The sequence below is a fragment of the Juglans regia genome, chromosome 13, assembly GCF_001411555.2.
Source record: "Juglans regia cultivar Chandler chromosome 13, Walnut 2.0, whole genome shotgun sequence".
Classification (NCBI taxonomy): domain Eukaryota; kingdom Viridiplantae; phylum Streptophyta; class Magnoliopsida; order Fagales; family Juglandaceae; genus Juglans; species Juglans regia.
Genome location: NC_049913.1, coordinates 6859446 through 6917093, shown reverse-complemented (window position 1 = coordinate 6917093; position 57648 = coordinate 6859446). Strand labels below are relative to the sequence as shown.

The 57648-nt window shown below is 35.5% G+C and overlaps 7 protein-coding genes and 3 non-coding genes across 12 annotated transcripts in view; 9 read left to right on the top strand and 1 right to left on the bottom strand.

Moving 5' to 3' along the window:
- Positions 1-2614, bottom strand: part of LOC108993387 (F-box protein SKIP23) — a 3718-nt gene extending 1104 nt beyond the window's left edge. For 2 of the 3 annotated variants that reach the window (XM_035684432.1, XM_035684431.1), the window contains exon 1: positions 1293-2614. In XM_035684432.1, coding sequence (XP_035540325.1) covers positions 1293-2538 — 1246 coding nt within the window. In that variant the 5' untranslated portion in view covers positions 2539-2614. The remainder of the gene's footprint in view (positions 1-1292) is intronic. The other variant, XM_018968283.2, reaches the window with a different exon arrangement.
- Positions 2615-3934: 1320 nt separating this feature from the next.
- On the top strand, positions 3935-13137 carry LOC108993328 (transcriptional elongation regulator MINIYO). The gene is made up of 10 exons (XM_035684001.1): positions 3935-4244; positions 4773-5742; positions 6560-6687; positions 7166-7353; positions 7952-8057; positions 8131-8391; positions 9549-9737; positions 9861-12146; positions 12295-12504; positions 12793-13137. Exons 1-10 carry the CDS (start codon positions 4011-4013, stop codon positions 12970-12972), a joined length of 4752 nt encoding a protein of 1583 aa, XP_035539894.1. The 5' UTR covers positions 3935-4010; the 3' UTR covers positions 12973-13137.
- A 1090-nt stretch (positions 13138-14227) lies between these two features.
- On the top strand, positions 14228-14346 carry LOC118344363. The gene has a single exon (XR_004798137.1). It is a non-coding gene; the product is annotated as a U5 spliceosomal RNA (small nuclear RNA).
- Positions 14347-20265: 5919 nt separating this feature from the next.
- LOC108993389 (acetylserotonin O-methyltransferase-like) lies at positions 20266-21677 on the top strand. Its single transcript, XM_018968287.2, has 2 exons — positions 20266-21074; positions 21195-21677. Exons 1-2 carry the CDS (start codon positions 20313-20315, stop codon positions 21495-21497), a joined length of 1065 nt encoding a protein of 354 aa, XP_018823832.2. The 5' UTR covers positions 20266-20312; the 3' UTR covers positions 21498-21677.
- A 7324-nt stretch (positions 21678-29001) lies between these two features.
- LOC109000231 (transcriptional elongation regulator MINIYO-like) lies at positions 29002-32115 on the top strand. Its single transcript, XM_035684166.1, has 3 exons — positions 29002-31223; positions 31372-31582; positions 31871-32115. The coding sequence occupies exons 1-3, from the start codon at positions 29002-29004 to the stop codon at positions 32048-32050; spliced, it is 2613 nt and encodes an 870-aa protein (XP_035540059.1). The 3' UTR covers positions 32051-32115.
- A 1269-nt stretch (positions 32116-33384) lies between these two features.
- LOC118344364 lies at positions 33385-33503 on the top strand. The gene has a single exon (XR_004798138.1). It is a non-coding gene; the product is annotated as a U5 spliceosomal RNA (small nuclear RNA).
- Positions 33504-42550: 9047 nt separating this feature from the next.
- LOC108999749 (acetylserotonin O-methyltransferase-like) lies at positions 42551-43954 on the top strand. The gene is made up of 2 exons (XM_018976649.2): positions 42551-43359; positions 43482-43954. Exons 1-2 carry the CDS (start codon positions 42598-42600, stop codon positions 43782-43784), a joined length of 1065 nt encoding a protein of 354 aa, XP_018832194.1. The 5' UTR covers positions 42551-42597; the 3' UTR covers positions 43785-43954.
- Positions 43955-45053: 1099 nt separating this feature from the next.
- Positions 45054-45205, top strand: LOC118344362. Its single transcript, XR_004798136.1, has one exon. It is a non-coding gene; the product is annotated as a U4 spliceosomal RNA (small nuclear RNA).
- A 2880-nt stretch (positions 45206-48085) lies between these two features.
- LOC109015131 (heterodimeric geranylgeranyl pyrophosphate synthase small subunit, chloroplastic-like) lies at positions 48086-50007 on the top strand. Its single transcript, XM_018997614.2, has 2 exons — positions 48086-48672; positions 49154-50007. The coding sequence occupies exons 1-2, from the start codon at positions 48331-48333 to the stop codon at positions 49814-49816; spliced, it is 1005 nt and encodes a 334-aa protein (XP_018853159.1). The 5' UTR covers positions 48086-48330; the 3' UTR covers positions 49817-50007.
- Positions 50008-51035: 1028 nt separating this feature from the next.
- Positions 51036-55265, top strand: LOC108993410 (F-box/LRR-repeat protein 10-like). Its single transcript, XM_018968320.2, has 4 exons — positions 51036-51484; positions 51953-52161; positions 52441-52534; positions 53427-55265. The coding sequence occupies exons 1-4, from the start codon at positions 51311-51313 to the stop codon at positions 54876-54878; spliced, it is 1929 nt and encodes a 642-aa protein (XP_018823865.1). The 5' UTR covers positions 51036-51310; the 3' UTR covers positions 54879-55265.
- The last annotated feature ends 2383 nt before the right edge of the window (positions 55266-57648 follow it).

Genomic DNA, 57648 nt, shown 5'->3' with positions numbered 1-57648 from the left:
AAAACCATTATACATCGATGAGAAAATATTTATATGCAAAATTAAAGAAAAAGGAATTTCCACAGGAATACTGGTTGCATTTACTAAGCCATGTCAATGTATATTCGGTTTTGATATCCATGAACACCTGCTAAATTGAAAGATCAGAATGTTGGTCTATTCTCAAGAAGTCTCTCTGTCTTTTTTTTTTTTATGAATTCAATAAGTCTCACTCTCTCGTCGACTTATTCTGGCAACTCTCCCTCCCCTCCTCCCCTTCTCTCCCTTTCCCTCTCTATCTCTCAGGTTCAGCTACCCAGACTGTTTGGAGAGATAAACACAGCTCAGGCCTTCCCTCACCCCACTCATCCCCAAGTTGTTTGCCTCAGGCCCTCAAATAACTGCTACAAGATGCTCAACTAAACAGATCTGAATCAGGATGAAGGAGGCTTGAAACATTTTTGGTTTTTATCAGCTGTCATAGACCTCTTGCGTAGATCAATGCTCTAAGAGGTTGCACTTCCAAGTACCAGAGGCAATGCTTCTGTTAGCATACAATGGGAGGAAGGATCTCTGCTGCCCCAAGAATGATATTGCTCAAGATCCATCCTTGGAGCCAGCCTATCCAGTTGATAATAATAAAACCTAGCCCTGCAAATCAATAAGCTCAGGAACAAATGATTTGAATAAGTTTGATCAGCTCTGAAGCCCCCCTCCGAGCTGCCCTTGGGCAAACAGAACCCACGTCCTGGGACTATAACTAAGGCACGATGCCTCAACTTTCTCTATTACCTCGTAGTACAATAATTACTTGAGCATCCCTGCTAACTAAGAACCCTTCAACTATAAACTCCATCTCATGGATGATAAAAATTGTCATAGTCTGCTTGATGTTTACCCAGTTTATCAGGCTGAGAAGTAGTTAGCCATGTTATATTTCAAATTCTCACCTGTCTAGCACAGGGAAACCTTCTCAGCCTTCGAGCCTCGGCCAAAAATGAAAGAACTAACAACAATAGAGTGCGAGTTACATTCAAGTAGTAAATCAACATGACATAACCTAGAGCAAAAAGGAAATGGAGCACATATCAAGTTACGAGTTTTTTGTACCAACTACCAAGCATTGATTTGATAGCTATTAACGTCGCATCTAAAGAAAAGTGTCCACTACAATGAAAGAAATGAATATATGCTAAAGATCATATGAGCATACACGATTACTATAAGAAGCTCATACCGATGAACGATTCAAGCCATGTAGGAACAAATTAAACTAACTAAAAAGCTTCATTAATGCCAAGAACAATACTTAACTGCCACCGGTGTTGCGGTGGCCCAATTTGGAGGCGGCCAGAACAGCTTCGAATACTCGGGAAAATAATCTAAAGGTGCAATACGACCGTTATCTAAATCAAACACGCCTATATCACGCCCATTAAAAACCACATCACCACCACTAACACCACCTTCTTCACAGCTCATGTAGAAGAAATTGTCCGTAAATAATATGCAATTCCCTTTAATGCAACCTGATAACTCCGACACTGAGGCCGAAAATGCACAATCATCCCCCAAGAACAACACCCGATCCCCCAAGCTCCTCATCTCCACCCACTTCTTCCCCTCAGCCTCCAATCTAAAAACCTTAAACCGAACCGTCCTCTCCCCAACATACCGATCATAAACCTCTTCAACAATCTCATCACCATCGCCATCGCCATCGCCATCGCCATCGCCATCGCCAACACCTAAGTCCCCCACACTCAGATACATATCGACCAACAACAACTCACCATTGGACTCGACCAGAAACTTCTTGTCGCCGCCAAACACGGGCTCCGCAACCAAACCCACATTCAACGACAAACCAACAACTACGGTCCTCCCCGTACCATCAACCGCGTAAAATTCCCCACTGAACAAAACGACATCGTCGTACGGCGAAGGCATATCGGGGATTATAGTCCACCGCTTACGAGCAGACTTGAACATAGCCAATTTCCCAGAAACATGAATCGTGAGCAACGCGAACTCATCGGCTTCGTCGCAGCCCAAGCACATGAAAACTACTTTTTCCATGTACAAGTTTCCCACATCGCCCAGAGACTCGCCGAAGGGTCGGAAATTCATGTAGTGGAGAACGTATTCTTGACCCAATTCCAATACTTCGAGGTCCGACAGGTTCATTACCTTGGGGAAAGATTTTGGCAAGGGCTTGAGTTGGAACCGAGAGAGCGGGTTCAGGAAGCGCATTCGATCGGGATGGACTTCCTCCACTTTAACGAGCCAGGAGGAGTCAGGGGGTGTTTGGGAACGAGGATTAGGGAATCCCATGAGGAACACGGTGCGCCTGGAAAGCTGGAAACCCCAGGTGGCGTCGGGAATTCCATCGTTAGGTAGGAAAGGGAAACGACCAGGCAAGCGGCGGCGAGGTCTAGGAGAGAAAGAGGATCGCCACGAGGAGCAGACGGATCGGAAACGGATTTGGTAGAAGGGGCTGTGGAGTTGTTTGGCGATTAGGTTTAGAAGTTCTTTGGGTAGCTGAGACCAGTCTGCCATTGGGTGCCGGAGGAGAGGGAGGGGGACCTTTCTCAGGAAACCGTGGGAAAAATTGGGAGGAGAAAAAATAAGGTAAAATATTAATATAATCTCGATTAAAAAGACGAACTTCTGTTTAATAACGAGATAAAGATTTCAATAATAATAAAAAAAATAACGAGATAATGATGTGATGATTTTAGTTAAAATTTAATTAAAATATTAATTTTTAATATTATTATTATTTTAAAATTTAAAAAAATTTAATTATTTATTATATTTAATATAAAATTTTAAGAAAATTATAATAATATAATGAAATAAAACCATATTCAAACGGACCTTAAAAAAATTATATTCTGAAATATTATCTTCAATAATTTAAATCTCATTTTTAAATTTAGATTTTAATAAAAGATTATCACTATATCTAATGAGACATTTTTTAATCACAACAAAATTTTATAAAAATAAATTTATAAATTAATATATTTTATTAAGTAAAATTATTTTTATTATAAAATATATTTTTAATGAGAAATACTTGATAATGTAAAATTATTTTTATTTTAAAATAAATTTATAAATTTATTTTTATAAAATTTTTTCGTAACAGCAACAGAAACTACCTATTTTAGTTATAGTTAAATTTGTACTCAATAAGACACAAATAAAATCTACTATTTATATTTTATGACCTAAAAATAATGTTATTTATCATATTTTTCATCATTATATTAATATGATTTAAATAATTAAAAATTAGTTGTTATGTTTATTACTAGTTTATCAATTACATTCTACATCAAAATATTAAAAATGTAATGATAAAAAAAAAAGATGACTAATATTTTTTAAATTTAAATATCTCAATAAAAAGATGATAACAATGGTTGACTCAAAGAAAATGGTCAAGCATATTGAGAGGCATGATTGGTTGCCACTCTATCAGTGGTCACGGCGAGTATCACCTAGGTTGAGGTGGTCGGATCACGGAAGATGGAAGGAGGCAGTTCCCTTTTGTAAATATTTATTTCAGGAAACCATGTTTATATGTTATAAAATCATGTGAAAATTTTAAAATTAAGAGGTGGTAAATATGTTTTAAATAAATCAGTCTCTAAATTTATATATATATATATGTTATAAATCATGTGTAAATATGTAAATATCTATAAATTTCTCATTTTTTAAAAAATAACCCTCATTTAATATATGAGTTGTACTATGCATTAGTAAGAAGCAGCAGCACATCTCACATCTCACATGTATATATATATATATTTTTTTTTCATTGAATGTACGGTGACTTGATGCGAATATTTTTTCTTGATATATATTGCGGCTGTGTTGTCGCCCTTAAAAACATTCTGTCGCCTCAACAACTAAAAGTTTATAATGTCGATTTGTGTTAAACGCTTCTAGAGTAGAGCACCCGTTTGTTGAATAATCCCGCCCTCCCACCACCGTCTCTCTCTCTCTCTCTCTCTCTCATGGAGAAGAAGAAGCAGCAGGAAAGCAGCAAACGGAGCGAACCCAAGAGCTCCTCCTATCGACCGAATATTTTCGGTGCCAACGCTCTCCAAATCAGCGAGGGCGATGCTTCGTGCATAGTGGGTGGGATTGTCGAAAAGGGAATCTCCGACAAGACACCGAGCAGCCAGACTGCCCCTCCCAATCCATCCGTTATCCCTTTCCCCGTCGCTCGCCACCGCTCCCACGGTCCGGTATAATATCATTGCTTTGCCTCAATTTCTTCTAATTCCGAGCAGCAGCACCGGCTATAATCGTACAAACCCTAATATCTTGTTCTCTTTTTGGTATTCAGTACTTGTTTAGTTGCTGGGAAATGTGGAAAAGAAGAAAAGGAATCAACTTTGGAATTTAAAACTTTCATTACTTAGGAACTAATAGTGAGTGAGCCTATTAGGATCATTTGACTTATCTTGAGTTAACTTTTTTTCTAAATAAATTATTTTCGAGAAACTAAAATAGATGCCACTAGAGTTGTAAAGGATCATTCATTTCTTTTAATGGGTTAATGGGGCTGATAAATATGGCCGGAATGTGGTTCAAGTTCTTAAATCAGTTGTTACTGAGAAAATAAACGATATAGAGCATGGGATTCATTCACTTGCATTCCTGCAAGCACTACAAAAAGGTCCGGCCTTAATGCCCTACTACTGCTGTGCAGTTAAAAAGTTACTTATACCGTTTTCCTTCTAAATGACGCATTGTTTTATTTAATTTATCAGCATTGGGGTCCAGCGGCTAGTGTTAAGGATGATGATAATAGTGATGGAAACGAGGAGGATGATGAGGAAGCTAAATTTTCCATGGAATATGATCCAATGGCACCTTTTGCAAATCCAGTACAGAGGAAGAAGAAAAAAGGATTGGATTTAAGCAGGTGGAGAGAGCTTGTTTCGGATGATAAGTCGTCTGCAAATAAAGCAGACGAAGATCTCTCATGCCGTCAGAAAAATGAAAAAGAAAGAAAAGGTGGAAATACAGCAAAGACAAGCATGTCAAGCGACCCATCCTTAGCTGATGCAAATGTGTTTTCTCCAATGAAAATGGACATGGAACCTATTTTAAATGCTCATGGACATATAGACAAATCTGGTGAGGCTATGATCAGTGCTTCTGGTGATGGACACTTTAGTTTAGTCAATGCCATGGAATTAGATAACCTAAACCAACTAGGTCTGAAGGAGAAAGTTAAAGATACTAGCCCTTTTAACTCAATTGTGGAGAGAACGAAACAAGAGACCTTGTCACTTGAGAGCCAGATTGATGCTGAGAACCGTGCCCAGTTACAGGAAATGTCACCTGATGAGATTGCACAAGCACAGGCAGAGATAATGGAGAAGTTGGACCCTTCAATTCTAAAAGCACTAAAAAGGAGGGGTGAAGACAAACTAAAGATTCAAAAAGGCTCAATGTTAGAAGTCAGCACCTATGGTGAACAAAGTACTCTCCAAAATGAGAATACACAAGATGCAAAAGGTTTTGCACATTTTGACCGTGATAGCTCTCATATGGTGACAACATCTAATGGTACACGGAGTGGGCAAGACAATGGTGAGTTGCAGAAGTCATCTGGAGCAGCCAGTTGCAGTTTATGGAATATTTGGAGTGACAGAGTTGAGGCTGTAAGGGAATTAAGATTTTCCTTGGATGGGACTGTGATTGAGAATGATTATGTCCAGGTACCCGGGAATGGTAAGGCCAAGTTTTTCTAGTTGTTACTTTTGAATTATGTTTAATAACATCTGCATTTTCATTGTTTATCTGGTAATTGTTCATACCTAATTTTTGCATGATTTTGGCTCAAAAGAGAAAGATATGTAATTTATTTTCTTAGGTCCAGATATTGATTATTTAATCAGAAAGGCTTGTTTAGTCTCTCATGCATATCATTACCTAGTTATGCATTTATTTTTTTTATGCTTACCTAGTTATGCATTTTTTTATGCTTACCTAGTTTTGCATTTTTTTATGCTTAAGTAAATGGAATTACAAAACAACTGATCTACTTTGGCATTTTAAGCAAAACGATATAGGCTAAATATTGTGCGATATTCAGAAGCTATTGTGTTTGTAATGTTTTGATTGCCATTAGCTGATGAGATAGATTATGCTGGTATTAGGTTTAACAGTGAGAAGTGTTGCAACATTTCCATAGAAGCTTATGTTGAATAATGATTGTTAATAGTTTTCTTAGAGCTGATGTTATATGTAATCAATTAAAATTTTCTTGGTTTTTGTACATGAGCCAAAAATGATAATCAATATTCCTGGTTGCCTATGGATTCCTATTGTTATCTTTTGTTATTATATACTCAACTTTATTTTAGGTGATTTGATTCCATTGTAAAAAATTCTTAATAGATTTTGGTGATAAAATACCTAGCAAAGAAGTAATATTGTAAGTATAGAAAATGCAAGTACATGAATGTTGTTCTTACTACATGAGATAAAAAATACCTATGCCTCCAAATGATACTGACTACATACATCTTTATTTCTCTTGCTCTAGGTGGTATTGCTACTCAGAATGGGCATAGTGCTGACAAGGTTACAGAGCGTGACTTCCTACGGACTGAAGGCGATCCCAGTGCAGCAGGTTACACAATTAAAGAAGCTGTGGAACTTACTCGAAGTGTGGTCAGTTTACATTATATCTTGTATCGTGTTGCTTAACTCTTCTAATTGTATATGTTTGACCCGACAGGGTGCAACCTAGTTGTCAAGGGGCATGCTTGGGATGAGTTGTACACTCAAACATCCTGGATTTGATTCCGCACTAAGAGTTATCCTAGATTACTTGATACATGGTTCTGGTGGATGGGGTCATGTATTCAAGTTTACTTCTCAGGGATTGGGTTTGAAGGGCCCTGCCTTAGTGAACTTTCATGTCATAAAAAATGATGTTTGCTGGACTATATCTTGTTTGATTGGGTTCCCAATACATTTGCTGATGTTGGAATCAAGAAATTAATGATATTATGGTCTCCCAGTTTGTAATAAATTAAACTCGGAAAATCACTTCTCTAGGATATAGGAATTATTACTAATGGCATCTTATAGTTTTTGCTGCATTTTTCCATTCTCTCTTAGTATTGTCTATGTTTGGCTTTTTCAGGTTCCTGGACAACGAGCCCTTGCCTTGCATCTCATCGCCTCATTGCTTGAGAAGGCATTACATGGTATTAATCAGACCGAAGTTGGAATCCCTTTGGGAAATGCTAACAAACTCAACAGATATATAGACTGGGAGGCAGTATGGGCTTTTGCACTGGGTCCGGAACCTGAGCTTATTTTATCACTGAGGTGGATACCATTTGAATGCTTATAACTTTCATGATTTTCATGTATCTTTTTTCATTCTTCACTTGTGTATACATTCTGTATAGTTGGTTGCGCTTTCTAATGAAGATTTTTTTACTTATAAAAAAAATTACGTCCTACAATAATGGTGCACATTTTTGTTTACGTATAAAAAATAATAATAATGATGCATAGATACAGGCCTGGGAAACTTGTTAATCGTTATAGCCCAGCTTCCTGTATCATACATTTTAACTTGTCCACTGTTGTATTCAGGGACTGTTTGAGGGCACGCATTGCTGCCTTTCATTCAGAAAAATCTTTTCGTAAGTCAACTAGGGTACATGCAACAGAATATATTCCAAATCTTTAGTCACTTTGTGCTGCTTTATGCACATTTCCAAGTTTGAGGGTATATTTGGTGATTGAGATTAAATTTTATACCTCAGCAATTTTTCCTAGTTTATTATTATTGATGAAAGTCCTTGTTTTCTAAATTTATTTCCTTTTTTATATATTTTTCTGTTTGACCATCTTTTGAACTTTGGATACTTGCTGAATTCAAGTACTGTGATTTAAGTAGTGTTTTATTTATTTGTAGGATGTCTCTTGATGATAACCACAGCTCTGTAGTTCTAGCTTGTGCCAAAGTCATTCAATGTGTTTTAAGTTGTGATGTGAACGAGAACTTCTTTGAGATGTTGGAGGTAGAGGATTTTTTCCTTTATTTTTTCTTATTCTATAACTATTCTGTGCTCAATTTAATAAAATATGTTTCAGAAAACAGCAACATATGAGAAGGAGATCTTTACTGCCCCTGTGTTCCGTAGCAAACCAGAGATTGATGTTGGTTTCCTGCATGGTGGATTTTGGAAGTACAATGCTAAACCTTCTAATATTCTTCCTGTTGACGAGGACATGGTGGATGAGGAATCTGAAGGGAAACATACAATTCAGGACGATATTGTTGTTGGTGGACAGGATTTTGCTGCAGGTTTGGTTCGGATGGGAATCCTTCCAAGGCTTCTCTATCTGTTGGAGGTAAGCATGATGATAGTGAAGATCCTTTGTTTTCTTCATGCTTGAGTCAACTATACTAATATACCAAATACATTCTCTGAATTCACCTGCTCTTTTCATTCTTCCTACTTTGTTGGCATTGATGCTTGTATTGCCTGCCTTTCCTCTATTGTTGTAAAGTACTTAAGTTAGACTGTGAGGTAGTTGACATTGGCGGTAGCACAAATCAGATTGGAAAGGATTTAATGAATGAATATCTTCATTTTTCTAATTGACATTGCTAGTGGCATAAATCATATTGGAAAGGCTATAATGAATGAATATCTTCATTTTGCTTATAATGCTTTGTTTCATTGCATTCTGGAAATAGGCGCTGGGCTCAGAAACTCTAAGATCTAAACACTGGTATTTATGTCTTCATATGGGTGCGGGCCATGTGATTGTGGGTGCATGTGTGTGTATTGTCTGCAACATGTTCACACATATGCTCATTATATAACTTAAAGTGCATTTTTGTCTATGAATACAAGTGCATTGTCTATCTTTGCTTCATTATCTGTTCCAATAAATAAAGGGTGGTCATTTTGATAAGAATTATTTGATTTGCATGTTGATTTTGTATTGATATATGTCAAACGTCCTGTCATCAAATAGATGCACAGATAAAATTGCGGAAAGAAGTTTTCTTGTAAAATTGATGATTACAACATTTTGAAGAAAGTACATCATTTACTATTGTACCTGTTATGTTTTTTAATGTTTCTTTTGAAATGCTCTATCCCTTATCATATGTCTGTAGTAATGCTGTGTACTCTTGGGCTTTGCCTAATTATGTGGATTGATAAATTCTTCTTACTTATCAAAATAAAAAATCAATGTCTGTAGTAATGGTCTCCCAAAATCTCAGTACTTACTGTACTTCATGTTCTAGTTTTCTAATAGGTATGTGTACTCGGGCTTTGCCTATTTACGTGGATCAATAAAACTTCTTTTCACTTATAAAAAAAAAAAAAAAGTTTTCTAATAGGTATTCCTTTGTATGGTTACTCATAAAAAAAGAAAGGTATTTCCTTTGTATGGTTTTTAGAAAGACCCTACAACGGCTTTAGAGGAATGCATACTGTTTACTGTATTTCATGTTCAAGTTTTCTAATAGGTATTCATTTGTATGGCTTCAGACAGATCCTACAGCGGCTTTAGAGGAATGCATACTTTCTATACTTGTTGGGATAGCGAGGCATTCCCCAAGATGTGTAAATGCAATCATGAAATGCCAAAGGCTTGTTGAAACAGTTGTCCACAGATTTACTATGAAAGACACTAGAGAAACTTATCCTTCTAAAATAAAATCTGTTAGCCTTTTACGGGTAAGATATTTTATTACCTTTTTCTTTCTGGGAGAGTTTTATATTGTTTTTTCAATTGAGAATTTTACTGTATTTGGCTTGGTAAAGTGCTAATATTTTTCTACGTTTGATATGGAAAACAAGGTCTTGGCTCAATCACACAAGGAGAATTGTCTTGAGTTTATAAAGAATGGGGCTTTCCGAACTATGACATGGCATTTATATCAACATGTTTCATCCCTTGACCACTGGGTAAAATCAGGAAGAGAGAACCATAAACTTTCATCGGCTTTGATGGTTGAACAATTACGTTTTTGGAAGGTCTGCATTCATTATGGATATTGTGTATCTTACTTTTCTGATATTTTCCCTACCTTGTGCTTGTGGCTGAATCCACCAACAATAGAAAAACTTGTACAGAAGAGTGTTCTTTGTGAGTTTGTTTCCATCTCTAAGGAGGCATACCTAGTTCTGGAGGCATTGGCTAGAAGACTTCCAAATCTCTTTTCACAGGAGCATGCTGGTGACAATACAGAGATCTGGTCTTGGAGTTGTGTCGGTCCAATGGTTGATTTAGCTATAAAGTGGATAGCATTGAAGAGTGATCCGCACATTTCTAAACTCTTTGAATGGCAAAAAGGAACTGAAAGTGACTCTGTCTTCCAAGATATTTCTGTAACTCCATTGTTGTGGGTGTATTCGGCTGTTTTGCGTATGCTTTGCAGAGTGCTTGAAAGGGTGATCCCAGAGGACAGTGACAACCTGCATGGAAGTGTCGGACTCGTGCCATGGCTGCCAGAGTTTGTTCCTAAGGTTGGACTCGAAATTATTAAAAATGGATTTTTGAGTTTTTCAGGTGCCTCGGCATACCCGACTGGAGGTGGCTCGTTCATTGAGGAACTATGTCATTTGAGACAGCAAAGTAATTACGAAACGTCATTAGCTTCTGTGTGTTGCCTTCACAGAGTTGTTCAGGTAGTTGTAAACATTGATAAGTTGATCCGGCTAGCCAAGAGTGCTGTCCATAGTCCTTCCCAAGAATATAGTGTCTCAAGGGAAGCTAAAATACTTGAGAATGGGATACTCAAGGGTTCTATGGTGGAATTGAGAAATCTGTTAAATACTTTTATGAAGTTGGCTGCTTCAGAGTGGCACATTATTCAGTCAATTGAGATATTTGGTAGGGGAGGCCCTGCTCCAGGGTTGGGTGTTGGGTGGGGTGCATCTGGTGGAGGATTTTGGTCTGCCGCTGCTCTGTTGGGACAAATAGATGCAGGATTTCTTATTAACTTGCTCGAAACCTTTCAGTTTGTGTCTTCTACAGGTACACCCATGGTTGGAGAAATGACCTTGAGTATGCAAAGGATAAACTCTGTCTTAGGTGTTTGTTTGACTGCTGGGCCAAGGGATAGGTATATTTTCGAAAAGGCATTAAATATTTTACTCCAAGTCCATGTTCTAAAGTTCCTTGATTTCTGTATTCAGCGTTTTCTTCACCTTAATAAGAGATTTAAGCCCTCTGCGTATAAAGAAGAGGACCTCCTGTATTTCAGTAAAACATTAGCTTCTCACTTCAGAAACAGATGGTTGTCTATGAAGGTGAAGTCCAAAGACATGGTCAGAAATAGTTCCTCTGGAAATCAAACATTTAAAAAGGGCAGTGTTGCTCTGGATACCATATATGAAGACCTGGACACATCAAATAATAAGACATGTCAAGAGTGTACTTCTTTAATAATAGAGTGGGCTTACCAGAGACTCCCACTTCCAATGCATTGGTTTTTGAGTCCAATCTCAACCATCTGTGATGGCAAGTATGCTGGCCTGCAAAGAGATCAAACACAAAATCTTGTGCAGGACCCTCATGATTTGCTTGAAACTGTGAAAGCTGGACTTTTCTTTAATTTAGGCATTGAAGCCATGTCCACTTTCAAATCCTCCGATGCCCCCTCCCCTGTTCAGTGGGTACCTTTAGTTTGGAAATTACATTCTTTATCTGTGATCTTACTTGTCGGGATGGGCATGCTTGAAGAGGAGAAGAGCAGGGATGTTTATGAAGCGTTGCAAGATATCTATGGGCAGCTTCTTGACCAATCAAGAACGGGTATAAGTGCTGACCTTAGTTTGGAGAATAATGTAGATTTATTATCCGAATCCAGAAATAAAGATAATGCCAAGTTTCTAATGTTTCAGTCAGAGATACATGAAAGTTACTCTACATTTATTGAAACTCTTGTGGAGCAGTTTTCTGCCATATCTTATGGTGATTTGATCTTTGGCCGGCAAGTTGCAGTCTATCTGCACCGTCATGTTGAGGCCCCTACACGACTTGCTGCCTGGAATATCTTAACTAATGCTTGTGTTCTTGATCTTCTACCACCTCTAGAGAAATGCATTGGCAAGGCCGAAGGATACCTAGAACCCATTGAGGTACAGCTGCCTAACTATCAGCTTGTTGATATTGAAACCCGCTGCTGTTGCACCTTGCATATATTTCATATTATTAGCGGAAAAATTATAAAATACCCAAGAAATTAGTTTATTACATGAAAATGTATGGTCATTGGTTCTTCCGCAGGACAATTATGATATTCTGGAGGCTTATGCGAAGTCATGGAGTTCCGGTGCCCTTGACAGGGCTGCAGCTCGAGGATCAGTTGCATATACACTAGTTATCCACCACCTTTCTTCTTTCATATTTCACTCTCATGCCGTTGATCAGTTATTGCTGCGCAACAAGCTTGTAAAATCTCTTTTGCGAGACTATTCCCGGAAGCAGCACCATGAGGTACACAAACTTTCTGTATCTGTCAAACTCCAATATGGGTCTGGTAAAATGATCCAGTCTAGCATGAACGTATGCCATCATTGTTTGTGTGTATTTCGAATTGAGAGTAGTAGAAATTGTATATGTCAATGGATATGGAAACAGCTTATCATCTACAAAGTTACAATACATAAATAAATACTACCTTTGGAGTTAGCTTTGCGTGGCCTTCTCTTTTGTTGTTCCCTTGTTTTCCATAGAGCAACAGAAGGGAAGAGTACTTTAATTGTTTATTATGGAATGTTACAGGGAATGATGATGAATCTTATTCGATATGACAAGCCATCCGCATCTCAGATGAGTGATCAAAACGGTGGTTCATCGCTAGAGAGGAGCAGTATAGATAAGAAGATGGAGGTATTAACAGAAGCTTGTGAAGGAAATTCCACTTTGTTGACTGAGGTGGACAAGCTGAAATCCTCCTTGTAAAGAAATATTTATGTAATAAATATCCAGGAACAAAGGCCATATGTAGATGTGCGAGAAATAGTTGAGGTCAGGGGACCAGGCTTTGTGGATTCACTTGAATGTTCTGTAAATGAACGCGTTTTGGAAGAAGAAAAAAAAAATGGAAAGGTTTTGGTATTTTCAATACGCATCAATGTCGAGGTTTTTATTCTTAACCCCTAATAAGTCCCATAACTTCAAAAACTACATATAATTTGGAAAAATCTTCAGGCCGGATGGGTGTGAAACTATTTTTCACACAGGCCAATAAGCAAATTCCATGTAGGCATTTCAAAAAGAGAGAAATTGCAGCTGCATGCACCTCATCTCTCCCTCTCCCTACCCAATCTTTTGTTCGAAAGGTTAAAAAAACTTAACTGCTTGGTGAAGTTCCAGATATTGTAGAAACAATATTTATTTATTTGTCTTTCCTTTTTAAGTTGCGTTTGTTGATGGTTTCCTCTCCTTCAAGTAGCTCTGTCTCCAATAAAAAAAATCGTCTTGTTGGTTTGTTGGTTTTGGTTCTTTCAGATTGATGGCACAACACAGTATTGCTGTTAAAAACTTAATTTTATTGTTAAGATTGATTATATTATATATATATAATATATATGTGCGCGCGCGCGCGCGCGGGGGGCACGCATATGGATTGAAGGAATTCTTCTATCTTTATTAATATACCCAATTATTATAGTTTTGTCAACATGTAGTCTATAAATTGATATAATTGAATTTTTGTCCAGCAACAAATCTCTCTCTCGTGTGATATGGCAAATGGGTGATTGGAGATAGATAGTAATCTTTTGTGTAATAGTTTTGTATATTTTATGTAATTTAAAATTAAACCTTCCAAACAAGTTTTTGATTATTTTCAAATTCCTTCCGTTAACGTTGAGTGCAGATAGTCCCGAAAGAAGAATAGAAAGAATGAGAGGGAGAGATTGATAGGGCTTTGGTGTGAGTGCAGATGGGAGAGGGAGAGAAAGAAGGAGAGGGAGAGATGGGGTGTATACAGCTGCAATTTCTCTCTTTTCGAAATGCCTACGTGGAATTTGCTTATTGGCCGGTGTGAAAAATAGTTTCACAACTATCTGGTCTGAAGATTTTTCCTAACTTGTTTAAAACCACCTTGCTGTGCCAAAAACAAGGAATGCTGCTCCCACATCGATGAGAGGATAAAACCCAACGCGAGAACCCTTCTTATTAAAATGCTGCAACCAGGAAAGGTTAGATATGGAGCCATGCGGTGAGCACATAGCGAACTATTCTTTCGCCTTTTACTAAAGAATACCGTGTGTTCGCCGCTCAATGTGGCATACACCAATTTTTTTAAGGGGTAGATTTCAGTTGAATCCTGCCCCTATACAATTAGTCAAAGTTTGGCTGTGATAATATTAATAATGCAAAGTTCTCGAGAAATGGTGTGCTGTTTTTAGTGTTGAAAAATGATAAACTATTATCTTTTTACTATTTATTTTTTGAAGTTTTTAAAATTTTTTTAAATTTTTTTTATTTAATGATTAAAGAAGTGAGTATTAATAAAATTACATATATTTTTAATTTTATCTTAATGTTTAAGAATGTTAAGAAATTACTTAAAAAAATAATAAATAAATAAATAGACTATAAATAATAAAGGGTGGCTTTTTTAATCAAATAGAAGTGTTAATTTGGAGAGGTAAAGTAGACTTTCTCGACAATAAAAGTATAGTAATCCTTCACTACCCGTTTAGTGTTTGTTTGCGCAGTCTTTTATGGTCTTGCTTGGTAGAACAGCAACCTGATAACCCACCCGTGCATTATTTTCAGGAGCACCACTACGTACGGTCCCAGTTCGGGAATTCCCCTTGCAGTCCTATTAATACATCAGCTCCGCTAGTTACAACTGGCCTGCAGAACCGCAGTGCAACCGGCTGTTATTTATTTCATTTCTTGAGTTAAAAAAAAGAGGGCCCACCAAAAGAGGGACACCAGTCACACCACTGCCCCATTGCTAAGATGAAACCCTTAGAAAGTTTCAGGATTCTTTCGGTACAGCTCCATTACTACAGCTCCTCTCAAATTATTCCATCGTCGGCTCCTCAGTTTCTACTACTACCATTACTCCAACCATTGCTTTCCTGCTTGCCTCTAGCTTTCAGCAATAAAATTTCATCAATGATAGTATCAAAGACACTCGTGCACCCAATCATTTTCAAAGCTCAGCACCATTTGAAGGCTTGCAAATAGTGGATAATAGTGAAGCTCATCAGATTGCCATGAAAGAAGTGAAGCTCCATTGCATAACCAAAAATTATTTTCCATTTGTCTCCCTCCTTTTTAATCATCTTATTTGGGTCATTGCTAGTTACTTAGGTTTTTGTTGATTACTCCTATTTTTTAATGAATTTTATGGTCACAGTGGGGCGGGGTTTCAAAAGCGAAGTTAGCAAAAAAAAAAAAAAAGGAGCAAGATATTTCATTGAAGCAAAGTTGAGAGGAGTTTTGATCAGAACGATTGTTTTTGGAGCAAAAACTCAGCCTTTTAGTTTTATTATCAAGGTTGAGTCGACTCACTGATTGCGCTGAGAGCAACCTCGAGTCCTAATCTTCATCTCATCGACTTGGGTATAATCATCATCGTCACAATCACCTACGCAGTACTATCGAAGGGGAAAGGGGAACCATTGAGTGAGAAGGTGGAAGACGAAGACGAATGAGGAAAGAGGGATTTCGAGAGAGCTCTGGAAGGCGAAGGGGAAATGAGGATTTTAGTGGAAAGAAACAAGACAGAGGAAAATAAAGGAAATTTTAGAAAAGAAGGAAACGACATCGTTTCAATTTGCCACGTGGGATGCGGTTTCTCCACGATTCTCCTGGCCGGTTGTGTATAGAGTTTTTCTTAATACATTGCACGTGTTTATCATGCGAATGACCAAATTGTCCCTAATTTCTATCTGAGAAATAAAATAGCGAGAAAGCAACTGAAACTCAAAATCTGAAAATTTTCCTCCCACCATCGCCGGCCTCCTCCATCAGCGTTGGCCGCCTAGCACGTAAGGAATTTGTCAGCCCTAAATTTGTTTGTCTTCCGAAATCCAATGTTTCTCTTGCAGAAGTCTAAACATCTGGTGTTTCTTTGTGTTCCTTTCTTTCTGGATGAATCTCTTGTAGGAATAAATTAGATGAAACTCACATTGTTTTGGGTCCCCCAGGGGTGTTTTGGGTTTTGGGTCCAGTGGTATTATTAATCTAGATTTTTAGTTTTAATTTTTGTTCAGACAAGCTCGTAGGTATTTGGGGTCTACATGTTATTGTAGTGGATGATCTTGGCTCTCGGTTCTATTGGTTCCAGGAAAGGTATTTGTGATGTGAGCCTTTTTTTTGTTATAAAGCCTAGATCTAGACAAGCTCATAGCAGGAATCATATTCTCGGTATTGAAATAAGTTATAACATCTTGGCTGAGGAAGGGGATGGACTCGAGCAGGGGATGACGGTTAGAGTTGGGGAAGGCAATAGAGAACTTGATCTGAGAAGGGGACAGTGGTGAGGGCTGAGGAAGGGGATGACAGTTAGAACTGAGGAAGGGGATGAAATTCCTTTCACACTTTTGAGAGGACTCGTCAAGCTGAGGGGATGGGTTAGACGACGAGTCAGGTGAAAAATTGGGGTGCGCTCGCAGTCCCCGAACGGGGACTGTCGGGGACTGCAAATACAATAATTCTATTTTCAGATTCTGACGTCTTGTGCCTTGTGGATTTCAGTGCCTTCAAGAAACTTGTACAGAACATTACTCAACAGTCAACAATCATCACATAATATAATGTTGCATTGTTCTTGTCTGCTGTTGTCAGCCATTTTTATGGATTATCTACTGAAGTGCTCAGTTCCATCCAAGCATAGCAAAGAAATCTGGGTGGTCTAAGAGGATGGAACCTGTGATTTAACTTGTCCATTTTGATCTTATTATTGTTGATATTGCTTCTTTTTGAAAAGAACAATTTCATTCAACCACTCACTTCAGGGGAGTGATAAAAGCCCTTATTAGACAAACCGGTCCAAAATTAGGAAAAATAAAGTTTGTTTTGAATGGGCATAAATTGCTTTTTCTTCTTTACGGGATAAAGTTATTTCTTAAGTTTTTTGAGTCTGAATCTATGATCACACGTTGAAGTGTCAAGATGTATATGGTGGACGGCCCGTAGACCCAAGCTTTGGCCCTGGGAAGGAAATCTTTAATATAAGAGTAATGTTAGGTACAAGTTTTAAATAGACAAATCTTATATAAGCATTTTATTTTATCCTATACATTCTTTTAGGACAAGCTGAGTCTATATGTGGACCTTGCTCACACCCAGCATATCTAATAAAGCTGTTTGGCTATGTGTGGAAACATTACCATTAGTGTCTACAATAATTGCTCTATCTTTTACTAAGAACAATAAGAAAAAAAAAATAAAGTACAAAAATAAAATTAATCACACACGAACACAAGATTTATATGCTTTGAATGTATACAGTGCGGCAATACGACGACCGTATGAAAATAATACAATATATATATACATAATAAACCTTAATTAGTGGAGTGGTCGGATCGGATCGATTGAAAAACAAAAAAGGGTCCAAGGTTTTTTCGGAGTATTTGCCCCTGGAAACCTCCCCTCCTTCTATACGAGGGCGAGCTCACTAAAAATCCAAAAACAAAAGAACGTAATAAAATCTTGTCTGGTTGGATCATCAAATCAAACAACCGTCAAACAGGGTCATGCTACAAATAAAAAACCCAACATCTTTTACACATCTGTATATAATTTCTGCTATAGTTTTTTGGTTATAGAGAGAATTCGATCGTTTTACTTAAAGAGTATCTATCCTTATAAGTTATTTTATTTTCAAAGTAAGATCCATCAATCCCAGATTCTCTTCTCATAGGGAGCATTTTGTTTTTCAAGCTTGAGCTGAATGTTGCAGTACCAATGCTATTCAGCTTGAGCTGGATTTGGACCTTTGTGATTTTTTGCTCCATTTATTATTTAATAACACATTCCATGAACATAATCTGAATCTCACACGTGATGTTTATTAGTAAATGAGGGTGAATCTGACATGGGACCTGACACGTTTGTTTTCCAAGCGTCTTTTATTTTACGTTTCTGCTGAGGTTTATAGAATAATGCAACTATACCTGTGCCTCTTCAATTTATTCTCTCATTTTAATCTCATTTTAATCATTTATATATTTAATTTTTTTTTAATAATTAAGAAAGTGACTATTTATATTTTTTTAATTTTTTAAACATATTTAAAAAATATTTGAAATAAAAAATAATAATTTATACTAAACAACATACAAAATGGACAAATAAAATGACAAAATAGCACCGCTCCTTATATTTTGTAAGCAATGCATATATGGAAGACAAATTACTACAATGATTATTTAATGGACCAATCCATCTGCCAATTATCGCTGTTTTGGGGTTTTGGATTCCATCTTTAGCAAAAGCACATGCTTTACATGAATGCATGAAAAATTGGATCAACATCTCTTTGCATTAATTGTCTATCTCAAATATCTCTTTCTCATTAAACATTATAAAATTTATATGATATATTAATCTCCGTTTAAATATTAGAATATATATATATATATGATCTTAGCCTACAATTATAAAGGTCATCAACCCCTAAGCTTAGAAGTTGTGATTTTAAATTAAGGTCGTGTTGCACATTTATAATATTTAGAATTATACTGGAAACAACTCTAAGACCGTTCAAGACGAGTCTCTTCGATATATATTATTTTACAAAAATTCTATGTTAAGTCATTTTTATATATTTTTTATGTATTTTATTAATGTGATTGATTGCGTTATTTTTTTTTAATATAAAATAATTAGTTTAGATAATTACATCAATACATTGCATAAAAAATACGTAAAACTAAATATATATTACCGAACTCTTATAAAATATTAATCAGGCCGAGATTTGGAAACATCCCGTATCTGCACTAAAGCTTAAAAATGCTGGTGCGGTACATAAAAAAGAATAAATTAAGCATAACACATGTTTTTGCACGAACCCATGAAAAACCTGAGTTCTGTATCAACCAACAAAACAAAAGGGCAATATTGTATAAAGGTTCGGATCGGAAAAAGATATATTCTGCACCCGATATCGTGGATACTGCAATTGTAACGCCTAATGAAATGCTTGATCTTTAAAAATAATACTCCTATAAAAAAAATCTTTATGTCTTTCTTATAATTAAATATTGAAGCCTAATATCTCAAAATCATGTCCTTGAGTTTTGCAATTTTCTAACCTATACTCCAACATTAATCAAAATTCCTCCTAGGTGTCTACAAAATCATAACCGCATAACTTATACTCTATAAAAAATAATCAATGATATAATTAGAATTTCATTAAAATATTATAAAGAGTAAGAACTTCTCATTTCTAAGCAATATGAGATCTCATACACCACCTACACATATATCCCTTATCAAAATAGGTTATCACATTAATTTTACAATCAAGATAATGTAATCACCAATTGGGTTAGAGTGTGCGTTGTTGCAAAAAATCCATCAAGTTCTTACCAAGTTACCAACAATGTTACAAACAAGAAAAAGGCAACGAGAGAAATAACAATCATATGATATAGAAATTTACGTGATTTGAGAACATGCCTACGTCCATAAAATTACAGAGGATTCTATTCAGTAAAAAATAAGAATAAATTGTGGAGTTATAAATTGTGGAGTTTATATATAAGAATAAACTCTTGAAAAACATATTTTAGGTTATACTATCTCTGTTTCTGCCTCACGTTTTCTTATCTCACAAATTAGACTCCATAAAGCCAACATGCACAACTGCATCAACTAATAGTGTAATCACGGCCAGTTCATCGATCAAGGCTAAAACCATGGGTTTTACGAGTAAAAGTTTTTAGTCTATTGACTTTTTTAGTAAGATTATTGATACATTTGTAATTCTTTTCGATTCTAGTAAATTAAACGTGATTTGAATGCATGCACTAACGTCTTGTCTATGGCCTAGCTATATTTAATTACAATAAAAAAATAAAAAATAAAAAAAGGTGCAGCACTCGTCCAAATTAGAGGGCCAGTCTTGTTGAATTATCGTGAAAAAAATAGCAGTGGTGGCATGAAAGTATCTTTGTGACAAATACATTCCCCTAATGCGGCAATCATTCTTGAAAAATCATAAACATAGATGACTCTTGTATATATATATGAAGCTTTAACCTGAAATGTCTCACCACATCTGCAATTAATAGAGCTTGCTCAAACAGAGGGAGAAAGAGATGGAAAATACACAGAGATCAGAGTGGGATGAGGAAGAAAAACAAGCGGAAGTGGGTATCTGGAAATACATATTCGGTTTCACAGAAATGGCACTAGTCAAGTGCGCCATTGAACTTGGGATAGCTGATACCATTGAAAGCCATGGAGGAGGCCCTATGACACTCTCCGAGTTGTCATCAACTCTAGGTTGCGATCCGTCCCCACTCTACCGCGTTATGAGGTTCCTAACGCACCGCGGAATATTCAAAGAGATGCCCACAACCCAAGGCTCCCCAGGTTATGCACAAACACGTCTATCTAGCCGTCTTTTGCGGAATGGAGAACATAGCGTGGCTGCTCTTATTTTGTTTGAGAGCAGCCCAGTTATGCTGGCACCATGGCATAGCCTAAGTGCCCGTGTTCTAGCCTATGAGACTGCACCGTTTGATGTAGTTCATGGTGAAGACATATGGAGGTATGCAGCAGAAAATCCTGGTCATAGCCGTCTCCTCAATGAAGCAATGGCGTGTGATGCCAGGTTGGTGGTGCCTGCGATTCTTCAAGGTTGTCCAGAGGTATTTGACGGGCTTAGCAGTTTGGTGGACGTGGGTGGAGGCAACGGAATGACTTTGCAGTTGTTGGTTAAGTCGTGTCAATGGATTCGAGGCATCAACTTTGATCTTCCCCATGTTGTCTCTGACGCGGCAGAGTTCCCCGGAATTGAACATGTCGGAGGTGACATGTTTGCAAGTGTTCCAAAGGCTGATGCTGCTTTCCTAATGGTAAGTATGGTCCACGATGAAAATGTTGCCATCAACGTATGTCATTTATTTGATTAGTATCCTTGACGATGTCTAGCTCATTGGCTTAATTCCTTTATGTATTACGTTTGTGAATCGCAGTGGGTTCTGCATGATTGGGGAGACAACGAATGCATCCAAATCCTGAAAAAATGCAGAGAAGCTATTTCGGAGGACAAAGGGAAGGTGATAATTGTTGAGGCTGTAATTGATCAAGAAGCAAAAATATCGGACAAACTAAGAGATGCGAGGTTGGCGCTAGACATGATAATGATGGCTCATACTACAACGGGCAAAGAGAGAACTTTAGAGGAGTGGGGACTTGTTCTTGGGAAGGCAGGATTTAGCAGGTACAGGGCGAAACCCATTCGTGCTGTGCAATCTGTAATTGAGGCATTTCCTTAAATTCATATATATAGTAAGCCAAGGAATGTGCCTGGTTCTCTAGTCTTTATGAGTGTTCTAGTTTTCTTTCAGTTTGCGTTAATTGTCATGGCTACCACTATAAGACGAGTTGTCTTGATGTAGTTTGCTTGGTGTTTTAAGTGCATCTATGATAATGGAAAAGTTTGTTTACTTTTACAATTTTTATGTCTTTTCCACACGCATTCCATTAAAATAAGGCTTGAATAGTGAGTTGAGATGAAATGAAAGTTAAAAATTAAATAAAATATTATTTTTTAATATTATCATTATTTATAATTTAAAAAAAATAAATTATTTTTTATATTTTTTATAAAAATTTATAAAATTTATAAAAATTATAATAATAAGATAGATTGAAATTAACTCTCAATCCAAATCAAACCTAAAAAACTAAAATTTTGTACTATAATAAATGCAATACTGAAAAGGAAGAGGACAATAATACATCCAAAGCTCCCAGTTCCCCCGTTGCTGGGAGCTATCATTAGGCATAATTGTTTTTTCTTTAATCTTTTTTACATTTGTTTTTTTACACTTCTAAATATTTTTTTGAAAAATAAAAAATTATAATATTATTAAAAAATATTTCTTTAATCACTAAGTAAAAAAAAAGTTAAAAAATAAAAGAAAAAATTTCAACAATAATACTGAACTGTAAGAACCAGTGGTGAGAGTATAATTTTCTTTAATTTTTAGAGTGGTTGTACTGTTAGTTCTCGCTAATTATTTTGGTGTGAATTTTATTTTTATTTTTTTGCTTTTTTTTACATGTATTTTTTTAATATTTTTAAATATTTTTTCCAAAAAAATTACAATATCATTAAAAAATACTTATTTAATCACAAAATTAAAAACAAAAACAAAAAAATGCAAGCTGGGAGCTGGGAGGATTGGCATTATCCAAAGGAAAATGTTCACTGGCTCAGGTGCTGAAAATGAGGGAGAAACCGAATGGAAAATTTTTGTTGTGCATAAAGTTAATTTTAAGTCCCACATTGCTTTGTCGTTGCTCAGGTTTGGTTCGGATGGGAATCCTTCCAAGGCTTCTCTATCTGTTGGAGGTAAGCATGATGATAGTGAAGATCCTTTGTTTTCTTCATGCTTGAGTCAACTATACTAATATACCAAATACATTCTCTGAATTCACCTGCTCTTTTCATTCTTCCGACTTTGTTGGCATTGATGCTCGTATTGCCTGCCTTTCCTCTATTGTTGTAAAGTACTTAAGTTAGACTGTGAGGTAGTTGACATTGGCTGTAGCACAAATCAGATTGGAAAGGATTTAATGAATGAATATCTTCATTTTTCTAATTGACATTGCTAGTGGCATAAATCATATTGGAAAGGCTATAATGAATGAATATCTTCATTTTGCTTATAATGCTTTGTTTCATTGCATTCTGGAAATAGGCGCTGGGCTCAGAAACTCTAAGATCTAAACACTGGTATTTATGTCTTCATATGGGTGCGGGCCATGTGATTGTGGGTGCATGTGTGTGTATTGTCTGCAACATGTTCACACATATGCTCATTATATAACTTAAAGTGCATTTTTGTCTATGAATACAAGTGCATTGTCTATCTTTGCTTCATTATCTGTTCCAATAAATAAAGGGTGGTCATTTTGATAAGAATTATTTGATTTGCATGTTGATTTTGTGTTGATATATGTCAAACGTCCTGTCATCGAATAGATGCACAGATAAAATTGCGGAAAGAAGTTTTCTTGCTCTATCCCTTATCATATGTCTGTAGTAATGCTGTGTACTCTTGGGCTTTGCCTAATTATGTGGATTGATAAATTCTTCTTACTTATCAAAATAAAAAATCAATGTCTGTAGAAATGGTCTCCCAAAATCTCAGTACTTACTGTACTTCATGTTCTAGTTTTCTAATAGGTATGTGTACTCGGGCTTTGCCTATTTACGTGGATCAATAAAACTTCTTTTTACCTATTAAAAAAAAAAAAAGTTTTCTAATAGGTATTCCTTTGTATGGTTACTCATAAAAAAAGAAAGGTATTTCCTTTGTATGGTTTTTAGAAAGACCCTACAACGGCTTTAGAGGAATGCATACTGTTTACTGTATTTCATGTTCAAGTTTTCTAATAGGTATTCATTTGTATGGCTTCAGACAGATCCTACAGCGGCTTTAGAGGAATGCATACTTTCTATACTTGTTGGGATAGCGAGGCATTCCCCAAGATGCGTAAATGCAATCATGAAATGCCAAAGGCTTGTTGAAACAGTTGTCCACAGATTTACTATGAAAGACACTAGAGAAACTTATCCTTCTAAAATAAAATCTGTTAGCCTTTTACGGGTAAGATATTTTATTACCTTTTTCTTTTTGGGAGAGTTTTATATTTGTTTTTTCAATTGAGAATTTTCCTGTATTTGGCTTTGTAAAGTGCTAATATTTTTCTACGTTTGATATGGAAAACAAGGTCTTGGCTCAATCACACAAGGAGAATTGTCTTGAGTTTATAAAGAATGGGGCTTTCCGAACTATGATGTTGGAATATCCAGAATCTAATAGAAGAATTAGAGTTAAAATCTCAAGTAGCCAAACAGAAGGCTTGACAGTTAAATTAGTTATGCCAGATGTCAATAGTTGGTCAGCATTATTGATCATTTTCAAGTGTATAAATAGAGTCATTTGTACAGAGATAATTAATTGAAATGAATGAGAATTTTTTCAATCTAGAATACATCTCTTCATTGATCTGTTTTTCCTTTTTACTTCTCTGTACATTTCTGTACAATTTCACATGGTATCAGAGAGAATAAATACTTTTCTGCTGCTTTCTTGATCTTTCTTGTTTTACAATGTTTGATAATCTTGAAGAAAACGCTTCTATGGCACATACTCCTTCATCAAATGCTTCTGTACAGAATCTTTCTGATGATTCATCCAGCTGCTACTACTTGCATCCGTCTGATAATCCTGGTGTACTTCTGATCTCTGAGATATTCACTGGTGAGAATTACATTGCATGGAGTCGATCTATGTTAATTGCTCTAACAGTGAAAAATAAAATTGCCTTTGTTGATGGATCTCTGGTTCAACCTATAACTAATGATCCTTATCTTCGTGTTGCCTGGCTAAGAGCCAACAATCTTGTCCTATCTTGGCTCATGAATTCAATTGCCAAAGAAATCCGTGGTAGTCTTCTTTATTTTACAAATGCCTTTGACATTTGGGAAGAACTAAGAGTTAGATATCTTCGAAGTGATGGACCAAGGGTTTTCTCTTTGGAGAAATCTTTAAGCTCTATTTCTCAAAACTCTAAATTTGTCACTGAATATTTCAGTGAATTCAAGGCTTTATGGGATGAATACATCAGCTATAGACCAATTCCAAGTTGCAGATGTGGAAATCTTAATCGTTGTTCATGTAATATTTTGAAGAATCTGACAGATCGACAACAATCAGATTATGTAATGAAGTTTCTTGTGGGTCTTCATGATTCCTATTCTGCAGTCAGAAGTCAACTATTGTTTCAATCTCCTTTACCATCTATGAGCAGAGTGTTTTCTTTACTTCTACAAGAAGAGAGTCAAAGGTCTTTGACTAATGCTATTGGTATTGCTTTTGATTCACAAGCAATGGTTGCTGAACAATCATCAAGAACAGTTTCAACAAATAATACTCGATTCACAAAGCAGAAAGGAAAGTCTGATGCAATCTGCTCTCATTGTGGTTATTCGGGTCACCTTGTTGATAAATGTTTTCAGTTAATTGGATATCCTCCTGGATGGAAGGGCCCAAGAGGAAAAAGATTCAATTCTACACCAACTGCAGCCACAAATTTTCAAAAATTGCCCATTGCAATTAATACTACTGTTTTGGAACAAAATTCAAGTAATCCCAACATAATTTTCTCTCAAGAGCAAATACAAAATCTGCTCACTCTTGCAAATAGCCTTTCCAGCTCAAACATAAATTCTAATGCAACTGCTAATGTTGCATCTACTTCAGGTAATTCTTTTTCTTGTAATACAGTTTCCTTATCAAAGAATCAATTTACTTGGATTCTTGATACAGGAGCAACAGATCATATGGTCTGTTCTCCTCTTCTATTTGATTCAATTGTTTTGCCTAAAACACCTTCCAAGGTTCATTTACCAAATGGACAAACAGTTACAATTATCTTCACTGGATCTGTCAAATTTTCTCTTGATATCATTTTACACAATGCTCTTTATGTTCCATCCTTCAATATTAATCTTGTCTCTGCATCAAGATTAACTAATGACAATTCAATTGGATTATTTTTTCTTCAATCCAAATGTATCTTGCAGGACCTCAGCAAATGGAGGATGATTGGGCTTGCTGAAGTTCAATCTGGTCTATACCATCTTCAAAAACCATCTGCTCAAGCAAATAATGAAATGCTTTCAAGTTCAATTGGTTTACCTTCTAGTTCTTTAGTTGAATCATGTATTGTTAATTCTGATCTATGGCATTTTCGTTTAGGCCATATTCCAAATACAAAGATACAACTCATAAACAGTTATGATTCTTCTGTAAAGGCTACTCACAATAATGTCTGTGAGATTTGCCCATTAGCTAAACAAAAAAAGCTGCCCTTTCCTGTATCAAACAGTCAATCAAATAAAGCTTTTGAATTGGTTCACATCGATATTTGGGGACCCTTTTCTATTCCTTCATATTCTGGTTATAGATTCTTTCTTACTCTTGTTGATGATTACACAAGATTCACTTGGTTATTTTTAATGAAAACCAAAACAGAAACTCGAGCAATTCTTACCAACTTTCTAGCTTATGTTCATACTCATTTCAACACTAATATTCAAACTCTTAGATCAGATAATGGCCAAGAGTTTAATATGCCTGCTTTCTATCAAGAGCATGGCATTATTCATCAATTATCATGTGTTGAAACACCTGAACAAAATGGAAGGGTTGAAAGAAAACATCAACACCTATTGAATGTAGCTAGATCTCTCATGTTTCAGTCAAAACTACCTTTATCATATTGGACAGATTGTGTATTAACTGCCACACATCTGATCAATCGTACTCCATCATCCATTCTAAACAATCAAACACCATACCATCTTTTATTTCAAAAGCCACCAAACTACAACTATTTCAAAGTCTTTGGTTGTTTATGTTTTGCTAGTACAATCACAAGCAACCGAGGCAAATTTCAGCCAAGAGCCACAAAATGTCTTTTTCTTGGTTATCCACCAAACATAAAAGGGTACAAAGTACTTGACTTAGCTACTCTCAAAACTTTTGTATCTCGAAATGTAGTTTTTCATGAATCTACATTTCCTCCTATTCCAAATAAAACTCATACACCTTTTGTTTTTCCAGATTTTCCTCAAATATATGAACCAATCTCCTGCATTCCAGACAAAACAGTTTCTATAATCTCTGTTCCTACAAATTCACCTTCTATAACTTCTGTTCAGGAATCTTCAATTGCTGAAAATCCAATTGCTGTAAACAATAATACTAATAGTCTTAGAAGGTCTGAAAGAACTAAGCACTTACCTAAATACTTGCAGAATTACTATTGTGGTAATATGACTAAGATTTCTTCAGCAACTCAAGCACCTTCAAGCTGTTCTTTATTTGGTAAGCCTCATTCTATATTTTCCTTCTTATCTGATTCCAGATTGTCATCTAAACACAAAGCTTTCATTACTGCTATTTCATCTACTTTTGAACCCAAAACTTACATACAAGCCAGCTCAATTCCTCATTGGCAAACTGCCATGACTGATGAACTTAAAGCTCTTGAACATAATAAAACTTGGGATCTTGCAATTTTGCCTCCAAACAAAACTGCTATAGGTTGTAGGTGGGTATATCGAGTGAAATTTAAGGCAGATGGAAGTATTGAAAGATACAAAGCTAGACTAGTGAAGGGGGGCTTGACTTTTTTGACACATATTCTCCTGTTGCAAAGATGACAACAGTTAGAGTTCTTCTTGCTATTGCAGCAGTTAAACAATAGCATTTACATCAACTTGATGTAAATAATGCCTTTTTGCATGGAGACTTAAATGAGGAGGTTTATATGCAATTGCCACCAGGTTTTTCAACTTCAAATGACCCACGGGTTTGTAAACTCAAAAAGAGTTTATATGGACTGAAACAAGCTTCAAGGCAGTGGTTCTCAAAGCTGTCTTCATCTTTACTAAATTTTGGTTTCACTCAAGCAAAATCAGATTCAAGTCTTTTTATCAGACAAACATCAACAAGTTTTATGGCTTTATTAATATATGTTGATGATGTTATAATAGCTTCCAATAATCTTGAAGAAATAGCTACTGTGAAAAGTTTTCTTCATGAATCCTTTCTATAAAAGATTTGGGTGAGCTAAAATATTTTTTAGGCATTGAAGTAGCAAGATCAGCTAAAGGCATTGATTTATGCCAACGGAAGTATACTCTAGATGTGTTGGAAGACAGTGGTTTTTCTGGCTCTAAACCAGTTGGCTTTCCTATGGAATCAAATCTGAAACTCACCACTAATGATCCGAGTCCTTTATTATCTGATCCTGCATCCTATGGGAGACTCATTGGCAGACTTCTTTATCTAACAATCACAAGGCCAGATTTAGCATATGCAGTACAAGCTCTCAGTCAATTTATGTCTAATCCTCACACTATGCACTTACAAGCTGCAGAGAGAGTCCTTCGATACATTAAGGCAACACCAGGTCAAGGCTTATTCCTAAAGGCTTCATCTGATTTGCATTTAAAGGCATATTCTGATAGTGATTGGGGTGGATGTATTGACACTAGAAGAAGTGTTACTAGTTTTACAATTTTTATTGGAGATCCTCTTGTATCTTGGAAATCAAAGAAGCAACCTACTGTAAGTAGGTCCTCGGCAGAAGCTGAATACAGAGCTTTAGCCACTACAACCTGTGAGCTTCAATGGTTGTTTTATTTGTTGACTGATTTGAAGGTAAAGCATTCTCAAGCTGCATTGCTATACACAGATAGCAAACCTGCTTCAGAAATTGCTTCCAACCCAGTACATCATGAAAGAACAAAACATATACAGCTGGATTGTCATCTAGTTAGAGAGAAATTGCAAGAGGGTTTGATAAAAATCATCCACATTCCTTCAAAGTATCAATTGGCAGATATACTAACCAAACCTCTCGAGTGTCTAAACTTTCATCATCTTATTAGCAAGATGGGAATGATAAATATTCATTCTCATCTTGAGGGGGGGTGTTGGAATATCCAGAATCTAATAGAAGAATTAGAGTTAAAATCTCAAGTAGCCAAACAGAAGGCTTGACAGTTAAATTAGTTATGCCAGATGTCAATAGTTGATCAGCATTATTGATCATTTTCAAGTGTATAAATAGAGTCATTTGTACAGAGATAATTAATTGAAATGAATGAGAATTTTTTCAATCTAGAATACATCTCTTCATTGATCTGTTTTTCCTTTTTACTTCTCTGTACATTTCTGTACAATTTCACATATGACATGGCATTTGTATCAACATGTTTCATCCCTTGACCACTGGGTAAAATCAGGAAGAGAGAACCATAAACTTTCATCGGCTTTGATGGTTGAACAATTACATTTTTGGAAGGTCTGCATTCATTATGGATATTGTGCATCATACTTTTCTGATATTTTCCCTACCTTGTGCTTGTGGCTGAATCCACCTACAATAGAAAAACTTGTACAGAAGAGTGTTCTTTGTGAATTTGTTTCCATCTCTAAGGAGGCATACCTCGTTCTGGCGGCTTTGGCTAGAAGACTTCCAAATCTCTTTTCACAGGAGCATGCTGGTGACAATACAGAGATCTGGTCTTGGAGTTGTGTCGGTCCAATGGTTGATTTAGCTATAAAGTGGATAGCATTGAAGAGTGATCCGCACATTTCTAAACTCTTTGAATGGCAAAAAGGAACTGAAAGTGACTCTGTCTTCCACGATATTTCTGTAACTCCATTGTTGTGGGTGTATTCGGCTGTCTTGCGTATGCTTTGCAGAGTGCTTGAAAGGGTGATCCCAGAGGACAGTGACAACCTGCATGGAAGTGTCGGACTTGTGCCATGGCTGCCAGAGTTTGTTCCTAAGGTTGGACTCGAAATTGTTAAAAATGGATTTTTGAGTTTTTCAGGTTCCTCAGCATACCCGACTGGAGGTGGCTCGTTCATTGAGGAACTATGTCATTTGAGACAGCAAAGTAATTACGAAACATCATTAGCTTCTGTGTGTTGCCTTCACGGAGTTGTTCAGGTAGTTGTAAACATTGATAAGTTGATCCGGCTAGCCAAGAGTGCTGTCCATAGTCCTTCCCAAGAATATAGTGTCTCAAGAGAAGCTAAAATACTTGAGAATGGGATACTCAAGGGTTCTATGGTGGAATTGAGAAATCTGTTAAATACTTTTATGAAGTTGGCTGCTTCAGAGTGGCACATTATTCAGTCAATTGAGATATTTGGTAGGGGAGGCCCTGCTCCAGGGTTGGGTGTTGGGTGGGGTGCATCTGGTGGAGGATTTTGGTCTGCTGCTGCTCTGTTGGGGCAAATAGATGCAGGATTTCTTATTAACTTGCTCGAAAACTTTCAGTTTGTGTCTTCTACAGGTACACCCATGGTTGGAGAAATGACCTTGAGTATGCAAAGGATAAACTCTGTCTTAGGTGTTTGTTTGACTGCTGGGCCAAGGGATAGGTATATTTTCGAAAAGGCATTAAATATTTTACTCCAAGTCCATGTTCTAAAGTTCCTTGATTTCTGTATTCAGCGTTTCCTTCACCTTAATAAGAGATTTAAGCCCTCTGCGTATAAAGAAGAGGACCTCCTGGTTTTCAGCAAAACATTAGCTTCTCACTTCAGAAACAGATGGTTGTCTATAAAGGTGAAGTCCAAAGACATGGTCAGAAATAGTTCCTCTGGAAATCAAACATTTAAAAAGGGCAGTGTTGCTCTGGATACCATATATGAAGACCTGGACACATCAAATAATAAGACATATCAAGAGTGTACTTCTTTAGTGATAGAGCGGGCTCACCAGAGACTCCCACTTCCAATGCATTGGTTTTTGAGTCCAATCTCAACCATCTGTGATGGCAAGTATGCTGGCCTGCAAATAGATCAAACACAAAATCTTGTGCAGGACCCTCATGATTTGCTTAAAACTGTGAAAGCTGGACTTTTCTTTAATTTAGGCATTGAAGCCATGTCCACTTTCAAATCCTCCGATGCCCCCTCCCCTGTTCAGTGGGTACCTTTAGTTTGGAAATTACATTCTTTATCTGTGATCTTACTTGTCGGGATGGGCATGCTTGAAGAGGAGAAGAGCAGGGATGTTTATGAAGCGTTGCAAGATATCTATGGGCAGCTTCTTGACCAATCAAGAACGGGTATAAGTGCTGACCTTAGTTTGGAGAATAATGTAGATTTATTATCCGAATCCAGAAATAAAGATAATGCCAAGTTTCTAATGTTTCAGTCAGAGATACATGAAAGTTACTCTACATTTATTGAAACTCTTGTGGAGCAGTTTTCTGCCATATCTTATGGTGATTCGATCTTTGGCCGGCAAGTTGCAGTCTATCTGCACCGTCATGTTGAGGCCCCTACAAGACTTGCTGCCTGGAATATCTTAACTAATGCTTGTGTTCTTGATCTTCTACCACCTCTAGAGAAATGCATTGGCAAGGCCGAAGGATACCTAGAACCCATTGAGGTACAGCTGCCTAACTATCAGCTTGTTGATATTGAAACCCGCTGCTGTTGCACCTTGCATATATTTCATATTATTAGCGGAAAAATTATAAAATACCCAAGAAATTAGTTTATTTCATGAAAATGTATGGTCATTGGTTCCTCCGCGGGACAATTATGACATTCTGGAGGCTTATGCGAAGTCATGGAGTTCCGGTGCCCTTGACAGGGCTGCAGCTCTAGGATCAGTTGCATATACACTAGTTATCCACCACCTTTCTTCTTTCATATTTCACTCTCATGCCGTTGATCAGTTATTGCTGCGCAACAAGCTTGTAAAATCTCTTTTGCGAGACTATTCCCGGAAGCAGCACCATGAGGTACACAAACTTTCTGTATCTGTCAAACTCCAATATGGGTCTGGTAAAATGATCCAGTCTAGCATGAACGTATGCCATCATTGTTTGTGTGAATTTCGAATTGAGAGTAGTAGAAATTGTATATGTCAATGGATATAGAAACAGCTTATCATCTACAAAGTTACAATACATAAATAAATACTACCTTTGGAGTTAGCTTTGCGTGGCCTTCTCTTTTGTTGTTCCCTTGTTTTCCATAGAGCAACAGAGGGGAAGAGTACTTTAATTGTTTATTATGGAATGTTACAGGGAATGATGATGAATCGTATTCGATACAACAAGCCATCCGCATCTCAGATGAGTGATCAAAACGGTGGTTCACCGCTAGAGAGGAGCAGTGTAGATAAGAAGATGGAGGTATTAACACAAGCTTGTGAAGGAAATTCCACTTTGTTGACTGAGGTGGGCAAGCTGAAATCCTCCTTGTAAAGAAATATTTATGTAATAAATATCCAGGAACAAAGGCCATATGTAGATGTGCGAGAAATAGTTGAGGTAGGGGACCAGGCTTTGTGGATTCACTTGAATGTTCTGTAAATGAAAGCATTTTGGAAGAAGAAATAAAAATGGAAAGGTTTTGGTATTTTCAATATGGATCAATGTCGAGGTTTTTATTCTTAACCCCTTAGAGCATTGGTATTTGGTTCATTAAATGTCTAGTCAAATGTAAAATATGTTGAATTTCATCAAAAGAGAGGTGCATTGGATTAGCCAAAGAGATAAATATGAAACTTTGAGTTACAGTAAATTTATAGGTTTCTTCAAATTTGAAAAACTATTGTTCGCTCATCAAATCTATTTTTTATTCACTTTTAATCTCTAATAATCTTTTTTATTCACGTTTGATGATCTAACTATCTTGTAATAATAATGTAAGAATTAAATTAAATTATTAATTAACATATGATTAGTGTAATTATAAAATATAAAAAAATAATATTATTATTAAAAAAATAATATTATATTATTATTTTGATGAATTCAATAGCTAATTCAACGTGAAGTTATAGATAAGAAAGTTTTAGATATATGAAAAATATATACTTTTCATCAAAATTTAAGAATAAATTTAATAAATCCAATACTAATGCTAAGTTCCATAACTTCAAAAACTACATATAATTTTGGTTGCATTTTGTTGTATAGGGGTAGCATTTAAAGCCACGAGCTGTAAATTTCAGGTGTGTACAAGTCGTCCTCGGATTAATTTGGTACTCTAGGCGGCCTTGACACCTCTTTCCGTTCTTTTCTTTTCTTTTTCAAAAATAAGCTTTTTAAGGCAATTTGAAGACCAGTCTCGTAGCCTATTCCAGCAACTCCACATACTTTTCATGCAATTACGTAAAAGATGGGAGCCATGGTATTTACGCGGATTAAATGGTATTTCAAAAGCTAAAAGCCAAAACTTTTTATGCAATTTGAAGTTTGTTTTCACAACTCCTCTAATCTTATCAAATCATTATAAATTTTTTAAGTTTTATACAAAATAAAATAAATAATTTAATTTTTTAAAATTTTAAAATTTTAAAATAAAAATAATATTAAAAAAATATTTTAATAATATTTTATTTAATTTTTAATTTTAATATCAATTCATTTCATCTTCTCTGTAAAAATAAACGAGAAAACCACTCATTTTAACTTGTTTAATACCACCTTGCTGTGCCAAAACAAGGAATGCTGCTCCCACATCGATGAGAGGATAAACCCAACGCGAGAACCCTTCTTATTAATATGCTGCAACCAGGAAATGCTAGATATGGAGCCATGCGGTGAGCACAGAGCGAACTATTCTTTCGCCTTTTACTAAAGAATACCGTGTGTTCGCCGCTCAACGTGGCATACACCAATTGTTTTAAGGGGTGGACTGCAGTTGAATCCTGCCCCTATACAACTAGTTAAAGTTTGGCTGTGATAATAATGCCAAGTTCTCGAGAAATGGTGTGCTATTTTTAGTGTTGAAAAATGATAGATTACTATATTTTTATTATTTTTTTAATTTTATTTAATGGTGAAGTAATTATTAATAAAATTATATGTACTTTTAATTTTTTTAATCATTAAAAATGTTAAAAAATTATAAAAAAAAATAAATAGATTATAAATAATAAATAAATAGTAAAAAATAAAAAGGTAGAACCCTATCACTACCCGTTTAGGTTGTGTTTGGATGTTGAAGTGAGTTGAGTTGAGTTGAGTTGAGATGATAAAATATTGTTAGAATATTATTTTTTAATATTATTATTATTTTAGAATTTAAAAAAAATGAATTGTTTATTATATTTTATGTTGGGATTTGAAAAAGTTGTAATGATGAGTTGAGATGAGTTGAGAGAAATTAGGAAACCAAACGAAGCCTTAGTGTTTGTTTGCGCAGTCTTTTATGGTCTTGCTTGGTGGAACAGCAACCTGACAACCCACCCGTGCATTATTTTCAGATTCTGACGACTTGTGCCTTGTGGGTTATTTCAGTCAGAAGCTTGTACAGAACATTACTCAACAGTCAACACTCATCACATAATATAATGTGCATTGTTATTGTCTGCTGTTGTCAGTCCTTTTTATGGATTATCTACTGCTTTGCTTAGTTCCATCCAAGCATAGTGTGAAATTGTACAGAAATGTACAGAGAACTAAAAAGGAAAAACAGATCAATGAAGAGATGTATTCTAGATTGAAAAAATTCTCATTCATTTCAATTAATTATCTCTGTATAAATGACTCTATTTATACACTTGAAAATGATCAATAATGTTGACCAACTATTGACATCTGGCATAACTAATTTAATTGTCAAGCCTTTTGTTTGGCTACTTGAGATTTTAACTCTAATTCTTCTATTAGATTCTGGATATTCCAACACTCCCCTCAAGATGAGAATGAATATTTATCATTCCCATCTTGCTAATAAGATAATAAAAGTTTAGACACCCGAGAGGTTTGGTTAGTATATCTGACAATTGATACTTTGAAGGAATGTGGATGATTTTTATCAAACCCTCTTGCAATTTCTCTCTAACTAGATGACAATCCACCTGCATATGTTTTGTTCTTTTATGATGTACTGGGTTGGAAGCAATTTCTGAAGCAGGTTTGCTATCTGTGTATAGCAATGCAGCTTGAGAATGCTTTACCTTCAAACCAGTCAACAAATAAAACAGCCATTGAAGCTCACAGGTTGTAGTGGCTAAAGCTCTGTATTCAGCTTCTGCCGAGGACCTACTTACAGTAGGTTGCTTCTTTGATTTCCAAGATACAAGAGAATCTCCAATAAAAATTGTAAAACCAGTAACACTTCTTCTAGTGTCAATACATCCACCCCAATCACTATCAAAATATGCCTTTAAATGCAAATCAGATGAAGCCTTTAGGAATAAGCCTTGACCTGGTGTTGCCTTAATGTATCGAAGGACTCTCTCTGCAGCTTGTAAGTGCATAGTGTGAGGATTAGACATAAATTGACTGAGAGCTTGTACTACATATGCTAAATCTGGCCTTGTGATTGTTAGATAAAGAAGTCTGCCAATGAGTCTCCTATAGGATACAGGATCAGATAATAAAGGACTTGGATCATTAGTGGTGAGTTTCAGATTTGATTCCATAGGAAAGCCAACTGGTTTAGAGCCAGAAAAACCACTGTCTTCCAACACATCTAGAGCATACTTCCGTTGGCATAAAGCAATGCCTTTAGCTGATCTTGCTACTTCAATGCCTAAAAAATATTTTAGCTCACCCAAATCTTTTATAGTAAAAGATTCATGAAGAAACCTTTTCACAGTAGCTATTTCTTCAAGATTATTGGAAGCTATTATAACATCAACATATATTAATAAAGCCATAAAACTTGTTGATGTTTGTCTGATAAAAAGACTTGAATCTGATTTTGCTTGAGTGAAACCAAAATTTAGTAAAGATGAAGACAGCTTTGAGAACCACTGCCTTGAAGCTTGTTTCAGTCCATATAAACTCTTTTTGAGTTTACAAACCCGTGGGTCATTTGAAGTTGAAAAACCTGGTGGCAATTGCATATAAACCTCCTCATTTAAGTCTCCATGCAAAAAGGCATTATTTACATCAAGTTGATGTAAATGCCATTGTTTAACTGCTGCAATAGCAAGAAGAACTCTAACTGTTGTCATCTTTGCAACAGGAGAATATGTGTCAAAAAAGTCAAGCCCCTCTTGTTGAGTATAGCCCTTGGCCACTAGTCTAGCTTTGTATGTTTCAACACTTCCATCTGCCTTAAATTTCACTCGATATACCCACCTACAACCTATAGCAGTTTTGTTTGGAGGCAAAATTGCAAGATCCCAAGTTTTATTATGTTCAAGAGCTTTAATTTCATCAGTCATGGCAGTTTGCCAATGAGGAATTGAGCTGGCTTGTTTGTAAGTTTTGGGTTCAAAAGTAGATGAAATAGCAGTAATGAAAGCTTTGTGTTTAGATGACAATCTGGAATCAGATAAGAAGGAAAATATAGAATGAGGCTTACCAGATAAAGAACAGCTTGAAGGTGCTTGAGTTGCTGAAGAAATCTTAGTCATATTACCACAATAGTAATTCTGCAAGTATTTAGGTAAATGCTTAGTTCTTTCAGACCTTCTAAGACTATTAGTATTATTGTTTACAGCAATTGGATTTTCAGCAATTGAAGATTCCTGAACAGAAGTTATAGAAGGTGAATTTGTAGGAACAGAGGTTATAGAGACTGTTTTGTCTGGAATGCAAGAGATTGGTTCATATATTTGAGGAAAATCTGGAAAAACAAAAGGTGTATGAGTTTTATTTGGAATAGGAGGAAATGTAGATTCATGAAAAACTACATTTAGAGATACAAAAGTTTTGAGAGTAGCTAAGTCAAGTACTTTGTACCCTTTTATGTTTGGTGGATAACCAAGAAAAATACATTTTGTGGCTCTTGGCTGAAATTTGCCTCGGTTGCTTGTGATTGTACTAGCAAAACATAAACAACCAAAGACTTTGAAATAGTTGTAGTTTGGTGGCTTTTGAAATAAAAGATGGTATGGTGTTTGATTGTTTAGAATGGATGATGGAGTACGATTGATCAGATGTGTGGCAGTTAATACACAATCTGTCCAATATGATAAAGGTAGTTTTGACTGAAACATGAGAGATCTAGCTACATTCAATAGGTGTTGATGTTTTCTTTCAACCCTTCCATTTTGTTCAGGTGTTTCAACACATGATAATTGATGAATAATGTCATGCTCTTGATAGAAAGCAGGCATATTAAACTCTTGGCCATTATCTGATCTAAGAGTTTGAATATTAGTGTTGAAATGAGTATGAACATAAGCTAGAAAGTTGGTAAGAATTGCTCGAGTTTCTGTTTTGGTTTTCATTAAAAATAACCAAGTGAATCTTGTGTAATCATCAACAAGAGTAAGAAAGAATCTATAACCAGAATATGAAGGAATAGAAAAGGGTCCCCAAATATCGATGTGAACCAATTCAAAAGCTTTATTTGATTGACTGTTTGATACAGGAAAGGGTAGCTTTTTTTGTTTAGCTAATGGGCAAATCTCACAGACATTATTGTGAGTAGCCTTTATAGAAGAATCAGAACTGTTTATGAGTTGTATCTTTGTATTTGGAATATGGCCTAAACGAAAATGCCATAGATCAGAATTAACAGTACATGATTCAACTAAAGAACTAGAAGGTAAACCAATTGAACTTGAAAGCATTTCATTATTTGCTTGAGCAGATGGTTTTTGAAGATGGTATAGACCAAATTGAACTTCAGCAAGCCCAATCATCCTCCATTTGCTGAGGTCCTGCAAGATACATTTGGATTGAAGAAAAAATAATCCAATTGAATTGTCATTAGTTAATCTTGATGTAGAGACAAGATTAATATTGAAGGATGGAACATAAAGAGCATTGTGTAAAATGATATCAGGAGAAAATTTGACAGATCCAGTGAAGATAATTGGAACTGTTTGTCCATTTGGTAAATGAACCTTGGAAGGTGTTTTAGGCAAAACAATTGAATCAAATAGAAGAGGAGAACAGATCATATGATCTGTTGCTCCTGTATCAAGAATCCAAGTAAATTGATTCTTTGATAAGGAAACTGTATTACAAGAAAAAGAATTACCTGAAGTAGATGCAACATTAGCAGTTGCATTAGAATTTATGTTTGAGCTGGAAAGGCTATTTGCAAGAGTGAGCAGATTTTGTATTTGCTCTTGAGAGAAAATTATGTTGGGATTACTTGAATTTTGTTCCAAAACAGTAGTATTATTTGCAGTGGGCAATTTTTGAAAATTTGTGGCTGCAGTTGGTGTAGAATTGAATCTTTTTCCTCTTGGGCCCTTCCATCCAGGAGGATATCCAATTAACTGAAAACATTTATCAACAAGGTGACCCGAATAACCACAATGAGAGCAGATTGCATCAGACTTTCCTTTCTGCTTTGTGAATCGAGTATTATTTGTTGAAACTATTCTTGATGATTGTTCAGCAACCATTGCTTGTGAATCAAAAGAAATACCAATAGCATTAGTCAAAGACCTTTGACTCTCTTCTTGTAGAAGTAAAGAAATCACTCTGCTCATAGATGGTAAAGGAGATTGAAACAATAGTTGACTTCTGACTGCAGAATAGGAATCATGAAGACCCATAAGAAACTTCATTACATAATCTGATTGTTGTCGATCTGTCAGATTCTTCAAAATATTACATGAACAACGATCAAGATTTCCACATCTGCAACTTGGAATTGGTCTATAGCTGATGTATTCATCCCATAAAGCCTTGAATTCACTGAAATATTCAGTGACAGATTTAGAGTTTTGAGAAATAGAGCTTAAAGATTTCTCCAAAGAGAAAACCCTTGGTCCATCACTTCGAAGATATCTAACTCTTAGTTCTTCCCAAATGTCAAAGGCATTTGTAAAATAAAGAAGACTACCACGGATTTCTTTGGCAATTGAATTCATGAGCCAAGACAGGACAAGATTGTTGGCTCTTAGCCAGGCAACACGAAGACAAGGATCATTAGTTATAGGTTGAACCAGAGATCCATCAACAAAGGCAATTTTATTTTTCACTGTTAGAGCAATTAACATAGATCGACTCCATGCAATGTAATTCTCACCAGTGAATATCTCAGAAACCAGAAGTACACCAGGATTATCAGACGGATGCAAGTAGTAGCAGCTGGATGAATCATCAAAAAGATTCTGTACAGAAGCATTTGATGAAGGAGTATGTGCCATAGAAGCGTTTTCTTCAAGATTATCAGACATTGTAAAACAAGAAAGATCAAGAAAGCAGCGGAAAAGTATTTATTATGCTCTGATACCATGTGAAATTGTACAGAAATGTACAGAGAAGTAAAAAGGAAAAACAGATCAATGAAGAGATGTATTCTAGATTGAAAAAATTCTCATTCATTTCAATTAATTATGTCTGTGCAAATGACTCTATTTATACACTTGAAAATGATCAATAATGCTGACCAACTATTGACATCTGGCATAACTAATTTAACTGTCAAGCCTTCTGTTTGGCTACTTGAGATTTTAACTCTAATTCTTCTATTAGATTCTGGATATTCCAACACATAGCAAAGAAATCTGGGTGGTCTAAGGAGACGTTTGGATTTGTAGAATACTTCAGTTCATCTTAACTTATCTCAATTCATCTCACTACTATTTATTACTATTCAGTAACTTTAACTTACAAATTTCATTACTATTCACAACTCATCTCATTATTATTCACAATCTATTTCAATTTATCTCAACTCATCTCAAGTCATCTTCAAATCCAAACGTCTCCTAAAATCTCTAAGAGGATAGAACCTGTGATTTAACTTGTCCATTTTGGTCTTATTATTGTTGATATCGCTTCTTTTTGAAAAGAACGACTTTCATTCAACCACTCACTTCAGGGGAGTGACCGAGTGATAAAAGCCCTTATTAGACAAACCGGTCCAAAATTACGAAAAATAAAAGAGTAATATTAAATATAATTTTTAAATAGATAAATCTCATATAAATATTTTATAAAAAAATAGGTTCTATTAATAAAAAATAATTTTTTTTACATTTTTTTTTAAGATATGGCCTAATTTTTTACAAGGGCTTATATGAAACTTGTTTATTTAGAGATTATACAAATCATTTCTCAAAATAAAGTTTGTTTTGAATGGGCATAATTTATTGGTTTTTCTTCTTTATTGGATTAAGTTATTTCTTAAGTTTTTTGAGTCTGAATCTGTGATCCCATGTTGAAGTGTCGAGATGTATATGGTGGACCCAAGCTTTGGCCCTGGTAACCCCGGCCCTTCAGGATAATACCAAATAATTGTTTTGTGCTATGCATTCTTTTAGGGCAAGCTGAGTCTATATGTGGACCTTGCTCACAGCCAGCATATCTAATAAAGCCGTTTGGCTATGCGGGGGAGCATTACCATTAATGTCTACAATAATTCCTCTATTTTTTATTAAGAACAATAAGACAAAAAAAAGTAAAGTACAAAAATAAAATCAATCAACACAAGATTTATGTGCTTCGATAACATATACAGTGTAGAAATATGGCGACCGTATGAAAATAATACAATATATATATATATATATATATATATATATATACACATAATAAACCTTAATTAGTGGAGCCGTTTGACACGTTTGTTTTCCAAGCGTCTTTTATTTTACGTTTCTGCCTGAGGTCTATAGAATAATGCTACTATGCTTGTGCCCCTTCAATTTATCCTCTCATTTTAATTGTTTATGTATTTAATTTTTTTTTAATAATTAAGAAAATGATTATTTATATTTTTTTAATTTTTTAAACATATTTAAAAAATATTTGAAAAAAAAAAATAATAATAATTTATACTAAACAACACACAGAGTGAACAAATAAAACGACAAAGTAGCACCACTCATTTTTTGTAAGCAATGCATATATGGCCGACAAATTACTACAATGATTATTTAATGGACCAATCCATCTGCCAATTATCGCTGTTTTGGGGTTTTGGATTCCATCTTTAGCAAAAGCACATGCTTTACATGAATGCATGAAAAATTGGATCAACATCTCTTTGCATTAATTGTCTATCTCAAATATCTCTTTCTCATTAAACATTATAAAACTTATATGATATATTAATCTCCGTTAAATATTAGAATATATATTTATATATATGATCTTACCCAACAATTATAAAGGCCATCAGCCCCTAAGCTTAGAAGTTGTGATTTTAAATTAAGGTCGTGTTGCACATTTATAATATTTCGAATTATACTTGAAACAAGTTTAAGACGGTTTAAGACAAGTCTCTTCGATATATATTATTTTACAAAAATTCTATGTTAAGTCATTTTTATATATTTTTTATGTATTTTATTAATGTGATTGATTGTATTATTTTTTTTTAATATAAAATAATTATTTTAGATAATCACATCAATACATTGCATAAAAAATACGTAAAACTAAATATATATTACCGAACTCTTATAAAATATTAATCAGGCCGAGATTTGGAAACATCCCGTATCTGCACTAAAGCTTAAAAATGCTGGTGCGGTACATAAAAAAGAATAAATTAAGCATAACACATGTTTTTGCACGAACCCATGAAAAACCTGAGTTCTGTATCAACCAACAAAACAAAAGGGCAATATTGTATAAAGGTTCGGATCGGAAAAAGGTATATTCTGCACCCGATATCGTGGATACTGCAATTGTAACGCCCAATGAAATGCTTGATCTTTAAAAATAATACTCCTATAAAAAAAAATCTTTATGTCTTTCTTATAATTAAATATTGAAGCCTAATATCTCAAAATCATGTCCTTGAGTTTTGTAATTTTCTAACCTATACTCCAACATTAATCAAAATTCCTCCTAGGTGTCTACAAAATCATAACCACATAACTTATATTCTAAAAAAAATAATCAATGATATAATTAGAGTCTTATTAAAATATTATAAAGAGTAATAACTTCTCATTTTTAAATAATGTGAGATCTCATATACCACCTACATATATCCCTTATCAAAATGGGTTATCACATTAATTTTGCAATCAAGATAATGTGATCACCAGTTGGGTTAGAGTGTGTTTTGTTGCAAAAAATCCATCAAATTCTTACCAAGTTACCAACAATGTTACAAACAAGCAAAAGGCAACGAGAGAAATAACAATCATATGATATAGAGATTTACGTGATTCGAAAACATGCCTACGTCTATAAAATTACAGATGATTCTATTCAATAAAAAATAAGAATAAATTGTGGAGTTATATACAGGCATACGATGAAAACTCTTGAAAACCATATTTTAGGTTATACTATCTCTGTTTCTGCCTCACGTTTTCTTATCTCACAGATTAGACTCCATAAAGCCAACATCCACAACTGCATCAACTAATAGTGTAATCACGGCCAGTTCATCGATCAAGGCTAAACCATGGGTTTTACGAGTAAAAGTTTTTAGTCTATTGACTTTTTTAGTAAGATTATTGATACATTTGTAAATGAATTACATAAAAATAATCACTAATATGATTTAAATCTATTTTATAATAAAAATAATTTTTTAATTTAACTAATGAAGTAAAATCACGTCGCAAATTATACTTTTGTGTAATTTTGTTCGATTTAGTAAATTAAACGTGATTTGAATGCATGCACTAACGTCTTGTCTATGGCCCAGCTATATTTAATTACAATAAAAAAAATAAAAAATAAAAAAAGGTGCAGCACTCGTCCAAATTAGAGGGCCAGTCTTGTTGAATTATCGTGAAAAAAATAGCAGTGGTGGCATGAAAGTATCTTTGTGACAAATACATTCCCTGATGCGGCAACCATTCTTGAAAAATCATAAACATAGATGACTCTTGTATATATATATGAAGCTTTAACCTGAAATGTCTCATCACATCTGCAATTAATAGAGCTTGCTCAAACAGAGGGAGAAAGAGATGGAAAATACACAGAGATCAGAGTGGGATGAGGAAGAAAAACAAGCGGAAGTGAGTATCTGGAAATACATATTCGGGTTCACAGAAATGGCACTAGTCAAGTGCGCCATTGAACTTGGGATAGCTGATACCATTGAAAGCCATGGAGGAGGCCCTATGACACTCTCCGAGTTGTCATCAACTCTAGGTTGCGATCCGTCCCCACTCTACCGCGTTATGAGGTTCCTAACGCACCGCGGAATATTCAAAGAGATGCCCACCACCCTAGGCTCCCCAGGATATGCACAAACACGTCTATCTAGCCGTCTTTTGCGGAATGGAGAACATAGCGTGGCTGCTCTTATTTTGTTTGAGAGCAGCCCAGTTATGCTGGCACCATGGCATAGCCTAAGTGCCCGTGTTCTAGCCCATGGGACTGCACCGTTTGATGTAGTTCATGGTGAAGACATATGGAGGTATGCAGCAGAAAATCCTGGTTATAGCCGTCTCCTCAATGAAGCAATGGCGTGTGAGGCCAGGTTGGCGGTGCCTGCGATTCTTCAAGGTTGTCCAGAGGTATTTGACGGGCTTAGCAGTTTGGTGGACGTGGGTGGAGGCAACGGAACGACTTTGCAGTTGTTGGTTAAGTCGTGTCAATGGATTCGAGGCATCAACTTTGATCTTCCCCATGTTGTCTCTGATGCGGCAGAGTTCCCCGGAATTGAACATGTCGGAGGTGACATGTTTGCAAGTGTTCCAAAGGCTGATGCTGCTTTCCTAATGGTAAGTATGGTCCACGATGAAAATGTTGTCATCAACGTATGTCATTTATTTGATTAGTATCCTTGACGATGTCTAGCTCATTGGCTTATAATTCCTTTATGTATTACGTTTGTGAATCGCAGCGGGTTCTGCATGATTGGGGAGACAACGAATGCATCCAAATCCTGAAAAAATGCAGAGAAGCTATTCCGGAGGACAAAGGGAAGGTGATAATTGTTGAGGCTGTAATTGATCAAGAAGCGAAAATATCGGATAAACTAAGAGATGCGAGGTTGGCGCTAGACATGATAATGATGGCTCATACTACAATGGGCAAAGAGAGAACTTTAGAGGAGTGGGGACTTGTTCTTGGGAAGGCAGGATTTAGCAGGTACAGGGCGAAACCCATTCGTGCTGTGCAATCTGTAATTGAGGCATTTCCTTAAATTCATATATATAGTAAGCCAAGAATGTGCCTGGTTCTCTAGTCTTTATGAGTGTTCTAGTTTTCTTTCAGTTTGTGTTAATTGTCATGGCTACCGCTATAAGACGAGTTGTGTTGATGTAGTTTGCTTGGTGTTTTAAGTGCATCTATGATAATGGAAAAGTTTGTTTACTTTTGCCTCGTTTCATTTTATCTCATCTAATCATTACAATTTTTTCAACTTTCAATACAAAATAAAATAAACAATTCAATTTTTTCAAATTCCAAAATAAAAATAATATTAAAAAATATATTTTAACAATACTTTATTCAACTTTTTAATTTTAATCTCATCTCTTCTCTTCAAACAAACAAGTTCTTAATGTCTTTTCCACACGCATTCCATTAAGGTCAGGTTTGAATAGTGAATTGAGATTAGATTAAAGTTAAAAATTAAATAAAATATTATTATAATATTATTTTTTAATATTATCATTGTTTATAATTTGAAAAAGTTAAATTATTTATTATATTTTATATGAAAATTTATAAAATTTATAATAATAAAATAGGTTGAAATAAACTCTTAATCTAATTCGAGCCTAAAAAACTAAAATTTCGTATTATAATAAATACAATGCTGAAAAGGAAAATGACAGTAATACATCCACAACTCCCAACTCCCAGCACCCGCTGCTGGGAGCAATCATTAGGCATAATTTTTTTTTTTTTTTTATCTTTTTTACATGTGCTTTTTTACACTTTTAAATATTTTTTTAAAAAATAAAAATTACAATAGTATTAAAAAATAATTCTTTAATCACTAAGTAAAAAGAAAAATTAAAAAATAAAATAAAAAATTCCAACAATAATATTGAGCTATAAGAACCAGTGGTGAAAGTATCATTTTCTTTAATTTTTAGAGTGGTTGTAATGTTGGTTCTCGCTAGTTATTTTGGTGCGTGTGTGTGTTTTTTTTGTTTTAACTTTTTTTTATATGTATTTTTTAATATTTTTAAATATTTTTTTTAAATTATAATATCATTAAAAAATATTTATTTATTAACAAAATTAACAAAAAAATGCAAAACTCTCAACGGGAGCTGGGAGCGGGTGGAGTAGCATTATCCAAAGGAAAATGTTCCATGGCTCAGGTGCTGAAAATGAGGGAGAAACCGAACGGAAAATTCTTGTTGTGCATAAAGTTAATTTTAAGTCCCACATTGCTTTTTCTTGGCAGACCGAGTTGCATGGGTGAATATAAAACTAGAGCAAAATGAGGACTAAAGGCATCTTTGCGCTTGGGGCAATGACGCAGCTAGTGAGGTTCTAACCGAGGCGCGTCTATTGCTGGTTGAAAACTATTTCCAAACCCCCTCTTAGGCCTGGGTTCTTCCCTGGCCTTCGAGAATTTCTGGAAGGGCTCCCCTCTGGGGTAAAGCCCTACAATTCTTAGTTTCAAGGAATTTTTCATACGAACGTGGATGTTTGCCAGCTTAGCTATCCACAGGTGAACGAGGACGTCCTGTCCAATAACTCGAGCATACGACCCGATATAAACAAATGAAGTTGAGCACACATGAACAAGAAAACACAAACTGTCACGCTGGTTCGTGCTCGACTCCAGCATTAATTTATACACACACAGATATATATATATATATATATATATATGCGCTTCTATACACATTAAATTTAATAATATAAGCATAGTTACCCTTATAATTAAATATACAGTATATAACACAGTTACTTAATGCCTAGTCATCTATTCCTATATATTAAATATAGTTCACAATTATATGTTGGTTATTAAGTACTTAAGTGATTATTTATAGTATATATTTTATAATCGGTAATAGTTAGTATGTAGGACTTTGGTAGTTTCATGTACTACAATGTAGAAACCATATAAGAAATGTATTCATAAAAATATTATAATTTTATAATTCAATATAAGGTTGATATATTAGTTGTAAAAATTTCATTACATTTTATATTTTGTTTTGTAATTTGATAATTTTAATTATTTAATTCATTTAAAAATAAATAAATATATATATAAGAGTGTAAACAAAACTCGTTTAATAACTCCGTTGACCTTAGGCTCGTTAAAGAGTATAGATAAATATCAATAAATAACTCGACTTGACTAAAGTTTATGTTTGATTAGCTCAAGATTGGCTCAGCTCGACGAGCTCTCAGTTGAGCTTGACGAGCCGAGCTCTCAGTTGAGCTTAAGCTTGAATTACTTGAATTCAACTCGGCTTGATAACCCAAAAACTCGATTCGGTCCAGGTCCATTACAGCCGCTCTGTGGGGGAGGGCCAAAGTGTAGGGACGTCGTTTAGTCTGCAAATTCGACCAACGCATAGAGGCAGAGAGATTGGGTACATTCATGGGGACGCCAAGATAAACGTCGGATCAACAACGTTTGGGAGCTTTTAAAAGCAATAGTCTGGGATGGAGACTCATCCCAGCTGGATATAGGCATTACTTCACGCTTGCTGGTATTAATTGGGCTGGATATTAGATCGGAACTCATTTCCTTTCATTCTTGGCTGATGAAACATCCTTGTTGATTTGGCCATATGAGAATAATTATCAAAATTTAGATAATTTGTATAAAAAAGACTCGCATTAAATTGGAAATATCTAAAATAATTTAGATTTCAACTACAATATGTAGCCAAAGATAGAAGACTATTGATGGTTTATCAAATATTAAAATATTATTTTATTATTTTAAATAAATATTAAAATATTAATTTCTCACTTTAAGCGAAAATATTATTTTGTTTATAATTAAGAAATTTAAATAGAATTTTAGATGAATTTAATCAAATACTTTTGTTATTAGCATTAAATGACTTTTGAAAATATGATTTTTTAATATTAATTTAATTAAAATATAATTATTATTAATATTTAATTAATAAAACTATAAAATGTGATAAAAATAAATTAAATAAAAAAATTATTAAATTAATAATATATTATTATTATTTAGATATTGAATGGATAATCAATATGGATTGAATTTCTATGAGGAAACGTCCTATCATCTCACTCCGGAGGATGCATTGCTCTATTAATTCTTTAATTTTTCTACAGTTTTTCTATAGACAGGGAAGTTTCCGAAAGGGTTGTGCAGAAACAAATATTTTATTCCAATGTTTTAAATCAACTACAACCTACAATTACAATTAAAGAAATAAAAAGAGAAAATAAAAAACAGAGGCTGAAATGGAACTGTAGATACATGAACGAGGCTGATAATGGAACGAGATTGAGAGTGAAATCCACAAAACAAGAATGGAACTAGTGCTTCGTCATTCTCTGCCCATTCGTCTCTCTCATTCACGTCGTCATCATATATGTGATAAGTGTGTTCATTTTCTCCAAATAATGGAGACTATTAAATTTTGGATTTATTTTAATTTTTTTCGGGTTGATTTAAGATAAAATGTGGATTATTTGATTTTTTTCTGGTTGAAAGATAAAATGTTTCTTCCTTTTGAATTTTTTTTTTCTGGTTGATTTAAGATCAAATGTTTATTGTTCTTTATGGTACTATTTGTTTGGTACAATGTTTTTTCCGATAACTATTCTCTAGATTTTCTTTTTGAATGTCAAAATAAATCGACAGTAAAACTAAAATATATCTAAAGTAGACACTACTTAATAGAGCCATTGACTAAGAAGTGATTAACCAACCGACAGTCCTTAGCCAGAGTCAATTGTCAAGAAATTGGCCCAAATTTTAAATACTGTGCAATGTTTTAGAAATCCATTTCGACGGAAGCTTTGGAGAGGAGAAAATGCAGAAGAGATTCGAAGAGGTGGAGAGTGAGATAGAGGAGAATGGTGTTTTCATTTCACCTGGGGAATGTTTCGGAGATAAGGGTTTGTGTGAGACTTGTGAAAGCTTTTGAATAGGAACTGAGATTGAGATGGGGGAGAAGCATGTTGAAACGGAACTGAAATTTATGTAAAACGCACTGTTTCCTTTTCTATGTAGACCGTTCGTGCGCATTTCTTATCCGAAATCTCTTGCATGCATCATTTTCCATTTTTCTATTTGATGACTGGTGTGTAAAGTGCAAACACATTATAATATTTTATTTATAAAAGATTTTAGTCTTGAATTTTTCCGAAAAGAAAAACAATTCGTTCTGTTAATAAAATAGAAGATTGATTTACACTTCAACTTTCAAATAAATTTTTTTATTAATTTTTAAATAGAGCGTCTAATGATTTAATAAAATATAGGGAAAAAATCAGAAGTGATAAACAAGTCAACTCCCAAGTCCATTTTATCCTTCACCGCTCTCATTGGACAGATCACATTCACAACCCAACTTCCTCAGTCGCTGCAATCACAGCATTCACCTAAAACCTCCACTTCAGAGTCCGAAACTTTCGAGTGACGGACTTCACACGTTTCCACTATCCCAATTCGAACAAGAGTCACACTCGAGGGATTGATAAATAGATAAAGTTTAAAGGTACAGTCTTACAGAGAAAGAGTTGTCAAACATAGTATCCAAGAAAAAGAAGTAAAGGCAATGGCTTTCTCGCCGGTAATGTCGTCCGGACCTCATCTCTACCTGCCAAGAAGAATACCCACAAACCTCAAAGCACCTCCGATTCACTGCTCGTCGTCTTCGTCTCTGGTTTCCACCCAGTTCGATCTGAAGGGATACTGGACGACCTTGATTGGCGAGATAAACCAGAGTCTGGAGGAGGCGATTCGGGTGCAGTACCCGGAGAAGATCTACGAGGCCATGCGGTACTCGGTGCTATCAAAGGGGGCCAAGCGAGCCCCACCCGTCATGTGCGTCGCCGCTTGCGAGCTCTTCGGTGGCAACCGCCTTGCTGCCTTCCCCACCGCATGCGCCCTCGAAATGGTTCTGCTTTTCCCTCACCCTTTCCTTTCATTTTTAAATTCCTAGTTACTTTTTACTATATTTAACATTACTGACGAGTACTCGATCGACTCTATTGAGAAGCAAAGAAGGATATTTGTAAATGTGAATAGGAAAATTGTGTGAGTATACCTAAATATACTTAGTAAATATTTATATAGCATTTTTAATTTATAAATTTTATAAATTAAATCTTATCAATAGAACTGTACTTAAATGCCTGTTACGTCTTCTGTTACGTTGGAAATTTACCGTAATTGAATCCGAAAAATCTAAAACTCAGTTTCTTTCTAGTAATCTTTTGGGTTTCCAAAATTTAAGGTTTGGCTAAAAAAGGAATTGAGAACCTGTACAATTTCTGAAAGGCAGTTTCTTTCTAGTTTGAAAACCTGTACAATGAATCTTACTATTACTCCCGTTCGCGCTGTGGTTCATCGAGTCATTTCCGTTGGTTCTTAAACAGGTTCATGCAGCTTCACTGATCCACGACGACCTTCCCTGTATGGATGATGACCCTTCACGCCGAGGCCAGCCCTCAAACCACACACTGTATGGAGTTGATATGGCAATCCTGGCCGGGGACGCTCTCTTTCCACTCGGCTTTCGCCACATTGTCTCCCATACACCTTTTGACCTCGTGCCTGAGGCCCGTCTTCTTCGTGTGATCACAGAGATTGCCCAAGCTGTAGGGTCCACCGGCATGGCTGCTGGTCAGTTCCTTGACCTTGAGGGCAGTTCCAATTCTGTTGAATTCGTGCAAGAAAAGAAGTTTGGGGAAATGGGTGAGTGCTCTGCAGTGTGTGGAGGGTTACTAGCCGGTGCTGGAGATGACGAAATACAGAGATTGAGGAGTTATGGGAGAGCTGTTGGGATGTTGTATCAAGTTGTGGATGATGTTTTGGAAGAGAAATCGAGGAAATTTGAGGAAACTAAAGAGCCAAAGAAGGGGAAGAGTTATGTAGGAGTGTATGGAGTTGATAAGGCAATGGAGGTGGCAGAGGAGCTTAGGGCCAAGGCCAAGAGGGAATTGAATGGGTTTGAGAAGTATGGTGAGAGTGTGGTACCTCTTTATAGCTTTGTGGATTATGCTGCTGACAGAGGTTTTAGTGTTGGTGATGCAAGTTAATGGAGTTTCAGCAGAGCTGATGTCGGCATCGATGAGGACTACCCGATTTGTATCAGTAACTCAGTTGTGATTATATATTGCTGATATCTGGTGGCCTGAGCTTCCTTCTTCTTCTTTTCCATTTTGGCTCAACTCTTGTTCTAGAACGAGTTTATTATCTAAGTGCCATAAAACCTCAACTATTATTGCAACACAGCGCATATTGTTCAGCCTAGAGCTAGAGGAACGGCTCATGGGCATGTATTATATAGTTAAACATATTGCATCTCCCCTTTCAACTGCAGATTCATGAGAACAGGAAGCGGATTTCATAGCGTAGCGAGCCAATGAGTCTCAGAAGGATAAAAGTTTTCCTTGAAACAGTGTCTTTCAACTAGTCTATTAAATCCCTAGAAGACGTATTGTAGTAGGATTAATGGTATTGGTAGCTTAATATGAAATTAACCCCTCCTTTATGTTGATCTAATACCATTAATCTTATTTTAAAACAATGTCTCGTACCTTTAAAGGAGACATGGTAATCTAAGAGATTTGATTGGAGGGATTTTTTCCCGTGCATGTTCAGATTGTAGTTTAGGGTTTTGAAGGTAGTTTAGTAGTAAAATATCAAAACATTACTTCTTTAAAACCAAATGAACACTTTTGGTTTTTTTTACTTCTCATATTTGTAAGGGGGTAAAATACACCAGATTCAAAGTGATTTTAAACACCCAATCCATCAAATGGGTCATCACTAAAAGACAAATATGAGAAAATGAAAGAGGACAAGAATGGACTAGGGGGTGAGGGTGTCAGGAGACATGGAGGTGTCAGGAGAAAGGGGGTCAGATACGCAAATCAGACATCCCTCACCACTATCGAGGTGCACACATGAAGAGATTTAGATAAAAGAGACAGGGTGTCTACAGTTTTAGAAACTTTTGGGTTGGCTTCGACTTCTTCAACCTCAAGACAGAGAGTTCCAAAGAGAGTATCTTCTCCAGCTAGTAGATTTCCAGCTTCCATTATATAATGAGAAATGAGAGGAAACGAGAGACTGTAAACAAGCATATTATAGTAGAATCTCTCATCTCCAAACCCTGGTGGACGTAAGTTGAGTGACGAACTACGTAAATTTGTATGTTCATTTCTTCTTATTTTTGTTACATTTAAATAATATTCACCGTCATAGATATACATACTGACACCGTACAACCACACTGTACACTAAATTATTGTCAGGAGCTTCAAACAATACCGATCAAAGCCCCACCCATCTCAACTCAATCCGAGAATGGATCTTTTCTTCCCGTCCGAACTTTGTGTTTCCAGGCGTCAACAGATTTGATACGGTTAAACAAGAAGAAAACACCCTAAGATTGTAGCCAATAAAAATCTGTCGCGTGGGTAAACTCCTCAAGGTCGGCACTCGGAAGTCGGAACTAACATGCCACGCAGTGGCGATAGGGAACACATTGACCGCGAGATCCTACAGCCAAATTGTCCGAGAATTCCATGGGTACCAACGAGCCCCGAGAGAAGAGGCTGGAGCTCCTGCCACCGGCACTACTCGCCACCATCATGACGAAACTCGACGTCGGATCGATCTGCTGCGCCGCGTCCACGTGTACCGCCTTCAGGACCTGCGCCTCTCAGATCCTCTCCTTCCTCCCCACCTTCCACCTCCTCGTGAGTAACTTCCTCTCTCGTTATACCTCCTTAGAAAACCCTTTGCCCCGTTTGGATGCCGAGAATTTCATGGAAATGGAGAAAACGAATTTTGGCTTATAACATTTTTTTTATATATAATAAACCATGAACTTCATTAATCCAAAGAGGAATTACAGACATAAATCAAACCACAAGCTTTGAGATAAAAAAAAAGTCCGAAATACAATCCCATCACATGTTGATTCTATCAACATTTCTCGCATATTTAGCAAGATAATGAGCAGCCATGTTTGCTTCTCTATAAACATGTCTAAATAAACATTCCCTCCCCAAAGTTTTACTCGATGCTGAGAAACGGAAAGATGGATTATAAAACTTGTAACTTTTGGATTTTGTTATTCCCAAAGTTTCTTTATTATTTTTTTCTTACCTTTCCCTTTTCATTTAATTTTCGGTTAATTTCTTTCTGGTGGGTTGCTGTTGCAGGATATTGCTCCTTCAGTGGATTTGCTGCGGCCTTTGTTGCAGCCTCCAAACCCTTACCTGAAGAGCCTGAAAATTGACTGCGATCGCCTTAACGATTCGGCAATCAAACTCTTGCTTCGTCCTCCATTGCACGAACTTTGCCTGCACAATTGCGCCGGTTTTAGCGGGAAACTGCTTTCTGAGATCGGCAGGCGATGCCCGGATCTAAGGTTTTCTCTCTCTATTTTTTTGTGCTTGAAGCGTAGCTGTAGGATTTTAATCTGTGCATCTCTTTTGAGTCGTATGGTTGAGATGAAGAATCGTATCTATTTAATTAAAAACTAATTGCTGACACTTTCAGAGTGGACTTAGCCAAAAAGAAAAACGTAAGAGGATCCTAATTCGGTGAAGATACATATACGTGATCATTAGATTTATAATGGCATGGTTTCACTTGTTCCCTAATTTTAGTGGTGGGATTATTAGCTTTGGGTGTTTAATTTCTTCAGGTCTCTCTGCTTGGGTTCAGTGGCCGAAAAAAGAGGGCAGACGATTGATATTTCTGATCTGAAGGATTTGCTCTGCGGTTGCACTCAGCTAGAAGTAAGGCTTAACTGGAAGAGTAATTAAATATAGAACACTTAGTAAATGTTGAAAAAAGAGAATGTCCGAGTGTAAAATAAATCTACTTATCATCCCCACACACCACACTTCAATTATTTTAATTTTTTCTTATGACAAGTATGTGGTGTATAGATGATAAATAGAACAACTCAATTAGTTTAACAAGAATAAAATAAAATAAGAAATAATTTTAAACTATGTAAAGTGTGTAGTGTGGGATGATGAGTAGCATCCATCCTTTTTTTTTTTACAGATTGAAGTAACATGTGATCAGCAGTATTATTCATAAATACAGTTCTATGTATTTTAGCTTGTTGCCTCAGTTCCTGTGATCGTTGTTAGATCCCTCCTTTATGTTGATGGATATTTTCCTGTGCGTAAGGGTGAAGTTAGTAAGTTACTACCATTTGGTTATTGACCTAATTAAAATATCAAATACAGGACTGCGTCATTTTGATAAAATTCTTGTTCAATTTGTAATGCATTGCATAATATGGATACTTATTTTAGTAACTTTTGTATTACATATTGACTTGTGATGGTTACTTATCATATTCGTTTGACTTTTTTTTCTTCCATATTGTTTTGTATTCAGAAGTTTGCACTTGCCATTGTCATGCTTGAAAGGCATATTGTTCATTCTTGGCCATTTGGTATTTTGGGGCCACCCTGATTAATAATTAAAAGTGTAGCATATGCTGAAGTTTTTTGTAGATACTATGTGGGTCTTGCGCAGCTTAATTAGAGAAACTCAATCTATCTTTCCAGAATTCTTTCCAGATGTACAGTTGTCTGATTTCATAATTGTTTCCATGCCCTTTTATAATTTTCTCGTGTGTCTCGTCTGATTTTTATTGCAATCTTTTCGTAGGCACTGATCCTGATGTTTGATGTTTCGTTTGATGCTCAAGTTTGGGCTTTGGCATCTGAAAAACTCACTTATCTTGAGATCGACTACATTCCTTCAGAAACAGTGATTGAGATGGTTAGCCCAAATTTGGGACCCCATCAGTCACCAAATCATGTTCGACCATCCATATTGTCAAACATTCAGAAATTGTGCCTATCAGTAGACCATATAACCGACACTATGGTTGGTACAATATCTCGAGGTCTAGTCTCCTTGACCCATTTGGATCTTTCAGATGCACCATTAACTGAACCAGAAATTGCACTTGACTTGACCAACTATGGCCTTCAACAACTCAATCAATACGGGAAACTGAGACGTCTCTCATTGGTTCGACGCCAGGAGTTCATTGTTACCTATTTTAGACGAGTCAACGATCTTGGAGTCCTCTTCATGGCTGATAAATGTGCAAAGATGGAAAGCATATGTCTTGGTGGCTTTTGTCGAGTTACCGACACAGGTTTCAAAACAATCTTGCATTCATGCTCTAGGCTACACAAGCTTCAGGTGTCTCTGGGGACCCAGTTAACTGATCTAGTTTTTCATGATATCTCTGCAACTTCCCTTTCTTTGATACATGTTAGCTTGATATTTTGCAATCTTTTAACCAATCGGGCAGTCATGAATTTGGTATCCAACAAGGATCTAAGAATTCTTGACCTGAGAAATTGCAAAAACCTTGGGGATGAGGCACTTCGAGCCATCAGCACTCTTCCTCAATTGAAGACTTTGCTGTTGGATGGCTCAGATATAAGTGATGTGGGATTGACATATTTAAGACCGGGGGTTATTGGTTCACTTGTTAGATTGTCCATTCGAGGGTGCAGGCGACTCACTGATAAATGCATTTCAGCATTATTTGATGGTTCTTGTAGGATGAAGTTGCGAGAATTGGACCTATCAAATATTCCTAACCTTTCTGATTACGGAATTTTGCTACTGGCAAGAAGTCGGGTTCCATTCTCTGAACTTCGGATGCAGTTTTGCCCACTCGTCGGTGACACAGCTGTCATGGCATTAGCCTCGATGCAGGTTTATGAGGACCGATGGCATGGTAGTAGCTTGAGGTTGCTGGATCTATATGAATGTGGTGGCATCACACAACTTGCATTCCGTTGGCTGAAGAAACCGTACTTTCCAAGGCTGAGATGGCTGGGCGTCAGGGGAAGTGTTAATAGGGATTTGGTAGATGCTTTAGCTAGGAATAGACCATATTTGCATGTGGAATGCCATGGTGGCAAATTGGGGGCTAATCGATGGGATTGCTCCGATGGCTCACACGTGCTTGACTATGATGAGGCGTATGACTATGAGGAGGTGGACGAACTCGAACAGTGGCTTCTCGAAGGCGAGATTGAGCATGATGATGAAGAGATGGGGGATGCTGAGAACAATGCTGAACCGATGGAATAATGCGCGCAATAATATTCCAATGTGTATTTATACATGCCTGCGAAATAATTGCTTGCTAGTGTCGATATGGGATAGGTGTAACTCTTTTATCATGAACTTGTGGTTAGAGTTCAGAAAATTCGATTTCCTCACTCGATTTCATCAACCAATGCACTTTGGGAATGTCTGTTAAAGTTTGCTACTTAAATAAGTTTAAACGCGTTTGTTTATTAATTATTTTCCATGTAATTCTTCCCAATGAACTCGATTTGGGTTTCATTTAGGTAATTGTTTTGGCCACGCTGAAGGCCTTGTTGCCAAGACATGTGGTATATACATGCCACAGTGCTAAAATTCCACTGGTCGAACTTACGTACTTGATGTGATACGTTAGATTGTAAAATAAATTTAATATATTAGATGAAGCTATGTCAATTTATGATTTACTTTGGCGAATCTTTTTGTGTCTGCAAAACCGCAAATATTTTTTCTCTAAGCAAATATTTGCAAATATCCTTGTAAATAAATCATTTATGTATCAGAGCAGCCCCAAAAAGCAACGGATTGGACAATGAAAGGAATAGCTAGAAACACAAGATTCCTACTCCAAGAATTTGAAAGTTGGTTAGCAGTCAAAATATATCGATCCAATAATCGATGCACGTATTTTATTGCACAATGAGCAACTTCTAACAATTTCTACAAAAGTACCAAGCTAATAAAAAGATTATTGGATTTTGTTAGTGGAAAAAATCCTTTTTATAATTATTTTTAGGCTACATAATATATGTCTATATTAACTGTTATTATTAATGAAGCCTATTTTTTTTTCTCTCAAAAAGGTAAAGTAGGGGCAATCAACATAACTATCCTCCCTGGACGTGACCATAGGAGGTTAGGAGATTTTTTCCGCTGTGGAATGTCCGGTTTGAACCATAGCTACTACCCAATGGGCGAACCGGCCACCACAGCACCACCAAGCTGTCAGCTAGTTCAAAGCCTGTCTCATAGATTCTTGGTTAGGCACTATTCCATCAAGTTGTTTCGACTTACGCCCAACTCAAACTCTTGACTTTAAGGCTATGAAATAGCAGCCCATATCAACTGAGCTACCACCTTAGTGGTTATTAATAAAGTCTATTACACATAAAGAAAAAAGAATAAATCATTTTTATGAGATCAATAACATTTGTAAAAATAAATTAAATATATATATATATTTTTTACTAAATGATATGGAAAGCTTCCACGTCAAGTAATTGATAAGTTAATAAATAAGTTGCAAACATATCTTCTATTTGTAAAAGATAAATTATATTTATAGTATCTAAATGGAGATTATATATGCAAACTTTTTATTAAATAAAAATATATATAATTTTAATAAGAATATTATTATAATTTAAAAAAAATTAAAAATAAAATTAATTATACTTGTATATACAATCTCTAAATAGAAACCGTACGTAACATTACTCATCTTAAAATCCTTTTGATGTTTTTAGACAATTTTGTTCATCAGCCCCACCAACGTTTGTTGTTAAGAAAAATTATAAACTCATATAATTTTTTATAATATTTTATATAATAATATTTTAAAATAAGAAATATTTTTTAAAAACTATTTTAAAATGAGGAATATTTTTATATATAAAAATATTTTTATTTTATAATATATATTATGAAATTTGTTGTGTGTTTGATTACCGGTGATGCTAATAGTTTTCATCTGGGGAGAATAATAATGGATTCTGTATTCTGTATTCTGTATTCATAAAGGCGAGGTTGTCTGGACTTTCATCAAAACGCTAATCATTATGAGATTTAATTCTGCTGCAAAATTCCAATTTTCCGATCCTATCTTTAAAATGTCAGTCAGTAAAAACACAACCTATGAGGATAAGATGTTCAATTCAATTGGCCCCCCAGATACGTGACACGTGGATGTACAAATTTAGACTTTACTTATGTGGTACTTTCTGATCAATTTTCTCGTTCAATGGGCCTGAAATTAGATGACGTCGGGGTGGGCCCACCCCAGTTGATGGTTCAAGTACGCCCACAAAGCCCTAAAAAGCTAGAAGAGTTGATGGGAGTAGCCTTCGTACTAGCATCACTGTACGAACGTAACATTATTAACATCTCAGATAATATTATCCACGTGAATAAAATTATTTTACCTCCTGATCACTTCATTTGACCACTGGTCAAATTTTTTTATTTTATTCAATGATTAAAAAAATAATTTTAAATATATTAATATATTTTTTATTTTTAAAAATATTTAAATGTATTAAGAAAATATGAAAAGACAAAAAGAAAAAAAAAATCACTTAACAGTACATTCAGCAGATAGAGTGGGACGACAGAATATCTATTCATGTACATGAATTGTAATAAAATAAAAAGAAAATATTACTTCACCGTTAATTTTTACCGTTGGTTTTTACCATTATAAGTTTTTTATTTTTTTATTTTTATTTTTTTTATTTAATAATTAAATAAATATTTTTTAATAATATTATGAATTTTTTTAATATATTTAAATGTATTAAAAAGTATATGTAAAAAAATATAAAAAAAAATCGGAGTCGGAGTCGGAATCGGAACTCCGACTCCGACTCCGATTTTTTAAAAAAATAAAAACCCAACTATAATTGGGTTTTTAAAAAAAAATTAAACGACATCATTCCACTTAATATGGAACGACGTCGTTTCATCACACTAGAGGGTCCAAAACGCATGACCCCCCTTCTTCCTTCTTCCTTCTTCGGTCCTCTTTCTCCCTTCT

What these genes read in the sequence shown, in the direction of transcription:
- LOC108999749 (XM_018976649.2), top strand. Translation starts at nt 42,598, where the DNA reads ATGGAAAATACACAGAGATCAGAGTGGGATGAGGAAGAAAAACAAGCG. An exon ending in CTGATGCTGCTTTCCTAATG is followed by an intron (nt 43,360 to 43,481) that starts GTAAGTATGGTC and finishes TGTGAATCGCAG; the next exon opens with CGGGTTCTGCATGATTGGGG.
- LOC108993328 (XM_035684001.1), top strand. Translation starts at nt 4,011, where the DNA reads ATGGAGAAGAAGAAGCAGCAGGAAAGCAGCAAACGGAGCGAACCCAAG. An exon ending in ACTTCTTTGAGATGTTGGAG is followed by an intron (nt 8,058 to 8,130) that starts GTAGAGGATTTT and finishes AATATGTTTCAG; the next exon opens with AAAACAGCAACATATGAGAA. An exon ending in AATCTGTTAGCCTTTTACGG is followed by an intron (nt 9,738 to 9,860) that starts GTAAGATATTTT and finishes ATGGAAAACAAG; the next exon opens with GTCTTGGCTCAATCACACAA.
- LOC109000231 (XM_035684166.1), top strand. Translation starts at nt 29,002, where the DNA reads ATGACATGGCATTTGTATCAACATGTTTCATCCCTTGACCACTGGGTA. An exon ending in GGATACCTAGAACCCATTGA is followed by an intron (nt 31,224 to 31,371) that starts GGTACAGCTGCC and finishes GGTTCCTCCGCG; the next exon opens with GGACAATTATGACATTCTGG. An exon ending in CCCGGAAGCAGCACCATGAG is followed by an intron (nt 31,583 to 31,870) that starts GTACACAAACTT and finishes GGAATGTTACAG; the next exon opens with GGAATGATGATGAATCGTAT.
- LOC108993410 (XM_018968320.2), top strand. Translation starts at nt 51,311, where the DNA reads ATGGGTACCAACGAGCCCCGAGAGAAGAGGCTGGAGCTCCTGCCACCG. An exon ending in TCCCCACCTTCCACCTCCTC is followed by an intron (nt 51,485 to 51,952) that starts GTGAGTAACTTC and finishes TTGCTGTTGCAG; the next exon opens with GATATTGCTCCTTCAGTGGA. An exon ending in AGGCGATGCCCGGATCTAAG is followed by an intron (nt 52,162 to 52,440) that starts GTTTTCTCTCTC and finishes TAATTTCTTCAG; the next exon opens with GTCTCTCTGCTTGGGTTCAG.
- LOC108993389 (XM_018968287.2), top strand. Translation starts at nt 20,313, where the DNA reads ATGGAAAATACACAGAGATCAGAGTGGGATGAGGAAGAAAAACAAGCG. An exon ending in CTGATGCTGCTTTCCTAATG is followed by an intron (nt 21,075 to 21,194) that starts GTAAGTATGGTC and finishes TGTGAATCGCAG; the next exon opens with TGGGTTCTGCATGATTGGGG.
- LOC109015131 (XM_018997614.2), top strand. Translation starts at nt 48,331, where the DNA reads ATGGCTTTCTCGCCGGTAATGTCGTCCGGACCTCATCTCTACCTGCCA. An exon ending in CCGCATGCGCCCTCGAAATG is followed by an intron (nt 48,673 to 49,153) that starts GTTCTGCTTTTC and finishes GTTCTTAAACAG; the next exon opens with GTTCATGCAGCTTCACTGAT.